The sequence below is a fragment of the Pocillopora verrucosa genome, chromosome 6 (assembly GCF_036669915.1).
Source record: "Pocillopora verrucosa isolate sample1 chromosome 6, ASM3666991v2, whole genome shotgun sequence".
NCBI lineage: Eukaryota > Metazoa > Cnidaria > Anthozoa > Scleractinia > Pocilloporidae > Pocillopora > Pocillopora verrucosa.
Genome location: NC_089317.1, coordinates 7,866,023 through 7,938,111, shown reverse-complemented (window position 1 = coordinate 7,938,111; position 72,089 = coordinate 7,866,023). Strand labels below are relative to the sequence as shown.

At 37.0% G+C, this 72,089-nt stretch overlaps 3 protein-coding genes and 1 long non-coding RNA gene across 5 annotated transcripts; 1 reads left to right on the top strand and 3 right to left on the bottom strand.

Annotated features, from left to right (window-relative positions):
* Window positions 1-15,082: 15,082 nt before the first annotated feature.
* LOC131774122 (sodium/hydrogen exchanger 6) lies at window positions 15,083-34,178 on the bottom strand. Its single transcript, XM_066168335.1, has 16 exons — window positions 33,917-34,178; window positions 28,302-28,495; window positions 27,331-27,408; window positions 26,723-26,799; window positions 25,607-25,713; window positions 24,458-24,563; window positions 23,483-23,621; window positions 23,027-23,132; window positions 22,157-22,245; window positions 21,452-21,565; window positions 20,652-20,763; window positions 19,792-19,945; window positions 19,427-19,475; window positions 18,212-18,294; window positions 17,249-17,357; window positions 15,083-16,285 (listed from the first exon to the last, which is right to left on the bottom strand). The coding sequence occupies exons 1-16, from the start codon at window positions 34,176-34,178 to the stop codon at window positions 16,148-16,150; spliced, it is 1,917 nt and encodes a 638-aa protein (XP_066024432.1). The 3' UTR covers window positions 15,083-16,147.
* An 841-nt stretch (window positions 34,179-35,019) lies between these two features.
* LOC136281825 (uncharacterized) lies at window positions 35,020-36,536 on the top strand. Its single transcript, XR_010718015.1, has 3 exons — window positions 35,020-35,239; window positions 35,446-35,536; window positions 36,048-36,536. It is a non-coding gene; the product is annotated as an uncharacterized lncRNA (long non-coding RNA).
* Window positions 36,537-38,030: 1,494 nt separating this feature from the next.
* Window positions 38,031-57,898, bottom strand: LOC131774120 (sodium/hydrogen exchanger 6). Of its 2 annotated transcripts, none has more exons than XM_059090134.2 (16): window positions 57,632-57,898; window positions 54,900-55,087; window positions 53,932-54,009; window positions 53,329-53,405; window positions 49,551-49,657; window positions 48,592-48,697; window positions 47,610-47,748; window positions 47,212-47,317; window positions 45,237-45,325; window positions 44,550-44,663; window positions 43,742-43,853; window positions 42,910-43,063; window positions 42,543-42,600; window positions 41,406-41,488; window positions 40,330-40,438; window positions 38,031-39,597 (listed from the first exon to the last, which is right to left on the bottom strand). In XM_059090134.2, the coding sequence occupies exons 1-16, from the start codon at window positions 57,891-57,893 to the stop codon at window positions 39,418-39,420; spliced, it is 1,962 nt and encodes a 653-aa protein (XP_058946117.1). In that variant the 5' UTR covers window positions 57,894-57,898; the 3' UTR covers window positions 38,031-39,417. The 2 variants fall into 2 exon arrangements, with proteins under 2 accessions (XP_058946117.1, XP_058946118.1); XM_059090135.2 differs by having other exon boundaries at window positions 42,552-42,600.
* Window positions 57,899-58,583: 685 nt separating this feature from the next.
* On the bottom strand, window positions 58,584-66,325 carry LOC131774123 (nuclear receptor subfamily 2 group E member 1). The gene is made up of 4 exons (XM_059090138.2): window positions 66,193-66,325; window positions 65,279-65,512; window positions 61,507-62,268; window positions 58,584-60,893 (listed from the first exon to the last, which is right to left on the bottom strand). The coding sequence occupies exons 1-4, from the start codon at window positions 66,242-66,244 to the stop codon at window positions 60,652-60,654; spliced, it is 1,290 nt and encodes a 429-aa protein (XP_058946121.1). The 5' UTR covers window positions 66,245-66,325; the 3' UTR covers window positions 58,584-60,651.
* Window positions 66,326-72,089: the final 5,764 nt, after the last annotated feature.

Below are 72,089 nucleotides of genomic sequence, written 5' to 3'. Positions count from 1 at the left end.
TAAAATCGTCAAATCTGCCATATTAATTTCGCTTTCACGAATTTGACTAACATTCGTCAAAATCGTCATTTCCACCGAGCTGATGACTAAAAGTTCGTCAAATCTATGAAAATCCACTCGGTTTGACGAAATTTCGTCAAATCTGCCTTTGTCGTTTCTGCGTGCATCTCTGAACACAAGTGTAAAAACGAAAACTCTGATTTTTTTTGTTACTGCTATTTGCTAAGCTGGGTGTGAGTATCTACATTTAAGATACAATTTATAGTTATCTAAATTATTCTTTTTGGTAAAATGTTCTTCGAAGTGTTTTAGCCGACACACACCTTCACCAACTAGCTCAACACATCACGTGGTAGTGTCGCCAACTTGAACATGCACGTTAATTTTCCGAAGGCCTTAACGTACGTAATAGTTCACTGGAGCTCGACTAGAGCTTCTTGTTAAGATTCTATTTAGTACAATATCATCCCTGTTTTGTTTTTTATTGCTTTTTTTCTAACTATTTTCCACTTCAAATGAATCATTTTGAAAGAAAATACTGTTATAATCTGACTTTTTTTCACCGCGTCACAGCGTTCTTTTAAGACGGAACTATAAACATTTATTTACCAGAGTAAGATATTTCTTCTTGTTAAAATTCTATTTAACACAGTGTCATCTCTATCTTTTAAAGTTTTTTTTCCAATTTTTTACACCGGCAAATGTAGCATTTTGAAAGGAAGTACTTTTATAATCTACTTTTTTTCACGGCGCTACCGCCTTCTTTAAAGACGGAACTACGGACATTTCTGTGCCAATTTGGGAAATAAACCAATTTTCTTATTCTTCTACGTTTTGACCGTTAGATTTGATGCACGTTTCAGGCCTTATTACTCGGTTCAAAATTAACCAAACAACTCATGGTGTATAAAGGCCAAAACTGCAAACAAGAAAAAGTACTCACCTGATTAACTTTCAGTCATGCAGATTTTAATGAGTTCTTGACGTCCTTAGCAAGTCAGCGCTCGGTGGCAAATGCTGTGCGTCTCTGAGTCAGAAGGGTTTTTTCTCATTGATTTTTAATAACAATGTTCAAACGGAAGAAAATTAATTCGAAAAGTTTGAATGGTCCATAGAATAAAATTATGACTGACGAAACTTTCACGGAAACCATTTCGGAAATAAATGCTTTGTGTTACTGGGCGTAAAAATAACATTTGAGTCTCTTTTTCTACTTCACACAGAACAAATTGATTAGGTACTTGTTAAGGGACCTTCTGACCAGGTTAGCACAACAAAATTAAAAAAAAAATAGGATCTTATAGGATCTTTCTTTTGGTATAATTGTGAACTTGGTCTTCCCAGATTCATTTACCACGCAATTATGTATTTAGTTCGTTGAATCCTCGATTAGGCAGGTTTTGTTTTATTTGTAGCAGTCAATGTAAGAACCGATAGCTAAGTGGTATCTCGTTCTAACAAGATAAAATTTTCCCAATCGTATTATTGAACGCGGTTTAATTTAGTAAGCTAATGGTTTTAATATATATTTTTTGACAGTTCAGACCTTTCTGTCAGATAACCGAAAGGAAATGAACTCAGTGAACCTCAATTAACAATTCAGATGTATAGTAGCCGAGAAAATTAGCACAATACCATATTTTTATCTCCTCCCATGTTAAACTTAATCAGTCCAGAGCGGTGATAAAGAAACTTATGGTTCAATTATCAAATTGCTTCCTTTAGCACTTAACCTCAGCGAAATAAACCAGTCGCTTCAACGATACATGCCCAATCGATATTATGATCAGCATTCTCCTCTCGTACCATGTTTTCGCATTTGCTAATCTTATCGTCACAAACCTTCGAGCAAAGAGAGCACAACAGATGTTTTAATTGTCCAATTAGTATCCTTTAGTACCAATTTTCGAAAAGCAAACACTCAACGCATGCACATGCACTTAGTTACCTTGATAAAATCAATGTTTAAAATGTACCTTTCTTTGTATCGTCGTAAAAGTATGGATTTGTGAATCACCTCATTGTAGGCGGTTTGTGTCAGCTAATGGTTGAATTAATCAATTTAGAATTTTGGCCTTCCGTTCAGAGTTAAATAATACGCTCTCAAATTTTCTTATCTTATCATCATCATCATATCAGAAGTTTAAGCCGAACTTTGTTTTTCGGAAAGCGCCCACTCGACGCACGCACCTGGCTATGACTTTTTACAAAAATTATCAACCAAGTTATTCGGGGATTGTCGAACCTTTTATTTTCAATCATTAGCTAAGTCGACAACATTAGTCAGTAAAGGGTTATTTTGCTCATATGATAAACAAAATATGACACGGTTGCTCGTAGATATGAAATTTCTCTTTTCTTGGTCAACATCTCACACACGAAGAAAAATTCAATACCTAAGCGCGTCCATGTATTATTCTCTATATAACGAGTTCACATAACCCTAGAGGAAGGCTTTCCCACATTAGCCCCAATAACTCATAAAAGAGATCAAGATAGCAGTATTTCTAAACAATATTACTCTGTCAGCTAAGTTTCAACGTTAAAATCAAATTCTAAGCACCAGCCAACGAAGAAATGCATAGTCACTAGTTGGGACGGTAAAAGTTGCTCCTACAATAAGCGGACACCAGATTTAGTAGGCCCGAGACCTTTCCTTTCTTTTTTCCTCTCATAAAAAACATCGATACGATTTGCTATACAGAGACATATATTGGAGGGGTGAAGTATATTAATGCCAGAAACCAGAGGTTTTTTTCCAAATACAACTCACCTCAGCCTAAAATGAGTATTGTTTTATCTGCTGTAAAAATGCCACTACAAATCCATTAAGAAAAATTTTGAACTTTCTTTGAAACGAGTACTTTACAATAGATTCGGAAAAAAATCGATCGAAGAGTTTTATTCTTCGGTTTTACAGTCTTTCGTGCCTATTTTCACGAAGTTAATGAGGAATTTACTCGATGTAAGAATTGAAGACACATCGAGAAGTTACCTCGACCAAATTGCCTGTGTCTGTTAAGATATTAGGTTTTTGCAATATTCCAATTTTTGTGTGGTGTGGAAACAGCTGGGAATCTTATGTTTCTTTGCCTACGTAATTTCAAGTTGATGCGCTTACCATATTTTATTTTAACTGCCATCGCTGCTTTGTTTCTGTGAATACACCCGACGAATTTTTTCGCTTTCTGCTAATCAATTTGTAGTAGAGAAGTCGCTTATGAAGTGATTCGTGATCAAAGTCACAAAAAGGTTTAAAGCATATGGCTCCAAACCTGGCAAGAAATTTTTCATCATGAATTTGGGCAACCTAAGTAATCGATTACATAGCAGTGAATCGGTCACGAGAAAAAAATCCTTAGATACGCACTTTCATACGTGGAAGAAAGTAGGTATACTCAGAGTGGAATTGTTCTTCCCAGGATTATCACTGACGTTGTTTGTTGCTCAATGTTGCTGTCGGTGTACGTAATGGGTGGGCGCTTACTGAAGCTAAATTGTAAGAAAGGCGGTAAATCGGAAGGTTCAGTTGACCTTCAGTTCTCACCATTCTATTCTTTAGTGAACAGATGGCTTCTTGAGAAAGCTTTTAGTCAATAATAGAAAGATTGGCAAATTCTGAATATAAGGGAAGGCTAACGACAATAAGAGTAAAATATGATAGGTATTAAATTTACAGCTGGTGTCCCTATCTAGCTGTTTAGCGCTAATTGGAGTTTGTTTCATTTTCTTATGGTAATTTGATCGTAACGTCGTTGGACAATCAAGTACTCAATCCGTTTTGTTACCTTTTTTCCAAGGACGAAATACTGGTGTCAATAATTTCATTTATTTCTCACACCCACAGAACAACAACTCCCTTAAAGGCTTTCTGCTTGTGTTTTGTTTTTCATATTTTAGAGAACTCAATTCAGCACCACCGTAACCTTGGCCTTTTCAGCAAGGACATGAAGAACACGTTAACAGCTTATTTACAGTTAACCTCGGCCATCAGGTTTGTTATCTCTTACATAAATGTTTTCCCAGACTTCATGTAGGATTTTATAAGCAGTATAGCCGAGTAGAAATATGATTGCGTGGTTGATAAACTTTTTCCTGACAGCTAACAGGGGAGAGCAGATTATATTTCAGACAAAAATGTGACCAATGGCTGTAGAACGTACAGTATTAAACCAAAACAACAAAACAAAAAAACCGACTTCTTTTCAATTTCTTCATCGCAAGTTTCAGTTAATACTTTGAACTTTCCTTGTGATATTCTTTAGAAATCGCCCTCTTAAACGACTGTCTAGAGAGAATATCTTACTACTATGTACATTTTGTACAAGCTCAATCGCGATAGAGTCAAATTATGTCGTTTAAATAAAATTTCCTGGTTTATCTAAGAAATGGCCAACATGATTGTTTCGCGCTAAAATCATCAAATAGGGTAAAATGAAACATAAAGAAATGGGTTGCAAATAAACTGGAAAGTAAAGTACTTTCGATCATTATTTGCTAACAAGAAAATTCCAATTTTAAAATCCCCTGTGCCGAAAATAATACGGAGAGTTGCTTCATACGAAATGAATAAATTGGAAGCTTAGCCCAACAAATGTGAGTGCATACAGGTTTAATTTAAAGTTCTAAAAAAGTCACATTATAAAGTTAAATCGAGAGAAATTACACAGTTGCACCTTAATTTCTCACACCCTTTTCAAACAATGCTAATGGCGTTGAAGTCAAATGTAAAACCATTACTGGCTTAGATCCGCTTTAATCCATGCCTTAGGCATTCCAAACATTTCATCTCTTGGAAAAAAAAAAAGAAAAAAGGGGGAAGATGAGCTAATGTTTCATTAACTTGAGAATAGAAGTTGATGCTTGTCGACAATATAGCTATATTCACGCATTCTGTTATGTACCTTTATAGATAACTATTGAACTACGAAAAGAAAAAAAGTGTCGAATTTGGAGTCAAAGGAAGGCAAAGTCATCGTAGGGAAACAGAAGTGGCAAGGAAAAAACTGCTTCGGTGGAGAAATTTTTCAAAAACATAGACAAACAAAACAAAAACAAAAACGCTCAGGAGCTAAACACTCCTTTAGACAAAATTAGGCCTCGGCATGGCGGCAAATAACACAACAGTCAGCTATGATTTTACCTATGCCGGTAATTCGTTGTACTTCTGCCAAAAACCTCCATACCTCACCTGGGATTTGACCGATACAACGCTACCATGGATTTTAGATGTCATAATATTCACTGCTGCCCCTGTCACCACTCTTCTAAACATTTTGGTAATCGTCGCTCTGAGGAAAAACAGAGAACTGCAAAAATTCTCCAACATTTTGCTATGCAGTATGGCCGTCACTGATCTCATAACAGGAGCTGTAACAATGCCAATGTCATCCATCGTCGATGTTCTAATGCTTACTCGGGTTTCAGTAAAGCATGTGTGCACGTTCGATTCCTTGGTAAACAAAACCTTCTTATTCACAATGTCCATCTCATCTTTGTATCACTTAACTGCAATTGCTTGGGAGAGATACATGGCCATAAAATGTTGGAAGGACTACAGGAACAAAGTAACCAAACTTCTTCTTCAAAAGCTCGGAGCCACCGCTTGGCTGTTGGCAATCCTCAAGCAGGTTCCAACCGTTGCGATGATCATCGCTGGTGTAGACCGAATAGTTCTCGATCGATGGCTTGCACTTGAAAACATTCTGGTCATGATTTGTTTGTTTGCCATTGCATATTTTTACATCATGGTGTTCCTCGGAGTACGGAAGCAAAAGCAGAACCAAACTAGCCAGGTTACTATCATGATGAAAGCAAAACTCGAATCTAAAGTTGCAAAAACAACTGGTTTATTAACAGCTGGACTTATGGTTTCGTTTGTTCCTTCGATCGTCATTGCCACGTTGGGTAACTTTTTCCCCGCATTTCGCATGAACTCCGCTTTCCGATTATCAGAGGTATTTGTGCAGTTTAACTCTATCTTAACTCCTGTCTTGTACTTCTACAGAGATCGTCGTTTTCGAAACACCGTTAAAGAGTTGTTGGGAATGAAAACATCAACGAATATTCGACAATCCGTTGACGCGACTCAATCCTCTAAGAAAAACGAGTTCAGCAATAATGCATCAATACAGCTATCAGCACGCAATGGGGAAAAAACCCGCTCGATATTGACAACATCCGCTTCCCCTGAAACCGCCGGAAAAGTTGACCAGGGACTTAAAGCGACTCTTGGAAGATCCATCTCCTATCCAACGCTTTACAAGTGTTCCCGTGATTCATTCGTTCCTTGTGGTTCTCCGCCGAACGAACCCTCATCTCACCTCACGACCATTGCCGCAGATCGAAATGAAAGTTCCAAGCAGGGCAAATGGGGAAAAAACAAAGGAAAGATTCACCCTCTAGCTACACGTGCAAAAGATACAATTTCGCCGAGAAGGTCTGCAGATCTGACTAGCATAAAGCCAAGGTCGAAATCATTTTTCCCAGATACAGCGTAACCAATTACTGGGTGTAACATACAGTTTTAAGGGGGGTGGTAAAAAATACAAATATTTGCAAAACCAGGTGAGTTTTCTGGATAGTTAAGCATTTAATGGAAAATGTATTGCAAGTTTTACGGTCCGATTAATCGACATCATAGTTGGGAACGTGATTCGAATAATCAAAAGACATATATTCCAAAGTTGAAAATTGGATCATCAGCCAGTTACACTTGATTTTAACTTATTTTCTCTCAAATTATTTAACAATTAAAATTTAATCGAAAAATGTTTAAAATATAGATGCATCGTCTTTTTTCTTCTGTAAGTACCTTAGGCTTTTAAAAAAGGCCATTTCAAAAGAAAACATTTGTTGTCAAAAAACTTTCGAGTTTCTATCACGAAAGAGCCTCTTAAAGGCTTAAAATTATGACAAACCAGTTCAGTCGAATTCATTGCCAATTTTTTCTCCAGCAGGGAAATAAGTTGAACGAAATCGTAGCTGAAAAGGTGACTAAAATTTGAGTCTTTCCATTTCCTGCAATTACCGGGAAAAAATTAACTTTGAAAGCATGAGGAGATAGTTTGTTTTTGTTTGTATGTTTGTGGATAAGGGCATTTCATTTCCCCCTCTTAAGTACATTGAATCACAAAAACAATGCAATGCATTAAGGACATCTAAAACCAATAAAACATTACATAAATAATAAATGATAATGTTTACCTGCATAAAAAAGTTTCTTAAAAAATATGGAATGACTCGATCTGTGATGGAAATGTATGCTCGGAATATAATCAAGGAAACATGTAATCTTGTCTTGCCATTCAAAACTGAGTGAGTGAGACATATGTACTACGACAAAAGTTAGTCCAGTTATGAAAAAAAAAAACAACAACAACAACCACTCCGACAACAATATGAAAAAAAATAGCTATTCCAAGTAAATGCAAAACCATACAAAATTTGAAAATAAGCTATTAATCTTTATTTTATTAAAGTTAATCTTCGCTCGATAAAATTCATCTTTCTTGGTGGCTTAGTTAGTATCTTTTTCTTAAAGAGTTACGTTACAAACTGTGAAGGATAAAAAAAACTTGGATAATGACAGTGTTCTACGGATGATTCAATTAATTACTATCTGGGCGATTTCTCTAGAAAATCTTATTTCTAACTTGTCAAAGGCAAAGTGGAGTAGATACAAGTTTATTTAAAACTACTCCACTTTGCCTTTGACAAGTTAGAAATAAGATTTTCTAGAGAAATCGCCCAGATAGTAATTAATTGAATCAACTTGCATCAACTAAATGATTTAATTCCTTTCAAGTACAATTTCCTGCATATTGGCTAGAAAAAGCATCGCTTTATTTGAAGGAAAACACTTGTGACCGATTACACTATGAACAGGTGGAACAATTTGAAATAAAAAGCTTACAAAGTTTAAGGAGTAATATTTATTGTTAGGAAAACTACTTACGCTCAATAGCTTTAGGCATGAGTCAGATGAAAATTGACAAACTAACCCCACCAACGGGTACAATCAGTAAAATTGTCAAGGTCACTTTTGAAGCACGATTTTTTGAGCTTATCCTACTTTTGCCAGCTCACTTACATCGGTTAACACAGAATGTCGAATGATCGTTTCGTTTTTAAACTTGAAGTGTGCTTCATATAACAAATATCACTTTTTTAAGCAATTTCTGTGAATTTAACAAATTGAGCACACTTTTCCCCGGCAGTTAACTGGTACTAATTAATGCTGGGTGACAGAGCCGAAAATCGTCGTCGCATGTCATTTTGTAAGGCTCACGTGCGAAACCAAGGCAACATCACCCCAAACTGGAGGAATAACTCAAAAATTCAATAGCGACGCAGTTTTTTTCTAAGTTAAGCCGTAAGAGGAGGGTTAAGCTTGAGCTTAAAACTTTCGTTGCCGACATTTAGCCGCGAACTGTTGCATTTCGATCGCGAGAGAATTTCGTGTAGGTTTAGCTACGATTCAGTCTAATGGTAAGCTTAGGGTCCACTAGCCTGCAGATGAGGCGTAATTTCGGCGAGCGAGAGCTAAGCGTTTTCTTAGCAAAAATTTTGGCCGCCATCTTTGATTTTAATGGCAGTGGAAAGCTGGGGAGAGAAACAAATTTGTACCAAGGGGGTAAGAGACAGTAAAAAGTCAGGAAAGGGGTTGGGAGTGAATATTACACCTATTTTCGCCCTTCCTCACCCCTTCTCCGTCAACTCTAACTCCAAATCTAATATGGCCGGTTGAATAAACTAGCACGGGCTTCTCAACGTTAACTCGCTCAAAGACGCCGTACTGTTAGCTAGGGTCCACAGGTATAGTTGTCTACTTATGGTTGCAAAATGGTGGTTTAAATGGATGAAGGTCGTTATACAAAATAATGCAAAACATTTGCAGAACACACCATATTTACATTTAATCTCCCTGTGATTTACCTGACAAGGGTGACTCGCGCGCGTCTATTCTCTCTCGAAACATATCAAAAAATACATCTGTTTCGCACAGTTATGATGTAATGTGCGTTTTGAACATTTTCCACTTTCATTGTAATGAAAGAGAGAATAAAAAGCCATGAAAGCTAGCTCGCGTTCAGAATTCGGCGATTTCGGAACACGACATTGAAACAGGACACGTTCCTGTTAAGGACCAGGTTCGGTTTATTGACCATGATTTTCACTGCCACACAGGAAGGGTTAAAGAGGCCTCTCAAACAAGGCTTTATACTTACAAGGAGAGTAGGGATAACAGAATCGAAATCCCTGAAACATGAATGTAAACTATTAAAAACTATAACAGCCGATCAGAAACAAAGCCCAACTATGCGGGAGAAACATCTAATAGACAGAATGACGATGAGGATTGAAATGCACCAATAAAAGCGCGATGTGACACACCAATACCAAAATAACAAGGTAAGGTGCTATAAACAGCAAAATGTAACCTGTCAACCTCGTCACCTGACAAAGACTGGCAGTAGTTAGCCTGACTCTTACACCTTGAGACAAACGATTAAATGTTAATTTATCAAGAAAAACCGTCTACCCAAATTTGAAACAGTACCTTCGCATCTGGCCGCGATCTTGAGAGGAATCTTGCGAGAGGACCGCACCATTGCGGTAAAGTCTCTGTCAGAGGCTGGCCATAGTTGGTAAAAATAGGTTTCATATAAGTCAAGTCTTTCAAGGAAATGAAAGAAAGTCTTGCTTTTACTGCATTTACCCCTACACCAATAAAAAGACCTTCAATGCAACATGTTCTGTTCTGCACGAAAGAAGGGAAAAGGGTTTCTCACTTCTTCCCATTCCCTTTCGTTTGTCGGAGGCTGGATAAATTTTTAATTAAATTACAATAGCAACACTTCTTGTCACGAACCTATCTTCGCGCGTCGACTAAAACTGAGCCAACGCAGATAAATAGGTCGAGAACTAAGTTTAATAAATTAACCAGTCTCAAAGATTGGACCCGTGCCTCCCCGATATTGGTTACCACTACTGCCTGATCTACTCGGCCTCATATTGGCAGCAGAACAAACATTTTTGCTTTTCAAAATGGCCTCTGCAAAGTGCATGTTAGCTGCAGACATACAGCGCGTCTTCTTCTCGAGTCTACGCCATACAGAAGCTTAATCAAGGCCATTCATTCCCGAACGCAAAAGCAGAAATTAAAAATGCACTTAGAAGTGTTAACATCCTTAGTAAAAAACGCGGTTTAAACTTCATCAAAAATTTACCAGGAGCTTGCAAGAGAACGCTCTTAAGTTCATTAACATGGGAAATGATCGTAGATGTGTACTTCAGTCCGTTAAAGGGCAATTTCAAATGAACAAATCCTAAAGTTCCAATTACCCTCTTTTTAATGATAAAAACCCCAAAGGTTTCGTAAAAATATCTATTCACGCTGTTTATCTTGGCGAACTGCTCCAAAAAGCTAATTAACACATTTACCAACAATTCTGAAAGTGGTTTACAATAATCATCATAATGATATGACCTGTAGAGCTATGTGGAGACCTTTTCACCCAGTTTATGGGAGAAAAACTAATATGTAATCATTCCAGGACTAAATTGGTCGGTCTTGAATATTCTCCCCAATACTTTCATCCACGACACAAAACTGATATAGGTGAGGGCGCGAACCTGCTTTACTTCAGAGGCGAACTCTAAAAGATGGTGGAAGGCGAACTTCACATGAGTTGGAAACCTCCATAAGCCAACGAAAATAAACAAGATTAATTTTTGGAGCTGTTTCGATAAAACTTTTCTGACAAACACAGAGCACTTTGCAATATACAACAGCATCAATCTCGAGAAGGTTACAAAAGCATAGTTGAAATGCAACGCAAGTAGTGTAACTCTTTCGCAAAAGGATATTTGACATCAAAGTCGTGCCACATTGTAAAGATCCAATCTCTTTCTTAAGGATTCTCCGCAGATCTAAGATTGTGGTCTGCTTCCTATGTGATTTGAACATGAAAAAACAGAATGTCATCGATGGCCGACATTTTGACCCTTTACACCCTAACATCAGTATGCATATTCTCCACACTGTTCTTCATACATTTCTTAAAGTGCTGACAAGGAGGATTTGTTTGCCAATCAAAAGGGACTTCCCTGGTAACCATTTCCTTTATTCTCATAAGCTTCATGTGTGATTCAAGGCTGAAATTGTGAGGAGAAATAAGATGCTAGTCACTCTTAGAATTTGAAGGATTAAGCGCTAATCTTTCGTAAGTTCTAAACCTAACTAACTCGCTCTGAAGAAGAGCGAACCCACGAAACGTCATGTTTGGAAACTCTTTAAGGCGGCCAATTCACATTTATTTATTAACTCAGTTGAAAAAAACAAATTATCATTACCCTTAGTCAGGTTTGATTTTTTGCTTTTGTCTTACATGCATATTAAAAAGAGCCACGCAAACACACCTCAGGGTACTAAGCCTTTAACGATACAAAGGAACGCTTTTGTAACACTGAAATCTAAATAATCATAGTGACAAATGAGCTCAAAGGAAAATATTACATGCGACCAATTCGAAAACAGGGAAAAAAACCTTTAAATCGCCTTCAGGACAGGAAGACGTCAGTGTCCAAGTAACAGCTGTTTAAGTTCTGTACCTGATTATTTAATGGTGGAGTGAGTTTGCCGGACCAATCACAAAGGTAATATGGCAAAACCAGTGCAAAGGTGGATTACTATCTAGGCTGAATTGAATTTACTTTAGTAGGTAGATTGACATTCTTTAGAAATCGCCCTCTTAAGCTGCAGTCTAGAGAGAAAATCTTATTAATATGTACATTTTCTACAAGCTTTAGCGACAGCGTCAAATTATATCTTTGAAATAATATTTCCTGAAAAGTACAGGACGCTGAGATCTAGATTAAGAAATGGCCACCATGATTTTTTCGCGCTAAAATCATCTAGTAGGGTGAAATGAGACATAGAGAAATTGGTTGCAAATATACTGGTAAGTAATCTACTTTCTATCGTTAAATTCACTAACAACAAAGTTTCCAATTTGAAAATCCCCTTCGCCGAAAATAATACGGAGAGTTGCTTCATACGAAATTAATAAATTGGAAGCTTAGCCCAATAAATGTAGTGTTTACAGGTTTAATTTAATGTTCTCAGAAGACACATTTTAAAGATCGAGAAAAATTAAACAGTTGCACCTTAATTTCTTATACCTTTTTTCAAACAATGCTGATGGCTTTGAAATTAAATCTAAAACCATTTCTGTCTCAGATGCGCTTTAATCCACGCCTTTGGCTTTGCAAACAGTTCATCTTTCTGGGTAAAAAAAGGAAAAAGAAAAAAGGAAGAAAATAAGCTAACGTCTCATTAACTTGAAAATAGAAGTTGATGCTTTTCGATAATATAGCTATATTCACGCATTCTGTCATGTACCTTTATAGATAACTGTTGAGTTACGAAAAGAAAAAAGCGTCGAGTCAAAGCAAGGCAAAGCTATCGTGAAGGAAACAGAAGCGGGAAGGAAAGGACTGCCTCGGTGGAGGTCATTTTTCAAAAACTCAGACAAACAAAACAAAAAAGTCCAGGAACTAAATACTCACCTAGACAAAATTAGGCCACGGAATGGCGGAAAATAACACAACAGTCAGCTATGATTTCACCTCTGCCAGTATTTCATTGTACTTCTGCCAAAAACCTCCATACCTCACCTGGGATTTGACCAATACAACGTTACCATGGATTTTAGTTGTCGTAATATTCACTGCTGCCCCTGTCACCACTGTCCTAAACATTTTGGTAGTCGTCGCTTTGAACAAAAGCAGAGAACTGCAAAAGCCCTCCAACATTTTGCTATGGAGCATGGCCGTCACTGATCTCATAACAGGAGCTATAACAATGCCGATGTCAGCCATCGTCGATGTTCTAATGCTTACCCGGGTTTCAGTAGAGCATGTGTGCACGTTCGATTCCTTGGTAAACAAACTCTTGCTATTCACAATGTCCAACATATCTTTGTATCACTTAACTGCAATTGCTTGGGAGAGATACATGGCCGTAAAATGTTGGAAGGACTACAGGAACAAAGTAACCAAACATCTCCTTCAAAATCTCGGAGCCATTGCTTGGCTGTTGCCAATCCTCAAACTGGTTCCAACCGTTGCGATGATCATCGTTGGTGTAGACCGAACAGTTCTCGGTCTGTGGCTTGCACTTAAAATCATTCTGGTTATGGCTAGTTTATTCGCCATTGTATATTTTTACATCATGGCGTTCCTCGGACTGCGGAAGCGAAAGCAAAACCAAACTAGCCAGGTTACTATCATGATGAAAGCAAAACTCGAATCTAAAGTTGCCAAGACAACTGGTTTATTAACAGCTGGACTTCTGATTTCGTTTGTTCCCTCGATCGTCATTACCACGTCGGGTAACTTTTTACCCGCATTTAGCATGAACTCCGCTTTCCGATTATCAGAGGTATTTGTGCAGCTGAACTCTGTATTAACTCCTGTCTTGTACTTCTACAGAGATCGTCGTTTTCGAAACGCCGTTAAAGAGTTGTTGGGAATGAAAACAACAAAGAATATTCAACAATCCGTTGAAGCGACTCAATCCTCTAAGAAAAACGAATTAAACGATAAGGCATCAATACGGCTATCAGCACACAACGGGAAAACAACCCGCTCGATATTGACAACATCCGCTTCTCCTGACACCGCCGGAGAAGTTGACCAGGGACTTAAAGCGACTCTTGGAAGATCCATCTCCGATCCAACGCTTTACAAGTGTTCTCGTGATTCATTCGTTCCATGTGGTTCTCCGCCGTACGAACCCTCATCCCACCTCACGACCATTGCCGCAGATCGAAATGAAAGTTCCAAGAAGCGCAAATGGAGAAATAGCAAAGGAAAGGTTCACCCTCTGGCAACACATGCAAAAAATGCAATTTCAGCGAGAAGGTCAGTAGATCTGACTAGCATAAAATCAAGGTCAGAATTCTGCGACAACAAGGCCAACGTGAATATTTTTCACAGTTTCCGAAGGAGCAAGAAAACAAACAAAACGAACAGTGACGCATCATATTCGCAGATACAGCGTTACCTATCACTGGATGTAACATACAGTTCTAAGGGAGGGTTTATGAAAAAAAAACCAATATTTACAAAACAAAGTAAGTTTCGGGATAGTTAAGCATTTAATGGAAAATGTATTGCAAGTTTTACGTTTAGTTAATCGACATCATTGTCGGGGACGTGATTTGAATAGTCAAAAGACATATATTCAAAAGTTTAAAAGTGGACCATCAGCCAGTTACACTTGATTTTGTATTATTTTTCTCAAATTATTCAACAATTAAAATTTAATCACAAAATATTTAGAATAGAGTTACATCGTCTTTTTTTCTGTAAGCGCCTTAGGCTTTCAAAAAATGCTGTTCCAAGAGAAGAAATTTTTTTGTTCGAAAAATGTCCGAGTTTTGATTACGGAAGAGGCTTCCGAAGGCTTAAAAAATTATCACAAGTCAATTCAGTGGAATTCATTATTAATTTTTTCTCCAGCAGGGAGATAGTCTGAACGCAGTCGTAACTGAATAGGTGACTACAATTGGATTCTTTCCATTTTCCTACAATTACGGTAAAAAAATGACCGTCGAAAGCATGAGGAGATCTTTTTTTGTTGTTTGTACTTTTGTGGATAAAAGCTTTCCATTACTCCTCTGTACTGCATTGAATAAAGAATAAAAATACATTTTCAATCTGCTTTCGACAATACCAATGCGGTGCATTCAAGACAGCTGTAACTAATATAGAACTATATAAATAACAAATGAAAATATTTACCAGCGTAAAAAAAGTTTTCCATTATAATAATGGTGATATGTAATCTTGTCTTGCCATCCAAAATTGAGTGAGACATATGCACCAAACAAAGGTTAGTCTAGTTATGAAAAAAAATAACAACAACAACAACTCCAACAACAATATAAAAAAAAAATACAATCCAATTAAAATCGAAACCATACAAAATTTGAGAATAAACTATTAATCTTTATTTTATTGAAGTTAATTTTCGCTAAATAAAATTCTTCTTACAAATTCTTGGTGGCTTAGTTGGTATCTTTCTCTTAAGATCTACTATGTTAAAACTAGCAACTAGACATAAAGGATTATGGTATAATTATTTTAAAGTGCCGTTAAAGAGGACGTTCAAGCTGTGAAGGATAAAAAACTTGGATAAAAACAGTGTTCTATGGATGATTCAATTAATCACAATCTAAGCGATTTTGTGACAAAATCTTATTTTTAACTTGAAGGAAGGCAAAGTGGAGTAGATACGAGTTTCTTTAAAAAATGTTAAATTCGTATTAACTGAATTACTCAAATCCTTTCTGGTACACTTTCTTGCATATCGCTTTATTTGAAGGAAAACAACTGTGACCGATTACACTTTGAACAGGTAGAAAATTAGAAATGAAAAGCTTCCAAAGTTTAAGGAGTAATACTTATTGTTAGGAAAACTTCTTACGTTCAATAGCTTTAGGCATGAGTCAGAAGAAAATTGACAAACTAACCTCAACAAGAACAATCAGTAAAATAAGACTCTGTTGAAATTTAATTCAAGTTTTTTTCCAAGGTCACTTTTGAACAACGACTTTGTGAGCCTATCCCAATTTTTATTCAACAACATAATTGAAATTAAATTTAATTATAGCAAATTAGCAAATTACCATTGTAAAAAAAATCCACTTCTCATGCGGCTTTGAACTTAACATGTTTTCAAACCATCAAGACATTATTCCTCTCCAATAAAGTGTTACGAGAGGAAAGACTATTTCAAAGTTGTACATTCAATAAAGGGGTAAAAAAAACTGCAATCAGAGTGTAGAAAGTCAATAACGATATAACACTAATCACGAAGAGCAGAATCTTTTAAACTTTTACAAGACTATGTAAGACCGAACCAATTAATTGGCCTTGATTGACCAATGCGCGTATTCCAAATACTCTTATTACTTACAATTTAAAAATTAAAGACAGCTAGCTTACAATCAAAGATTTTCGCTTTTAAGCTCTCCTTTAAGCTCTCTTTAAGTCGACATCCTGTCACAACTACCTGACCAGACCGAGCAACTAGCAACTAAATACCTACAGAAACCTTCGGTTTGATGAAAATGATTTATGCTCTGCTTGTCATTTGCACAGCACCTAATTCAACATCTCCTTCCATTATCTGATCACGCGGCTCACCACTTTTCACAATGCCGCTGGCAAGTCTGACCGTATCTTCGTCGGTAAAACTCAGTTCTGTTTCTGCCTACATTGAAACAAAACCCGTAAGAGCTTAACAGGGCAATTCAGTATTATCAAATGGGTTGATAACGTAAATTTGCCACCGTAAAGAGTTTTCTTTACGGTTGAATAAACTTTTGCACGCTCCTTAACGTTAACTCGTCCTAACGAGACGCCTGCACTGCAGGCTGGGGTAAACACCTATAGTTGTCTACTTACGGTTGCAAATGGCGGTTTAAATAGATGAACGTTATTATGCAAAATAATGCAAAACATTTGCAGTGACACACTATATTTATACTTAATCTACCTGTGAGTTACATGACAAGAGTGACTCGCACGCACATATTCTCTCGCGAAACATGTCAAAAAGTACATCTGTTACACACAGCTACATGTAATCTACGTTTTGAACATTTCCCACTTATGTTGCGATGAAAGAGAGAATTAAAAACCATGAAAGAGATATAGCGCTAGCTCGCGCTCACAATTCGGCGATTTCGAACACGACAATGAAACAGGACACGTTCCTGTTAAGGGCCAGCTTAGGTTTACTGATCATAGCTTTCCCTGGTACACTGGAAGGGTTAAAGAAGTCATTGACATAAGGCTTTATTCTTAGAACGAGAGTAGGGATAACGGAATCGAAATCCCTGAAACTTGGATGCAAACTATCAAAAACCATAACAGCCGATCAGAAACAAAACCCAACTATGAGGGACAAATATCTAATAGACGGAATGACAATAATGATCGAAATGCACCAATAAAAGCGCGCTGTGACACACCTATAACAAAATAACAAGGTAAGGTACTATAGACGGCAAAATATAAACTACCAACCTCGTCGCCTGACAAAGACTAGCAGTGTAGCAGTGTTAACGTCGCGCTCAACACACGATTGATTAGCCTTACTCTCGCTCCATGAGACAAATGATTAAACGTTCATTTATCTAGAAAACCCTTCTACCCAAATTTGAAACAGTACCTTTGCATCAGGCCGCGATCTTGAGAGGAATCTTGCAAGAGGACCACACCATCCCGGTAAAGTCTCCGCCAGAGGCTGGCCATAGTTGGTAAAAATAGGTTTCATATACGTAAAGTTTGTCAAGGAAGTGAAAGTAAGTCTCGCTTTCACTGCATTTACCCAACAGCAATAAAAAGACCTCCAATGCAACGTGCTCTGCTATGCGCAAAAGAAGGGAAGAGGATTTATTTCTTCTCCCCATTTCAAATGGCCCTACAACGAGCTAACTCTGAGTTTCCAATCACTCAACAGTTTCGTAAAAATACCCATTCGTGCGGTTTATCACAGCGACCTTCTCTAAAAAGAAAATTAACGCACTGACCAACAAATCAGGAATATTGAGTCCATTCTGATAATGGTTTACAATAATCATCGTAAATAATATGACTTGTATAACTATGTTGAAACCTTTCTCACCGAGTTTATGGGATAAAAACTAAAACAAACTCAATAACAAAGTTAATAGCGACTATCCACTCAAAACACGTAATCATTCCAGAACTAAATTGGTCTGTATTGAATAATCTCCCCAATAGTTTCATCCATGACATGAAACCGGTATAGGTGGGGGTGAACCTGCCTTGCTTTAGGGTAAACTCTCAAAAATGGTAGAGGGCGTACTTGAAATGGGCGTAAGAATATATCCCCAATAGCTCCATCCCTGACATAAAACTGGTATAGGTGGGGCGAACCTGCTTTCCTTCATGGGGAAACTCTCAAAGAGGGTAGAGGGCGTACTTGAAATGGGCGAAACCTTCATATACCAACGAAAACAAACGAGTTTAATTTGTTAAGCTGTTTCAATAAAAAATTTCTGACATGCACGGTGCACTTTGCTGTATACAACTGCATCAATATCGCGAAGGTTACAAAAGCACAATTAAAATGCTACGCAAGAAATGTGACTCTTTCACAAAAGGATATTTCACATCAAAGTCATACCACATTCTAAAGATCCGAGCTCTTTCGTTATGAGACTGCGCAGATCTACGATAGTCATCTATTTCCTACATGATTTGAACATTAAAAAAGAAAGAACGATCACCGATGATAACAAAATAATTGACAAGTACAAACTAAACGAAAAGAACTTGAATTGTTTGCAGACAAACTTGGATACCAATAATAATAAAAAAATAAAAGCAATAAACAGAAAAAAAAACAAAGTGACTCGACAGTATAATTTCAGCAAATTAAAAAGGCACAGGCTTACAACAACCATCTGAATTTTGTATGTTTGGTTAATTCTTTAATGCCTGTGTATACACCTCTTTCTACAAGTACCATCCTTTGCATCTACCCTTCCATACACGTGATGACAACATGTTCTGTTGGCCTATCAAACTTCAACGCTTTGACAGAAAAAGTTCAAAGTGTGCACCAAGAGGTCTACAGAATGTACGCAAATATTTTTCCACGGAAACTGTGATTTGATTGTTAGCTAATGTTCTGTTCTTATTATCTAGCTGTGCGAGATTTAATCTCTTGATTTCGTAAGTCGGTGGTTGGTGGTACAAACAAATAAATAAAAAAAAGATAAACAAGGCAGAAATTTCAAGTTTATATTTTGGCCTTGTTTGATGCAACTGCCGTTTCCGACCACTATCAACAAGAGTGAAAACCCTCTCAAGTAGGTAGGTAATGCACAACCTTAACCCAAATGGATGGCAAATCTTTGAAGTGTTGCGGTTGAGAAATTGAAGATTGGTACGCTAACAGTACATTTTTTCCCCTTTTTATGTGCGTGGAAGGGATGATGCAATCGACGGTAAACGTCGTTTATAAAGTATAAATGAAACAATCATTTGTAGCCAGAGGAGGGCTGGATAGAGTCGTGAAGTAGAACTGGCACAATTGCGAGACCCAATATACCGTGACAAGGAAAATATTAGAGCAGATTTGACGACTCGAGGCAAAATAAAGTGATGGCTAACTTTGGTAGTAGATGGTGGAAGTGGTAATAACAGAGAAGATAGATGAAGACAAAATTCAGGTAGAAAAGGATTTATGGCCTCGCTCCACAAAGCAAAGAAGATCCGACTTTATTTATTTATGTGGTCTTCAAGTTAATTAAACATGGTTCCCCGACAAAGGCAAGAAAATTTGCACACTTATACGGAAGGAGCCTACAGTGCTCACCAAAACATAGGTAGACCGCTTATCTTCTTCTTCAGGATCTACGCCAACTCTGAAAAACAAATGGAACATGTTTAATTAAAAGATTGGTTTCAAGAGGAAAGAACCCACTAAAGATCGTACTACGTAAACTTTGATTCCGTCGTAAGAAAAAAAAAACTCTTTTTAAATTTTTAAAAAAAAAAAATTTATTCTTTTAGAAAAAGTGAAGCTATTCTTAGAAGAGTGACTAGCGAATTATTTGGAACTCTGGGATCAAATCAGATTGCAACGGTCAGAGGTGATTTCAAAAAAACTTTAACGGATTCCTGTGAATGGACATGTCTGTAATTGGATTTAGTTGCTTTATGTTTAAAACTGTATCCTACCTTATCTTCAAAAGTGAGAGTACCCACATGGTAGCACTTCCATTGAAAATAACAGTTACAAAAACCACAGTTAGTACTGAGGTCAACATCATCTGACGAGGAACTGATTCCGTGTTGCGCATGGCCAAAGCGAATGCAACGGCACCTCGCAAACCTTCATTGAACGGATAAAAGGTGTAAAATTACACTGATACATTTATGGAAGATTGTAAGTAAAAAAGAGCACTTAATACCTCGTCAAAGCCTGAGTGAGTGAGCATGACTCAACTCAGTAAGATAACTACGGTAATTGCAGTTGAGTCTGTTACTCTAAAAAAAGCGACAGCCTCACCCTTGGGCGATTTGAAATTACTCCCCCGAGTTCTCCGTGAGTACACTTCATTCAGTTTTACCATCATTTTTAGTAGAAAAAAATCGGGCGTTTAACAACACGAACTCCACACCAATTCATTAGCTCGTGTTATGTTTTTATTCATAAAAGTGGTTTAACCTACAGTGTATCAAAATTTTTGATACATACTTGTATCGACGTCACTCCAACAGCTCTCGGGACGCGCCAATATTAATTGTGCTTTCAATGATATATTTTTTTTTAATCGCGCGACGGACTTCGCCGAAAAGGGGGGACTGCTCGTACTATATCAGTTAATTTCGAATAGGATTTTGTCTTCCAATTCTATTTGTAATCATCATTTACAGAGTTAACAAATCGAACTCCCGTTTCGCTGTTGTCCAATTTTGTTGATCACTCGAATGATTTCAGAACGAATTGTACTCCACTCAGAACACTGACCATCATCAACAATGATACGCTAGTTCTACATTCTTTTCCTTGAAAAAACAACCTTCAGACTACTCACCTGCAAACACCATCATATGCTGAAATTTGTAACTAATCTTTCTGTGCCTTCCCATATTAAGTAAAAACGACAATGGATAAACGTTTAAAAGCCTTCCCAAAGTCATGGCAAGCTGTACATCAAACAGTTAAGAATCAGTAACTGATGATTGGCTAAGGAACGTTCAATCAGTAAGGTACCATTACAGCATGACCCAAGCGGGCTTTTGCTTAGGTATGTTAATCGTTAACAAGCTGTATCAATTGGTGAACAATAGCGAGAAGGAGGGAAAACCGTGAAATTGTCTTTGTTGCATGCTTTTGCTGGTACCTTTGCGGTGTACAGCATTCATTAGCTTCACGATCCTTTTAAACTGATTGACCAATTAAAGTTCTAATCAATTAACTATAAAACAAAAAGTGAACACAGAAACAAAAGACTCTGCTCTCTCGTGGAGCCGTCAACATAAACTACAGTACCCTTGCTTTAATCTCTGATTTTTGCCGCTCTTCAAAGCTCTTCACATCTTCTACATGTAGCTCTGCATAAACTGAGCCCATAACTTTAAAAAGTAATAAAAAATACAGAAGCAAACAATTGATTTAAAAATTTAACAGTTTAAAAATGTTTCCTCCACAGATTCACATAAAGCTACTGTTTTATTTCTCAATTTTTTCTTTTCAAACCAGATACACAGCCCCGTAAAAATGCCTCAAAATAATCAAAATGTTGGTCATTAAACGTCATTTTCGAACGATCAGAAGTGACAAGTGTTAGGTGTTACTTTCCCAGTCACCACTCCAATATAATAAAAAAGATACAAATGTGACTGATATAAATCTAACATTCCACTGGTGATGTTGAAAGGTGAAGAGAGATAACCCCATGTATGAAAATATAAAACTCTCCGCTAGAAAATTTAAGAGTGCAAACGCCTGCAAAGAAATGTTGAAAAACATATCAAGGTTAGCTTTGTAATTTTTGGTAGAGAGAGCTGCGAGAGATCTATTATTCCACAGCATTTCACTACAGAACATGGCAAAATTACGAAGCAACAGAGTGACCGTAATGAACGACGCAACTTTGATTGGTTTTTGTTTTTCAGGTTTCATGTTTAAACAAACGAACTCTTAAGCGCGGCAGATTCTTTTGGTTCCCAAAAAACACAGTGATTTTGTTCATGTTCTTTACGACTTTTGCGTACTCCTTATGCAGTCGATATGATGCCAACATAAGGCGGTAGGGCGTATTTCGCAAAACTAAATAGGTACTAAACAGTGAAATAATAGTGGAATTAAATCACATAATGCGAGCGGACATTTAGTTCATTGCTGCGACTTCGATTACTACGCAAGTCGCAAAATATCCGCTTGTGTTATTTGTTAGACCATCGAATACGGTATATAAATTACTTTTCCAGGAGTATCATGTAGTATATGATTTTCCGGAAGCTAAATAAAACATGTTTTGAGGATAAGTACAGTACACATGTGAATGACAAGCCAAAGTAATTAAAAGTACAGTACCTGTTTTGTGTTCTGTTTTGACTCCTCTGACAAATTGTTATATGTGTAATGAGCTTGAGATATTCCACAAGAAAGAACTGTAACAATCCCTAGAGGGAAACAGCATGAAAATGATTGTACAGTTTCAACAAACAATGTACATAACTGAAAAGAATAACAGTAATGGTAATGATGATAATAACAATACATATAAAATACTAATGGTAATGATGATAATAATAATACATATAAAACATCAACAACAAAAAATAAGAAGATTAATGACAATTACTATTTACTGCACTATCAATATTATCATCATTATCAGGAGTGTTCTCACAATTATAATCATTATCATTTTTTTTTAAATTATTAATGGTAATACATGTAGAACTGAGTGGAGTCCAATTCAGTCTGTAATCACGCGAGCGTTCAAAAAAAATTACTCGACCGTTCGATTTAATAATTACGAGTATGCTAACAGACAATCAATTCTGTGATTGGTGGATTTAGCTGAGTTGACCTAATATGATTGGCTGCCTGAACTGTCTGAATACAGGTGTTCGATTACACAATGTACAACCAACTACTCCCTTACACTGTCCAATTACAACTCTACATAATAATTAGTGAAAAATAAAGCAACTACTGCACCAATCACATTGAGGAAAGTGCAATGGTTACAACTATATTAATAATAGAGCTTTAATGACAAGATATCCATCAGGTGTCTTTTTGCTCTCAAATTTATGGTAATAAATATAACTATGTAGAATTATTAGCCAGTGTTTTCTTTATTTACTACATTCCCAGCATAATTTTCACCACGATTACCTAGATAATAAGGTTTTCTCCATCACCTTAGTATTTAGTGAACTTTTAAACACTTACCTGTTAGATTGGCTGCCTCTGCCATGAGAAATGTGGTCCATGACAGTAGGAAGAACAAAGCCGTCTCTAAAAGAGGAAAGTCTGAGATTTTGGTGAGTTTTGTCACCTGTTTTTGTTGTGATGTCAAGGGTCTAACACCACAAAATGTTCATAACGAACATCAAAACTCCATGGGACAGATATTGAAAACAAACTCCACACCCAAATATAATACAAAACACCACTTTTTGCCAATTCCAGCATAAATACAGAACCTCCTCTCCCCCCGTCCAAAAAAAAATAGTCACCAAATCTCAGTAAAATTTTCAAAGGACACAAAATTCATCATTTTTTGGGGGGGAGGGGGGAGAGGGGAGGGGAGGGGGTAAGGATTTTATTTTTGTAAGATTCCGTTAGTGTCCCAAGATTTTATCCTCCATTGTTTATAATTATGTCAATGAACTTTTGAAAGGATACAAGAGCAGTAACAAGACCCATAGCAAAACCAAGAAAGAAAGAACCCGAGAAAACACCAATGAAGACACCCACTGACTCAAAGAACTTATCAACTTGAAATCCAGTGCCTGCGCTGTCCAACAGATATGTCTCCACAGATCTGCAAAGGCAAGCTTGATTTAATTCATTTACAAAAAAATTCAGATATAATGCGATATTATCATAATGCGTCATTGGCTGAAAGAACGTGCTCTACCAGCGATAGTACAAAACAAAAAGCTGAGCTAAAGCCGTTGTGCCAGTTACCAATTTGTACTATGTCAGACCATTTCCCAGACTTCACGCTACTAAAGAAGAAAGGAGAAACATTTGACTACGTCTCATGTTTCCCCGTGCACTTCTTTCATGCTCTCGCCGCTTCCTGCATGCTTTACAATAGAAGAGAGCACAGTCAAGGCTTCTTGATTTGTTAATTCAAACCATACTTGACATTGCATGAAGATACATGTACAGGTATGTTTCAGTTGCACTTCCTTTCACAAAAAATTCTTTGGGTTGAGAAAGGTAAATGTTAAATTCACACTAAAACATAAGTAAATTAATAACTCATGATTTAACAGTGGACAATTTAGGAGGTGGCTCAATGGGTCTTCTAGTCCATAGTTTCTCAGTCAAATTGCCTTGAAATTCTTGACTTCACAGCCAAAGATACCTTTAAGTAATTGTCAAACATTTTGTAAGAATTGAGATGGCAATATCTGTACTCCACATACTTTTTACAGTTGCTGTATAATCTATCTCTCTATCACAAGAGCTCTCGCAAGTACTGTATTTGATTTGTTTTTAATATCATCAAGAAACCACATATAGTAGTTTTCTTTGTTTGACAAGAGTGAGCAATTATTGGTTCATCAACTGTGCTGTGCACTTGACACAAATAATTCTATTAGTTACAATAAATATCTAATCCGAATTCTGACCCACGCTTCTTCCTACCTGAAGAGAACAATTGCCACGGCATCATTCATAACACTTTCACCAAACACCAAAGCATACAGATCCACATCCACATGCAGGTCATGAAAAATGGCCAGCACTGTTACTGCACAACAAATCAAAGTAATATTACATTTGAGTTTATGATGGATCTACAAAAGGTGTAAACAAGAGAATCAACACTGGGAGGGGTTGGGGAAAGAAGGGGGAGAGGGGTGATGGAGAAGAGCAACTTTTAAAAACTAGTGATGGAGTAGAGTTGCCTCCCAATAATTTGAAACTTCGAGAGAAACTAAAAATGTTTGAGAATGGGAAGTTCAGGCTATTGGGAGGTAAAAGAAAATAAACATAATAAATTCATACAGTGAGCATTTTAATCAGATTGATTCTATCATAGCCTAGAAAGATTAATTGAAATGGAACATTTGGTAGGCTGGGGTTGAGCAGTTAATTGTTTTTGAAAATAAAACACAGTGCTTTCATCATGAAACTCAGAAAACCATGTACACCTGTTTTGTAGAACTACAATAATTTACCATATAAGGGCATCCGAACACACAAAATATGCCAAAGTAGTACACATACCGAAAGAGGTGCAATAAAATAGCCGACTGCTTAATTCAAACTTCTCCTCAAAACTTTCCGGTTCAACCACAATCGTTTAACATTAATTTTTAGTTCTCCGTTTGTCGATTTTGGTCAACCGTTTCGTAGTTTAAGCTATCCTTTTTTGGACTTTGGCCGTTAAGTATCTGTTTAAAAACGTTTCTCTAGACCGTTTAACGGTAAAGTGTAAGTTTCCGATTTCCCATGGAGGGTAACATTTGTTTTTGCCTTTTAGGCTTGACTTTTAAAGAAACAAACTTTTAAGCCTATCAGATTTTGTAGACGGTCACAAAGAACACCAAGATGGTTCATCCTCCATGTTGTTACCCCTTTCACGTACACCTTATGCAATCAACGAGATATTCAGATAAAGAAATACGAGTGTTTTGCAAACTAAAAGCTAAAGCACTAGAAAATGAAATAAAAGTGGAATGTTGAATCTGATATTCAGTGGTACACTGTAATACAAGTGAAAATTTGCCCCTTGCTCATAAGGTTGGTATGGCCTTGAGTAGCCAGTTTGAATAATTCAAACCAACATACCTGGATCTGTGGCTGATATCAGAGCTCCAAACAAGAGGCATTCCAGGAAATCAAAATTTTTGTCCATATGATGAGAATCAATCATTGTGTAGGCATACATTGTCCCCCTGTTTATCAGACAGAACAAATAAATTAAACAGTAGTTGGTAAGAAGCGTTGTAAAGAAGTATTGTAAAAGTATATGTAAAAGGAATTTCTTAAACTTTAAAAGCAAATTTCCTTATTTATCCAGGATTGCTTTGGTTTTGTTTTACTTTACTCTAGGATTGGCATAAAAAGGTTGTATCAACCTCTCAACCAATCAAATTCAAATTTTAAACCAATTGCGACTTGTCTCTCCTTAACATTCTCACTGGCTTTTTGTGATATAATATTATTCCTTCCCTATGATTGGCTGTTGCGTTTACGTTGGTTTTAATTTCACATCACCTAATCAAAATGCACACAAAATTTAACTGACTATTTTCCTTTCTAGTAACCATACTTTTCCTTCTGAATTGAGAAAGATGACTCTCTTCATGGGTTAATATCATTAGTACTATAAGTGTAACAGAAGCATCATCATATTATTAGAAAAACAAACAAGAAGCATAAGTATTTTTATAACAGCATAAATATGAAATCATAACAAGTCCAAAAGTGCAAATCAGCCATGCAGTTGAGGAAAATAATTCTTAGCCATCATCATATCTGTAACTTTTACATGCTTAATTTACATGTAAATGTATGTGTATGCATGTTTCCTCATCAGTTAGAGCTGCACTGTTACAGTAAGTGCTTAATGGTCATACGCCATTTCTTTCTCAACTTTAAATCTGTTCAACAATTTGTGTACGGCAATTTTCATAATTATTTCATGAATTTCATGCTTGCGGACCGGCTCTTTCATATTACCGTCTATTTAGTTGTGGATCACAATGGCACACAAGGAAAAGTTACATAACAATGAATAACAATAGCACATATACTTCATCTTAACCCGTTTTAATACAAGTCTGTACATAAACACATACACTTCAGGTGAGGGTATGGTACTGTACTAGTATTCGATGTCCGCCGCTTATCTTTGAGTTACACCGCGAAGTGCACGTACTAAATCTAGTCAAATCTACTCACCCAAACACCATGCACGAGATGGTTGTTCCAACAAATGCGTATGTAAGGATGGCGCCAATGTTCCGGAAGAAAAAGCGCTGCAAGTGTAATATAGATATACAATAATAATCTATATAATGTTGTACTTATTCCAAACAAGAAAGTGTGAAAGATAAATAAATAGTTTACTTATAATTTTATTTCTCTGAAGCTAAAAAATTGAATAATACAATTATTACCAAAGTTTATAGCAATAATAACATTAAAAAGAACTATTAGTGGTTTGAGGCAAGTTTGTAGAGAACTTTGTTTGCATATCTGTCGCGTTTGTAAACTGAATATGTCAAATGAATATACAATTTTAGTAAAATAGTTTAGGATTTAAGGTCATTAAAGTGATAAAACTATTGAAAATTTTTTTCGTCTTGAACATGGGCCTAAACTCTCATTTAATCCTTAGGTTCAAAGTACTGATGCTATGAGCAGGAAGAAGGTCTTGGAGCTTGCTCTGTTTACTCTGAATAATTTTCTTAAGTGACATGAGCGTGCTTTAATACCACTGTATAATTATGTAAATGCAGAGATGTGAACTATATTAAGATTATAACAAAAGTTCACTTAGTTATTACCTTTTTCATGTCATATCCAGCATAGAAAATAATTGGTGGCAGTAGAACATAGAAAAATATTTCAGGATCAAATACAGCCTGCATGAAGAAAAAGAAGAAAAATGTAAACTGTACATCTCAAAAGGCTTTCAACTCTCATTTCTGATCAACAAAGTATTTCTTAACTGATATTAAATAATAATTTATAAATTAGGCAAAAATTCTGAGATCCTTTCTGCCCAGCATGTTATGGTTAGTACTCTAACAACAGAAAATTTATTTAACTCTTTTACCCCTGGGAGTAAATAGTATTTAATTTCTCCTAACAATGTTACCTCCGAATCCAACATTAAGGTCATTAGAATAAAGGAAAAATCATCAACCAAAGAAGCTATTGATTGTTAAACAAATTCCCATTGTCAGGAAGAATATAGAGAAAAGTATGGAGAATATTTATATTGATGTTTGGGTAAAAAGGCTTGATACATTGCTCCTTTACTCTAACTTATTTTTCTTGCCTGTACTTTCCATTTGTGGACAGGAGCAAAATATGTCTTTCTTTTTTTTCACTATAAAACACTTGCAGTTAACTAGTTTGATTTGCGTCATACTGTTATTTGTTTGATGAAAGGACTTGCTTGATCCAATTTGTTCACATTACAGTATTATAAATTAGCACACGCGCAAGTCCTACTTAATTCTTAAGGAACTACCCTGATGATAAAAATCCTCATGTATGCATGTGCATACATAACATGACGTGTGCAGTTTAATTGCACCGACTTTAGCCGCATGGTTTCAAAACTTTCGAGGTTGTTTTCCTGTTCTCTCTCTTTTTCGATAGACCTTTATGCACCGTTGCTTTTAAAATATACTAATTAGATAGCAAACATATTGCTTTTTGAGCGGAATCACTTTAAAAACAAAAAATCCGAGTAAGAAAACTTTTATTAGTTTATCATCAGCCTCTAAATTTTCTTCATTGTACTTACCATCTGATTCAGCTCACTTCCCTGTTCAGCGCCAGAATTCTGCACTGCTCCAGACAACGTACATGAATACAGTGAACCATTTGGAGTGCTGATATACAGCTTCTTTGCTGCAGAACTTATGGTACAGTTTGAGTGAGTAACTGCCACTCTCTTATTTCCACTAAGATATTTTATGAGAAAGCCAATTACCAGACCTAGGAAAAAAAATGATAACTTAGCACAATTTACCCAACAACCAATCCACGGCAACTATGGTCATCACAACATGCACCTTGCAAACTTAAAGGAAGTGTTAAAAAGTGGAATTTGAAATGAATTGCAAGTCACTATGCAACCGAGAGTACACAGTCAAAGCGAGCGACAGAAAACATGATGGTCAGTGATGGTGAATGAAAGTTGAAACTATCGTCCACTATTATGAACTGTCATGACCATTTGAACTGGGCTTAAGATATGAATAACTTGGAGTTGCCCTTCTACTCCAGGTAAATGACAAAAGCACTGTAAAAATGAATTACTCGAGCAAATGATTCTTTTCTTCTTATTGAAAAATTTTCTAAATCCAAGTTAGTCTAAATGCATTCGGACAATTCCCATAACAGACCCTGTGGGACTTGGTCCAAACAAGAAAGAAAAATTTGTCTGAGTATTTATTCTTAGGAAGCATAACGGTACACAGCAGATTTATACAGGTAAAAAAAATATGTCTCGTTCCCACAGCATTTTTATTATTTAGTATTGATAAATCTATCAGCAAAATATTTTGCTGAAAATGACTGCAAACATTTTCATTTCTTGGTGTATCTTTCACCAATAAATTTGAAAAATTAAGAGTGTGTCCAAGAGAGCACCAGGCAGTCGTGCTACATGCCATCTCACCGATTTCAATGAAACTTTGCCAGTTAAAAGGGTGAATGATGTTGCGGTTACAACGCTTTAATGTAGAAGTCAAGAACAAACCTGGTGCACAGATGTATGTGGCCGATAATTTGTCCAGAGCCTCACTTGCTGATAGTACGTCGATGTCAGACAATTTTCAAGTTTTCGCCATAGAACTTGACACACTCACCCCCTTTTATTCCATCCAGAAAGGCTAGATCAACCGCAGAAGTCTACAGTGCAAGACCTCGTTCTCGAAACCTTAAAAACTATTGTGCTAACGGGATGGCCAGAGAAAAGAGAGCGATGCCCAATACAAGTTCGCGATTACTGGAATTATATAGAAGAGATTTCGCTCCACAATGCAATTCTGTTTAAGAGTCAGAGAGTGTTAGTTCCGAAAGCTATGAAGCCGGAGAGGCTTTCAAGAATACACTCCAGCCATCAAGGAATTGCCTCATGCCTGAGAAATTCAGTGGACATGGGATTCCGGATACTGTTGTTTCAGACAATGGTACACCGTTTAGCAGTCAGAAATTTCACGAGTTTTTACGCAGCTGGAAATTCAACCACGTGACGTCAAAGGCTAACGGTAAAGCTGAATCTTCAGTCAGGACGGTCAAACAGTTATTGAAGGAAGCTGAACGTGATGGTAAAGACCCCTTGTTAGCTTTGTTAGATTATGGGAACAACCATACAGAAGGTCTAGGAACCAGCCCTAGTCAAAGGCTTATGTCTAGAAGAACACGAACTCTGCTACCTACAGCAGCAAGTCTTCCCCGTTCCGAAATAATTCCAGACTCCACAGAGCAGTTAGAGGGGAAAGGCGAAAGGCCAAGTTTTACTATGACCGTACTGCAAAACAGTTGCCTGAAATTGAACTCTTGCAAAAGAATCAAACGTGGAAGCAGACTGCTTGCGTAGAGCAACTCTCAGACAGGTCCTACATGGTCAAGTCAGGCGATCAGACCTTCAGAAGGAATAGGCAGTTCTTGAGACATGCAGCAGAGCCTACAACTCAAGACAAGCAAAGAAACAAGGATGATACAACCTTACCTAGTGTTAATCTCAAGAAAGTACCCACGGAACCGATATGGCCTGCCACACCTTTCTTTAAGTATTAAGCCAGAAAGCTCACCACCCACGAGTCCTGCGGAGCATTCATCCAGCACAAGCAGAGCTTTACCAGTGTCTCAGAAGACAAGAACCCGAAGTACTCGTCCAGATTCAAAGACTTTGATAAGAAACGTTAGTAAAGGCGTTAAGTAAGTTCGATTAGGGACTAGGTTTAGTCTCAGCGTCGACAAGTTTTTTGGTAAACTTAAGTTAGCCAGATTTTTAGGCAAGTTCTGTTAGAGTTGTTTTATTTTTTTTAAAGAAGGGGAGATATTACGTACATGGTTTTCATGACCATATTTGAAGAATACTGTCTTCGTACACATACATGAGGTTTGATTAAAGAGTTGTTGTTGATCAGCAAATGCGGATCTTAGTTGATGAGTGTTTTGCCGAAACAGTGAGCATCACTGCACGATCTGAGAAAGTAAAAACCTGTATTTATCTCCCACGCGTTTCGTCTAACAATAGTAGACTTCATCAAGGAGTTTTACAAGTGGGGTAAATAAGCCTGCTCATATACAAATAGTAAATAAGTTATCTCTACCTAGTTTCGTGTTCTAATGGAAATAAATAGCAAATAAATACACATTCTCTTGAGAACTAAAATTATAAATAACAGGAGTTCTTTGAAGCAAATAGTGATAGAAAAGGTTTCAGTTCTGGTCAATATTGGCTTTTCATAGTCTACTTCCAACTCTGAGGGAACGCACTGAGGGAATTAAAAAAACATACATGTGTGATAATACGAGAAAGGGAATAAAAATACAAATAAAGGAAAAGGAGAAAACATAGGAACCCATGTTGCAGCGTACAGATATCTTTTGAGCCAGACCTACACAAGGGGGGCATTGGGATTTTCGGTTTGCGGGTTTGGCTATTTTTCAGATCGGTTTTTCGGTTTTTGTGCCAAAACACGTCGGTTTTTCGGGTTTGGTGTTCATTGCGGTTTGCGTCTTTAAGCATTTGGTTTTCGGTTTTCGCGAAATCACGCGCCTTCACTGATCTCGAATAGCCGCTAAACGCAAATGTTATCGAGAGGAATGCGTGACAAACCAATTGAAATATCGCAGGGATCCCTAGGTAGCCTAAGTGTAGCCTTACCCTCCCCCTTCACTAAGATGGGGGGGGGGGGGGACGGTACAGCTACACTTAGGGTAAGGCTAAGCGTAGATCATTGCCAGAGTTACTTTATCAACGTCAACGCCACCTCGAAGTTGGTAACCAAATTACAAGTCATACGTGACTGATTGATTCAACGTTCCAATAGAATCTCCAAACTTTCAGGTCTTAGAAACTTCGATGAAACTTTCCATAGCTATAGCTTTTTGCGACTGCAAAATTGCAATCCTATGGAGAACGTTTGTGCCAATTTCATTATTTTAATTAGGCTCCATTACCAGCTGCTGAGTCCGCAGAGACCACGCTCGAGGTCCTCGAGAGCGCAGCGGTTAATTTAAGCAGATACTAGAAGATACGAATGCCAAGTCCATGGTATTCATAAATCCTGTCATGAAATTAGTGTAGTTAACTCTGTATGCTCCACTTGTCACCACTCTATCGGATCGATCAGGGTTTTAACAACTGGGGTGTGAAAATGTATCGATTTGGACAGTTTTGCTTACGGTTTTCGGTTTTGGATGATTTTTCCTACGGTTTTGCGATTTCTAATGGGCCCCAATGCCCCCTTGCTACACACTTAAGCCCGACACCACGCAAAGAGACTCGAAAGAGTGCTGTGTACCAACTGGCTCGCACGTGCACGCAGGAAAGGCCATGACAAGCAGCAAAAATAATAGCGAATGCAGACGATATTTGCAGTCAAAAAAAGGGCAAATAAAATAACAGAAGGATTAAACACTTTCTAGAAGAGTTTTCTAAAAATAAAAGATAAACAATTTTTACTTCTCCTGAAAGATTACCCAGTCACGCTTCAAATACTATTTCTGCGTGGAATTTCTTGATGGTGGAAAGTGGAAAAAAACATGTTCCCATCTTATTTTCTGGAAACATGGCACAGTTAATGAATGTTATGGCGCTATTGATATTTACTTTCAAATGAGGGGGGGCAGAGTTTCCCATCATCCGCGGTCTCGAAAAGCCGAAGTTGTTACACACAGGAACTTGTGCGTCAACAAGCACGCCACATGCGACCTTAAAATCTTCTCTCCGGTCACAGTTTCCTTACTGTTAACTGTGCGATAATGATAATAAACAATCAAATTACAAACTAATGAATGTTTTTTTCTGCACAAGAGCCCTATTCCCTGATTTTAGCAAAGTCTTGAAGCCCTTCCTACATAATTTTACTGAAAGTTTACCACGGGGATCAAACATTTATTGAAACGCGTGCAAGCTATGAAAACAGATTTATCCATTTCGAAGGCAAGTTTTGGCAATATGCCGGATACCTGTAATATCAGGCGGTCAGTTGTGAGCGGACTTGATCAAACGGGGTAAAATTTCCGCATAGTCCCATCATAAATTATGCATTCAGTTCTTGGCTACAGAAATCAATGACAAAAACAATACATTCCCATTGGGAAAACAGATTTGTTTTACAATAGTAAGGAGCTGTGCGGAAATTTCACCAACTTCCGCATAGCCCCATACTATTGTAAAACAAATCTGTTTTCTTAAAGGCTATGTATTGTTTGATAAAATTTTACCACCAGTGCTTCAACTGAACATACCGTAGTTTCTCGATTATAAGGCGCACTCGGTTATAAGCGCACCCCAAACTAAGCAACTTATTCAAGCCGAGTTCCCAAACTGAAAATTATGTGAAAATACTCGGCTATTTGAAGTACCAAAAGGTTGAGACTTAACAAAAGGAAGTGATGGAACTGAGAACAATTATCCCTACACAACTGGCATGCAAACTCTTTTGTTAACGTAAATAAAAGTGAAAAAGTCACAGATTTAATGATCTACGTAAAAACCAAGGCTAAAATTTCACACCTGTAATAAGAAACATAAACGCATACTCGTTTGTTTTAGCCTTCCTGCTTAGAAAACATGCTTCTATTTACAAAATTAAATAATAAATATTCAATGATCCGATTTCATTCTATTAACATCAACCAACTGATTTAAAACTCAGTCAAACTCATCATAAACAGTAAGAGTTTAACTTCAACTTCGTGTTCGATCGCAAATATGCCAAGCGCTCGCCGTCACTCGTATGATCTCAACGTCAAGTTGAAAATTGTTGCTGACAATAGTCAATAACAATCGTGAAATTGACCGTGAATACGGCATTTCAGAATTCATGGAGAGAAAATGACACAACCGGAAACATTTCCTGTTTTCTGGTGAGCTGCGGATAACAAAATGTGCATCCATAGAACGCTACCGACCGAAGGACCTGAGTTGGATATCATATTAGCGAGCAAGTGCTGCTTAGCACGTATGTAAACTTTTCTATGGAAGTTGGTGAGTGTTCTGGAAGCAGTATTCCTTTTTAATTCATAGGAATTAAGGATTGAATTTGATGCAATCTTCGCTACACCTCAGACCAAAAAGCTCTGCTTTTTCTCTCAACAATAAGACAGAATTTTCTTGAAAAAACTGTGCGCCTTATAACCGAGAAACTACGGTACCTATAATAGGGAACTCACCGTATATCATACAAAATCCTGTCTCGTGCAGAAAGCGCCAACGCTTAACTTTAAAAATCCACACAGTTAGCACAGTGATAATCAACAAAAACATCATAACAAGTAGGAATGCTGTGTGGATCGCACTGTATTTCTTCTCTTTCTCGGCAGCTTCCTTCTCTTTGACTTTACCGCTGTCCTCATTTTGTGTTTCTACGATGGTAGAAAATGAAAGTAGTAAAAAACACGCTAAGAGCGATAAATTCGATCGGGAGACCGCCATTATGTGTAGCAACATGATCTCGATACCAAAGTTATGATTATCGCTACTTCTTAATTGGCCCTAAAGTTATGCATAGCTTAACTTCATGGCTTGTTTTGTGTGAGACCGTCCACAGGCGGCCCAAGCTCCAGCTGTGAGATGATCATCTTGCGCAATATAAGTCATGGCGGAATTATAAGAGTTTGGATAGGTATATTTCCGACTACTTTAACGAAGTAAAAAATACGTCAAATTCTCAATAAAAATACCTCACCTTACTTGCGCAGCGTATCACTTGTTATCTGACCGCTTACTATCATAAAAAGAACCCATTTTAGCGAGTTGTCCATTTTGAGGTTTTTTATGTACGTGAAAAACCTTGAAATGGACAACTCGCTAAAATGGGTTCTTTTCATGAACGTAAGCGGTCAGATAACAAGTGATACGCTGTGGGAGTAAGGTGAGGTATTTCTATTGAGAATTTGACATATTTTTTTATTCCTTCAAGCGGTCGTAAATATTCCCATACAAATATTTATAATTCCGCCATGAATATTATCGCGCAAATGATCATCTCACAGCTGGAGCTTGGGCGGGCTTTTCCTATGTACGTGGAAAACCTCGAAATGGACAACTTGCTAAAATGGGTTCTTTTCATGAAAGTAAGCGGTCAGATAACAAGTGATACGCTGTGCAAGTAAGATGAGGTATTTTCATTGAGAGTTTAACGTAGTTTTTAATTCGTTGAGCGGTCGTAGATATTCCTATCCAAACTCTTAGAATGCTGCCACGACTGTTATTGCGCAAGATGATCATCTCACAGTTGGAGCTTGGGCCAGCTGTGGACCGTCGGAACTCAAAGCCTGGGAACAAGTATACCGAAAAGAAAAAATGGCGGCTTACGGCTGCGAAGGAAATCTCAGTAGTTTAGTATTTTAGCGTGATAAGGCTTGGGTGTTGTAATCTGGTTCTCAAGTAAAAGAGATCACTATCTGCAATGGCTCAACCATCTTCTGAACAACAGGAAAACATTGAAACGGTGGTGAGAAAGCAGTAAGGTTCGAAGTCTAAACGAGAGCTGGGTAAGTTGAGTTTCAGGCAAATATCATGACGTTTGGGATGTAATTTCGACACCAAATAAATCGCAGATTCTGTTGTGTTCACGTGAATGCCATTTCAGCTCTTTCGGCCACTTGTAAGTTGTAGGAAATAAAAAAATGCATACTTTTGTCCTATTAAAGCCCTGTGAGATCACAAATGTGATTCATTTTTTTTTCCTTTGTTTTAGGTGGTCATTATACATTGTTTTTGTAAGTCGATGCTGATGAGAAAGAGAAATGTTTGCGGTTATTTCTTCTCTCGAACATGTTACTATATAGGTACCAATTAATCATGATACTGAAGATTATTGCATGCTATTAAAAAAAAATTTGCCCCTGATTGCTTTGTCAGCTGGAATGTATGATGTAATTTAGCTTGTGATTTGTGGGATTATCAGAAGTAAACTAGAAATACCTGAAGAGGGTAATGACGTACTTAATGCATAACATTTTGGTACAGTCTGCTTCGCTGTAATCTACCTGAAGGTGCTTTTAATACGCTAGTAAGACTTGCACAGCCCAGTCAAAATGTTTTTGAGTAGTAGACAAGCTAGCTGTAGTAATTATAGACAGTAGAGACCAAACCTGTTTCTGAAAAACAGTCTGAAAAGTGTGAAGTCAGCGGAAGATACTTCATTGTACGCGGCCAAATCGCAGGTTGCAGCCCATTTTGAGTAAGCAGTAAAACTCCAGATTTGCTATTTTAACTAATTTTATCGAAAGCCAAACCCTACAAGGCTTTTATTCTGTTTTAGTTTGAAATGTTTCTTTTGTGTTTCTTATTTTGCAGTAAGTTGCCTTGTTATGGCCATTTTTCACTCAAACATTTTTTTAACCAAGTTAAAATGTTTTTGAGAAGTAAGCAAGCTGGCTACAGTCATAGGAAGTAGAGGCTGAACCTCGTCCAGACTAGAAGTCTAACAAGCGTGAAGTAAGCTGCAGATATTTTGTTGTAGATGGCCAAATCCTCGGTTGCCGGCAGATTTTGATTGGGTTATTTGTCAATTAGCTACTCAGTGTTCTTATTATCAAAGATTACTGCATTCCTTTATAATTATTTTTAGCTAATTGTATGCTGTATATCTTGTGATTTGTGTGATTTTCACAAGTAAATTAGAAATACCTGAAGATGGTAATGATGTACTAGATGATGTATTTGATGATGTACTTGATGTGAAGCAATTTTGGCAGAAAGGGTATGCCTTGCCCGTAGGTGATTTTAACATGCTAATATGCATCAGCTGGAACAGGATATTAAAAGAAAAATGTTAAAATTTAACTATACCAAGCTTTGGTTTTATGTCCAAATTAAGTACTTTATCGAAGATCACTGCACTGATCAGGCCCAGAAGACCGAAACAGTACTGTCTGCTGTCAGTTTAATTTTTGTCATATATATTTATCTATTTTATTGATCAATGTTTCATTGAGTTATAATTCATCGATCTCTTTCGATATTGCAAGTCCACACATGTAACCTAATCCCATGTATGTATGTATGTATGTATGTATAAGCCCAGTCGAAATGTCTTTGAGTGGAAAGCAAGCTGGTGATAGTAATAGGCTGCAGAGGCCAAACCTCGTCCTGAATTGAAGTCTGACATGGAAAGGTTCACCCTCTAGCAACATATGCAAAAAATAAAATTTCAGCGAGTTCTGCAGATCTGACTAGCATTAAGTCGAGGTCTGAGTTCTGCGACAACAAGGCCAACGTGGATATTTCCCAGTTTCTGAAGGAGCAAGAAAACAAACAAAACGAACAGTGACACATAAAAAGTCATATTTCCTGATACAGCGTTACCAATCACTGAATGTAACATATAGCTTTAAGGGGGGTTGTGAAAAAACCCAATATATGCAAAACCAGGTGAGTTTTCGGAATAGTTAAGCATTTAATGAAAAATGTATTGCAAGTTTTCTGATTAGATTAATCGACATCATGGTTGAGGACGTGATTTAAATGGTCAAAAGACATATATTCCAGAGTTTAAAAGTGGATCATCAGCAAATTACACTTGATTTTCCTTTATTTCTTCTCGAATTATTCAACAATTACAATTTAATCGAAAATATTTAACATAGTTGCATCGTCTTTTTTCCTGTAAGTGCCTTATGCTTTTAAAAAATATTATTCCAAAAGAAGAAATTTGTTGTCCGAAAAATGCCCGAGTTTTTATCACGGAAGAGTCTTCCAAAGGCTTAAAATTATGATAAACCAGTTCAGTGGAATTCATTCCCAATTTTTTCTCCAGCAGGGAGATAAGCTGAACGCAGTCGTAGCTGAAAAGGTGACCACAATTTGAGTCTTTCCATTTTCCTACAATCACTGTGATAAAATGAACTTTGAGAGCATGAGATCTTTTTTATTCTTTGTACTTTTGTGGATAAGAGCTTTCCACTACCCCTATCAACTACATTGAATAAGGAATAAAAACATACTTTAAGTCTGCTTTCGACGATACCAATGCAGTGCATTCAAGATAACCATAACCAATATAGCACTCCATAAATATCAAATGACAATATTTACCCACATAAGAAATTTTCCTTAAAAACCTGAAATGGCTCGATCTGTGGAAATTTATGCTTGGAATATAATCAAGGAGATAGGTAATCTTGTCTTACCATCCAAAACTGAGTGAGTGAGACATCTGCACTAAAACAAAGGTTAGTCTAATTATGAAAAAAAACAACAACAACAACAGCTCCAACGACAATATAAAAAAAAACAACCAATCCAATTAAATGTGAAACCATACAAAATTTGACAATAAACTATTAATCTTTATTTTATTAAAGTTCATTTTCGCTAGATAAAATTCTTCTTACAAATTCTCGGTGGCTTAGACAAAATCTTCTTATTTTTAACTTGACGAAGGCAAAGTGAAGAAGATACGAGTTTCTTTAAAATATGTTAAATTTGCATTAACTGACTTACTCAAAACCTTTCAAGTACAATTTCCTGTATATTGACTAGAAAAAAAAATCGCTTTATTTGAAGGAAAACACCTGTGACCGATTACACTACGAACAGGTAGAAAATTTGAAATGAAAAGCTTACAAAGTTTAAGGAGTAATACTTATTATAAGGAAAACTACTTACGTGTAATAGCTTTAGGCATGAGTCAGAAGAAAATTGACAAACTAATCTCAACAAGAACAATCAGTAAAATAAGACTCTATGAGCCTATCCTAATTTTGTCGGCTCACGTCCATCGGTTAAAACAGAATGTCCAGTAATCATTTTCCATTTAAACTTGAAGTGTGCCTCATATAACGAATATCGCCTTTTTAAGTAATTTTTGTGAATTTCAAAAATTAACTATTCATCAATATAATTGAAATTAAATCTAGTTATAGCAGATTAGCAAACTAACTTTGCAAAAAATTCCAGTTCTCATACGGCTTCGAACTTAACATGTTTGAAACCATCAAGAAATTATTCCTCTCGAATATAGTGTTACGAGGGGAAAGACTATTTCAAAATTGTACATTCATTAAACGGGTAGAAAAATTGCAATCAGAGTGTAAAAAAGTCAATGACAGTAAAACACCAATCACGAGGAGCGAAATACTTTAAACTTCTACAAGACTACATAAGACCGAACCAATAAATTGACCTTAATTGGCCAAAGCACGTATCGCAAACACTCTTACTACTTACAATTTAACAATTAAAGACAGTTAGCTTACAATCAGCGCTTTTCACTGTAAAAGAGACAGTTTTTAAGCTCTCCTTTAAGTCGACATCCTGTGACAACTACCTGACCAGACCAAGAAACTAGAAATCGATACGAAATGTATGATTAAAAAAAAGAGAGTTTGCTTGTAACTGAGAAGTGTGACGACTCCCTTGACGACTACATAGGAGGCTAGAGTTAGAATCTGAGATGCACGATATAGGTTCCCGAAATTTTCATAGGGTGCATGAAGTAGCTGAATAACCGAGGCCTCCATACCTGACAATGCCAGAAGCAATTCCACTTTTAATTGAAGGAAAAAACTATTTTTTTTCTCCTAGACGTGATCCTATTTCACCAGGGCGAGAAGGTTAAATTTTAACTTCTGAACTAACAGATAAGCGCTTATCTGAGGCTGGATCTTGGCTGTCGTTATGGTAGTTAAATACTTACAGGAACCTTTGGTTTAATAAAAATGATTCATGCTCTGCTTGTCATTTGCACAGCACCTAATCCAAGGTCTCCTTCCAATATCTGATCAGGCGGCTCACCACTGTTCACACTGCCGCTGGCGGGTCTGACCATAACTTCGCTGGTAAAACTCAGTTCTCCATTTATATTCAGCATGTCTTCGTCGCTATCTGTTACCACGGTTTCTGCCTACATTGAAACAAGACCCGTAAAAGCTGGGGTCCACACCAATAGTTGCCTACTTACGGTTGTTAAATGGCAGTTTATATGGATGAACGTTAATATACAAAATAATGCAAAACATTTGCAGGGACACACCATATTTAATTTTATCTCCCCGTTTTAAACATTTTCCACTTCCGTTGCGATGACAGATAGAATTAAAAACCATGAAAGAGACATAGCACCAGCTCGCGCTCAGAATTCGGCGATTTCGGAACACGACATTGAAACAGGACATGTTGCTGTTAAGGACCAGGTTCGGTTTATTGATCATGACTTTCCCTGGCACACAGGAAGGGTTAAAGAAGCCTATCACATAAGGCTTTATCCTTACAAAAAGAGTAGGGATAACGGAATCGAAATCCCTAATCATGGATGCGAACTATCAAAAACCATGACAGCCAATCAGAGACAAAACCCAACTATGAGGTACAAACATCTAATAGACGGAATGACACTGATGATCGAAATGCACCAATGAGAGCGCGCTGTGACACAGCGATAACAAAATAACAAGGTAAGATACTATAAAGAGCAAAATGTAAACTACCAACCTCGTCGCCTGACAAAAACTAGCAGTGTAGCAGTCTTAACGTTGCGATCAACACACGATTGATTAGCCTGACTCTTACACAATGAGAAAAACGATTAGACGTTCATTTATCTAGAAAAACCTTCCGCTTAAATTTGAAACAGTACCTTTGCATCAGGCCGCGATCTTGAGAGGAATCTTGCAAGAGGAGCGCACCATCCCGGTAAAGTCTCTGTCAGAGGCTGGCCATAGTTGGTAAAAATAGGTTTCATATACGTAAAGTTTGTCAAGGAAATGAAAGTAAGTCTCGTTTTCACTGCATTTACCCTTCACCAATAAATTGACCTCCAATGCAACGTGCTCTGTTCTGCGCGAAGGAAGGGAAGAGAGTTTATTCCTTCTTCCCGTTCTCTTTCGTTTGTCGGAGGCTGGATAAACTTGTAATCAAAGTGCAATAGCAACACTTCTCGTGTCGAACTTATCTTCGCGCTTCGACTAAAACTGAGCCAACGCAATGGCCCTACAACGAACGAACCCTAACTTTCTAATCACCCTTTTTTAATGATAAAAACCCTAAAGGTTTCGTTAAAATACCCATTCATGCTGTTTGTCTAGGCGAACTGCTCCAAAAGGCTAATTACCACATTTACCAACAAATCAGGAATCTTGACTCCATTCTGGAAGTGGTTTACAATAATCATCGTAACAATATGACCTGTTTAACTAAGACCTTTTCACCAAGTTTATGGGATAAAAACTAAAGTAAACCCGATAAGAAAGTAAATAGCGATTATCCACTCAAAACACCTAATCATTCCAGAACTAAATTGGTCGGTATTGAATAATCTCCCCTATAGTTCCATCCATGACATGAAACTGGTATAGGTTGGGCGAACCTGCTTTGCTTCAGGGGCGAACTCTCTAAAATGGTAGAGGGCGTTGTTGAAATGGGCGAAAGAATAACCTCGCTAACAGTTCCATTCATGACATAGAACTGGTATAGGTGGGGGCGAACCTGCTTTGTTACAGGGGCGTACTCTCAAAGAGGGTAAAGGGCAAACTTGAAATGGGCGAAACCTCCATATACCAATGAAAACAAACGAGTTTAATCTGCTGAGCTGTTTCAATAAAAAGTTTCTGACATGCACAGTACACTTTGCTGCATACAACAGCATCAATCTCGCTTTACAAAAGCACAATTAAAATGCAACGCAAGTAGCACAACTCTTTCATCAAAGGATATTTGACATCAAAGTCGTACCACTTTCTAAAGATCCAAGCTCTTTCGTAATGAGACTGCGCAGATCTGAGATTGTCGTCGGCTTCCTACATTATTTGAACATGAAAAAAAAAAAAAAGATGGTAACATAATAATTGACAAGTACAAACTAAACGAAAAGAACTTGAATTGTTCACAAAAAAACTTGGATAATAATAATAACAATCAAAATAAAAGCACTAAACACAGAAAAGTAATCAAGGAGACTCGACAGTATGATTTCATCAAATTAAAAAGAACAGGCAACAACCTTCTATATTTTGTGTGTTTGGTTAATTCTTTAATGCCTAACTTAACACCTCTTTCTACAGGTACCGTCGTTTGTGTCTACCTTTCCACGCACGCGATGACAACATGCTGTGTTGGCCTATCAAACTTCAACGTTTTGACAGCAAAAGTTCAAAGTGTGTACCAAGAGGTCGAGAGAATGTACGCAAATATATTTCCACGGAAACTGTGATTTGAGCGTTAGGTAATGTTGTGTTCCTTGTTGTTATCTAGCTGTGCGAGATTTAATTTCTTGATTTCGTAAGTCGGTGGTTGATCATACAAACAAACAAATAAAAAAAAAGACAAACAAGGCATAAGTTCAAGTACATATTTTGGCCTTGTTTGATGCAACTGCCATTTCCGATCATTATCAGCAAGCGTGAAAACCCTCTCAAGTGGGCTGGCAATGCTGTCAAAACATTGAAGTTGGCTACGCCAACAGAACATGTGCGTAGAAGGATAGATGCAATCGACGGTAATGGCCGTTTGCAGAGTATAGATGAAACAATCATTTGAGGCCAGAGGAGAGAGTCAAGCGTAAAACTGGCACAACTGAGACTCAACATACCCGGCGAAACAAGAAAAATAATAAAGCACATTTGACGACTTGAGGCAAAAGAAAGTGATGGCTAACTTTGCTAGTAGATGGCGGAAGTGGTAATAACAGAGATAGATAAAAGCAAAATTCAGGAAGAAAAGGATTCATGGCCACGCTCCACAAAGCAAAGAAGACCCGACTCTAGTATCTATTTATGTGGTCTTCGAGTTAATTAAACATGGTTGCCCCGAAAAAGGCAAGAAAGTTTGAACACTAATACGGAAAGAACCTACAGTGCTGACCGAAACATAGGTAGACCGCTTATCTTCTTCTTCAGGATCTACGCCAACCCTGAAAAACAAATGGAGCATGTTAACTTTAAAAATTGGATTCAAAAGCAACAGAACCCACTTAAGAACGTACTACGTATACCGTGATTCCGTCGTTAGAAAAAAATACTTAATTCTTTTAAAAAATAAATATCTTCTTTAAGAAAAGGTGAAGCTATTCTTAGGAGAGTGACTAGCGAATAATTTGGAACTCTTGGATCAAATTAGATTGCAACGGTCAGAGGTGATTTCAAAGAACTTTGACAAATTGCTGTAAATGGAAATGTCTGCCACTGGATTTAGTTGCTTTAAGTTTAAAACAGTATCCTACCTTATCCTCAGAAAAGAGAGTACCGACATGGTAGCACCTCCATTGATAATAACAGTTATTAAAACCACAATTAGTACTGACGTCAACATCATCTGACGAGAAACTGATTCCGTGTTGCGCATGGCCAAAGCGAATGCAACGGCACCTCGCAAACCTTCATTGAACGGATAAAAGGTGTAAAATTACACTGATACATTAATGGAAGATTGTTAGTAAAAAACGAGTACTTAATACCTCGTCAAAGCCTGAGTGAGTGGGCATGACTTAACTCAGTAAGATGCCTACGGTAATTGCAGTTGAGTCTGTCACTCTAAAAAGAGTGACAGCCTCACCCTCAGGTGATTTGAAATTACTCCCCTGAGTACACTTCATTCAGTTTTACCACCATTTTTAATAGAAAAAATCGGGCGTTTAACAACACCGACCCTACACCAGTTTATTATCTCGTGTTGAGTCTACATTAGTAGAAGAGGTTTAACCCACGGTGTGTATCACAATTTTTGATACATACTTTTATCGACGTCACTCCTAGAACTATCGGGACGCACTGACATCAATTTTCTTTTAATCGCGCGACGGACTTCGCCGAAAAGGGGGGAATACGCATACTCTATCGATTAATTTCGAATAGGATTTTGTGTCTTCCGATTCTAGATGTAATCATTTACGGAGTTACCAAATTGGACTCTCGTTTCGCTGTTGTACAATTTTGTTAATCACTCGTTTAATTTCAGACCGAATTGTACTCTACCTATAACACTGATCATCATCAAAAATGATACCCTTGTTCTATATTCTTTTCCTTGAAAAAAACAACCTTCAGATTATTCACCTGCAAACATCATCATATGCTGAAATTGGTAACTAATCTTCCTGTGCCTTCCCAAATTAAGTAAAAACGACAATGGATAAACGTTTAAAAGCCTTCCTAAAGTCATGGCAACCTGTACATCAAACAGTTAAGAATCAATAACCGATGATTGGCTTAGGAACGTTCAATCAGTCAGATATCATTACAGCATGACCCAAGCGGGCTCTCGCTTAGGTATGTTCATCGTTAACAAACTGTATCAATTGGTGAACGATAGCGAGAAGGAGGGAAAACCGAAAAATTGTCCTCGTTGCATGCTTTTGCTGGTACCTTTGAGATGCACAACATTCATTAACCTCTCGATCCTTTTAAACTGATTGACCAATTAAACTTCTAATAAACTAACTATAATACAAAAAGTGAACAGAGAAACAAAAGATTAAGCTCTCTCGTGGTGCTGTCAACATAAAACTAGCACCGTTGCTTAAATCTCCGAATTTTTACCGCTCCTCAAAGCTCCTCACATCTACTTCAAGTAGCTCTGCATAAACTGAGCCGTTTGTGCAAATAATTCATGGTATCACAAATCTTAAACGTTAAAAAGTAATAATAAAATAGAAAAACAAACAATTGATTTAAAAAGTTGACAGTTTAAAAATATTTTCTGTACAGATTCACATGGGGGCCATTGTTTGATTTTTCAATTTTTTTCCGAACCAGAAATAATAACACAGCCGCGTAAAAATTATTCAAAATTTTCGAACGATCAGAAATTATGTGTTAGGTGTTACTTTCCAAGTAACCACTCCAATTTAATAAAAAAAGATACAAATGTCCATGATATAAATCCAATCTTCCACTGGTGATGTTGAAAGGTGAAGAGAGATAACCCCATGTATGAAAATATAAAACTCTCCGCTAGAAAATTTAAGAGTGCAAACGTCTGCAAAGAAACGTTGGAAAACATATCAAGGTTAGCTTTGTAATTTTCGGTAGAAAAAGCTGTAAGAGAACTATTATTCCAAAGTATAACACGACAGAACAGGGCAAAACTACGGAGCAACAGAGTGACCGTAATGAACGACCCAAAACTTTGATTTGTTTTTCGTTTTTAGGTTTCATGTTTAAACAAACGAAATCTTAAGCGCGATATAGATCTTTTTTTGGTCCCAAAAAAACACAGTAGTGATTTCTTTCGTGTTGTTTTCGTCCTTTGTATACTCCTTATGCGATCAATATGATGCAAAGATAAGGCGGTAGGGCGTATTTCGCAAAACTAAAATCAAAGTGCTAAATGGTGAAGAAATAGTGGAATAATCACATAATGCGAGCGAACATTTAGTTCACTGCCGCTACTTCTCCTAGCCCCTTTCGGGCTCGGAAATTACTTTCCCCGTAGTATCATGAAGTGTATGATTTTCCTGAAGCTTAACAAAAAAATATATAAAAAATATGTTTTGAGGATAAGTACAGTACACATGTAAATGACAAGACAAAGTTATTAGAAGTACAGTACCTGTTTTGTGTTCTGTTTTGACTCCTCTGACAAATTGTTATATGTGTAATGAGCTTGAGAAATTCCGCAGAAAAGAACTGCAACAATGCCTGGAGGGAAACAGCATGAAAATTATTTTACGGTTTCAACAACAATACACATAAAAAATTACTACAGTAATGGTAATGCTGATAATAATAATACACATAAAATATCCACATAAAAGATAAGAATAGCAATAACAATTACTATTTACTATACTATTAATATTATTATCATTCTCATGAGTGTTCTCATTACTATCATTAATTTTTTTTAAAATTAGTGATGGTGATGGGACTGAGTGGAGCCCAATTCGGAAATTGTAATGATTACAATTATATTAATCCATCAGGTGTCTTTTTGCATGTTAATAAATGAGAAGTAATAATTCTCAAATTTATGGTAATAAAGATAACTATGCAGAATTACTAGCCAGTGCTCTCTTTATTTACTACATTCCCAACATTATTTTCATCGTGATTACCTAGATAAATAGAGAATAATATATGGGCGCGCGTAGATATGGAATTTCTCTTCGAGTGTTTAACTCGATAGCTCACGAGTAAGCGCAGCGAGTTGAACACGAGCCTTCTACTGAGAAGAAAAGCCGATTTCATCAATGAATGAAAATAAATGAATCGACAATCCCCGAATAACAATCGTAGAGTGCGTTGACAGGGCGTGAAATTAACTTTTTTTTCTGATAGCCACTTGGCTCCTAAATTCTTCAAAGTGGTAGCCAATTCAAAAAAGTTGGTCGCCATTTTCAAAGACAAACAAAATCTTTCTTTACGCTGTCAGCGTTCTAGATAGACCCTCCAAAATTACGTTAGGGAAAAGATTCTTTAACGTGCTGCAAAGTGGACACTAAGATGGATGATATACAACGTTCAGGCTCATCTAAATCCAAGATGGCGTCTAGTTATCGATCGAGATGCATGTGCTACGTTTTGGAAACAAACTTAACGAGGAAGATTGCCGTGGATTTATCTTTGCAAGTCTTTTTAATTCACTATATCTCTTGGTAAGGTTATGATGAAACGTTCTAGTCGCCAATTTGGCGACTAACTTTCAGGATTTGGTCGCCAAAGTGAAAAATTTAGTCGCATTGGCGCCTGTATTAGGCGCAATTTCACGCCCTCTGTTGGCGCTAACTCTTAAAATGGAAAAATGCGTTGAATCATGATTACAAAAACAACAATGGTCGTAATTTTCAATTTACAAAATTCTCATTTATTGACTTTGTCCTTACCGACAGAAGAAGTCTTTCAGGTAAACGGCCAAAATCGGTTAGTGGCAAATCTTCCAGTTGTCGATTTTCATTCTCAGCCGAGAGAGATGCTAACACCAAAGCCACTGAATACGTAACTTTCGGTTTTTCTCTCAGTATATTGGTTTTCTTCTCCTTCTAGAAAAGTTTGAACCTTATTGTCTGTCAGCGATACGGATTTTATAGTGTTCTAGCCGCCATAATTCGAGAAAGCTCCGATAAACAACTTGTATTGGGAATCGTGAAGGCTTTGCTGTTCATTCATCAACCTGACCAAGTGGCGCCAAAGGCGAGTGACGTGTCTGCAGCTGATTGGCTATATCAACACACGTGAAAAAATATCTATTTTTTTCACGTGTGTTGTTACGGCTTTTCTCAAGGCCAGAAAACCCTATATAACACCGCAGTTTATGTGATAAATAGAGGATATTACATGGCATCTCTCGTGAATCGTGAAGGCTCTGCCGTTCATTCATCAAACTGACCGAGTGGCGCCAAAGGCGTGTGACGTGTCAGCAGCTGATTGTCTATATCAACACACGTAAAAAAAAAAAATTCGATATTTTTTCACGTGTGTTGTTCCGGCTTTTCCCAGGGCCGGAAATTCCTGTATGACACCGCAGTTTATGTGATAATAAGGTTTTCTCCATTACTTTGGTATTCCGTGAACTTTTAGACACTTACCTGTTAGATTGGCTGCCTCTGCCATGAGAAATGTGGTCCATGACAGTAGGAAGAACAAAGCCGTCTCTAAGAGAGGAAAGTCTGAGATTTTGGTGAGTTTTGTCACCTGTTTTTGTTGTGATGTTAAGGGTCTAAAACCACAAAATGTTCATAACGAACATCAAACCTCCATGAGACAGATATTGACAACAAATTCTATATCCAAATATATTACAAAACACCACTTTTTGCCAATTCAGGCATATGAACAAAAACTTCCCACCACCTTCCCCCCCCCCTCTAGCCGGGGGGGGGGAGGGGAAAGGGGATGGATTTTATTTTTGTAAGATTCCGTAAGTGTCCCAAGATTTTATCCTCCATTGTTTATAATAATGTTAAATAAACTTTTGAAAGGATACAAGAGCAGTAACAAGACCCATAGCAAAACCGAGAAAGAAAGAACCCGAGAAAACACCAATGAAAACACCCACTGACTCAAAGAACTTATCAACTTGAAATCCAGTGCCTGCGTTGTCCAACAGATACGTCTCTACAGATCTGAAAAGACAAGCAGTATTGAAGAACAATTGAGACTTCTAATTTTGATTAAATTCATTTATAAAAAAGTTCGGATATAATGCACGCTGTCATTGGTTGAAAGAGCGTGCTCTACCAGTGATAGTACAAAACACAGAACTGAGCTAAAGCTCAGTCACGCCATTTGCCAATTTGTACTATGTCAGACCATTTTGCGGACTTCATTCAATCATGTCTCGTTTTTTCTTCCTACACTTCTTGAATGCTTTAGCTACTTCCTGTGTGCTTTACAACAAAACAGAGCACAGTCAAGGCTTCTTTATTTGTTAATTCAAACCATGCCTGACATGGCATGAAAATATAGGTGTGTGTCAGGTGCACTTCCTCTCAAAAACAATTCTTTGGGTGGAGACAGGTAGAGTTTTAATTCACACTCAAATATAATTAAATAAATAAATAAATAAATAAATAAATAAATAATGATTTAACAGTGGACAATTCAGGAGGTGGCTCAATAAGTCTTCCTGTCCATTGTTTCTTGGTCAAATTGCCTTGAAATACTCAACTTCACAACCAACAATACCTTCACACATGTTGTAAGAATTGAGATGGCAATATCTGTATTCCACATACTCTTTACAGTTGCTGTATAATGTATCTTTCTACCACAAGAGCTGTCGCAAGTATTGTATTTGATTTGTTTTTTGGATCATTAAGAAACCACATATTATTATAGTAGTTTCCTTGTTTGCCAAAAGTGAGCTAATACTGCTTCATCAACTGTGCTGTGCTCTTGACACAACAAACAATTCTATTAGTTACAATAAATATCTAATCCAAATTCTCACCCACACTACTTCCTACCTGAAGAGAACAATTGCCACAGCATCATTCATGACACTTTCACCAAATACCAAAGCATACAGATCCACATCCACATGCAGGTCATGAAAAATGGCCAGCACTGTTACTGGAAAAAAAATCACAGTAATATTACGTTTGAGTTTATGATGGATCTACTGTACAAAAGGTGCAAACAAGAGAATAAACTCTGAGAGGGGTAATGGAAAAGAGCAACTTTTCACAAGTAGTGATGGAGTAGAGTTGCCTCCCAATAATTTGAAACTTAAAGAGAAACTGAAAATGTTTGAGATGGTGATGGTAAGTTCAGGTTATTGGGAGTTAAGAGCAAATAAACAGTAATAAATTCATGCAGTGAACATTTTGATCAAATGAATTCTATCATCGCATAGAAAGATAAATTGACATGGAATATTCAGCAGGCTAGGGATAAAGCAGTTAACTTTTTATGAAAATAGGACACAGTGTACTTACTGTGAAACTCAGAAAACCATATACACCAGAACTGTTTGGTGGAACTACGATAATTTACCATATAAGGGCATCCAAACACACAAGCTATGCTACAGTATTACACTTACTGAAACAGGTGCAAAAAAATGGCTGGCTGCTTGATTCAAACTTTGAATTTTTTTTTGGCCTTTTAGGCTTAACTTTGTAAGAAACAAGCTTTTAAGTCTATCAGATTTTGTTGATGGTCACAAAGAACACTTAGATGGTTTCCTTTGTGTTGCTTTCCTCTTTCACATATGCCTTATGCAAACAATGAGATGCCCAGATAAGGGTGTAGGAGCATTTTGCAAACTAAAAGCTAAAATATTATGAATATGAAATAATAGTTGAATTTTTAATCTGTTATTTACTGGTGCACTGTAATACAAGTGAAAATTTTGCTCCTTGCTCATTAGGTTGGTGTTGCCTTGACCAGCCAGTTTGTCTCTGAGTAATTCAAACCAACAAACCTGGATCTGTGGCTGATATCAGAGCTCCAAATAAGAGGCATTCCAGGAAACCAAATTCTTTGGGTACATGACGAGAATCGAACTTTGTGTAGGCATACATTGTCCCCCTGTTTAACAGACAGTACAAATTCATTACACAACAGCTGGCAAGAAGTATTGTAAGGAAGTATTGTAAAAGTATATTAAAATAATTTCTTAAACTTTAAAAGCAAGTTTCTTTATTTATCCAGGATTTCTTTGGATTTGCTTTACTTTACTCAGTGATTGACATAAAAAGGTTGTACCAACCTCTCAGCCACTCAAACTCAATTTTAAAACAAATTGCAACTTGTCTTTCCTTAACATTCTCGTTGGCTTTTTGTGATATATTCCTTCCCTATGATTGGCTGTTGCAATAACATTGTTTTAATTTCACATCACTTAATCAAAATGCACACAATTTAATTTACTATTTTCCTTTCCTCTTGAGGACAAGGATCTTTTAAAGATCTTTAAAGGATCTGTAAAAGATCCTCAAAGATCTTTGTAAGCAAAAACGTTTGTTAAAATCCTCAAGGATTTGATAAAGACCCTCAAAGGATATTACAAAGATCCTTATAAGGATCCTCGCAAAGTTCTTTTCAAGGATCCTTGAAGATCCTCAAGGATTTACCAAGGATCTTTCAAAGACCCTCAAAAGATCCTTTCAAGGATCCTTTGAAGATCTTTTTAAGGATTTTCAGGATCTTGCAAGGATTCTAGTCAAGATCTTTGCAGGATCTTTTTGAGGATCTTTCAAGATCCTCAAGGATTTAATGAGGATCTTTAAAAGACCTTCCAAAGATCCTTTTAAGGATCCTATTAAGATCTTTGCAAGGATCCTTAAGGATTTGATCAGGATCTTACAAGGATCCTACTCAAGATCTTTGCAAGATCTTTTCAAGGATCCTTCAAGATCCTCAAGGATTTGATGTGGATCTTTTAAAGACCTACAAAAGATCCTTTCAAGGATCCTGTAAAGATCTTTGCCAGGTCCTTAGGAATTTGATCAGGATCTTACAAGGATCCTTAAGTCAAGATCTTTGCAGGATCTTTTCAAGGATCCTTCAGGATCCTCAAGGATTTAATGAGGATCTTTTAAAGACCTTCAAAAGAACCTTTCATGGATCTTTGCTAAGATCCTTAAGAATTTGATCAGGAGTTACAAGGATCCTAGTTAAGATCTTTGCACGATCTGTTCTACAATCCTTCAAGATCCTCAAGGAATTGAAAAGGATCTTCCAAATATCTTTAAAAGATTCATTTCATGATTTTGTACAGCTCTTTGTAAGGATCCTTTTTAAATTTGATGTGGATCTCAAAGGCAACTTTGTTAAGATCTCTACCACATCTCTGCATTATGAACAAGGTTCCTTTGAAATCCTCAAGTAGTTTCAAACATCTCAAAATTGTAAATTGAGGGCTCACTGTTTTATAATTTAACCACAACAAGGAATTTTCGCAGAAAATTATTGTGCAATAAGCGTAATGAAGGTTACCGCATAGCAACGCCATGCTTGAGGCTTTCGGGAAACTTTGTGACTACTTACATGACAACAAATAGGGTTTTGCATTATGGGATGGGAATTTATACGCGCCGAGATTTTTAACGGTCGCATAAAAACATAAGAAGCTCGTTGTTACGGCAAATATCATCGACAATGGTCGGAACTAAAAAGAAAATGTACACAGAAATAAAACTAAAGGAAAGGCGTTTTCTGGAGTTCAGAAACAAGCGGAAAGAGAGACAGAAACAACCGAAATCGTCAATCAAACTCCAAGCAGGTCTCGCGATTGCTCTGACTGTGAGGCTGAATGAAAAGAATTCATTGCTACTTCTGGAAAGAAAATGAAGATGCCATCCTCGCCTAATGATTCTTGCTCTGAGCTCTTGGAGAGTGAGGATGCAAATGATGTGTTACAGGGACAAGGATACAGGCTTATCGATCTAGAGAGATTCTCCTCGACGCTCACTGAAGGACATGTTTCTGAAGAAGGTGTGAATTTACTTGGTTCTGTGTAACCAACTTAAAAAGCTCTTTTAGAGGTTTTCATATGAATTCCCGAAAACACTTATTTTGTACCTCAGGATGTATTAGTTCAATTCATGAGAAGTTTTCAGGGCTGTATCCTCTTACTAAGTTGAGTTGGATAAGCTGACAGTTTCTCTATAAGCTGAATTTTAAGTAAGATATTGTGGAATAACTCACCTAATAATCACGGTGAACTTTGAACGGGCACTGTGCCCATAATATAAACGACTCCAAAAGTTCCTCAGCTCATCCAAAAGAACGACCCTAGTACTTTGTTTTGACACTAAAAACACTTGATTTCATGCAATCTTTGTGCAGTTATCTTTTCTCAAGTATACTTAGGTTTTTCACACCATGTGGTGGACAAATTGATCTGATGTCAAATAACAAATTGGTTTAGGGCAACATAATTATTACATGTAGTTATATTCAGTATGTGTGATTCCTAAGCTTTCCTTTGGTATATAGGTTAATAAGGTTTAGAAATATAGTCATTGAAGTACTCTTGTTTGCCTTTTTTTCATGTTTACCCCCTCTGTAAGAGTAGTCTGAGTCTGGTCATAGTCTAGTCCTAGACAAGTTGAACACATATATTTTGGTCTTCTTATCTTTGAGCTGGACTGTTGCCAGATTTTTTGGAAAATGAAAATCTTAGTACTAACCTAAAGTCTGAACAGAAATAGTGTAGAAGTAGTCCTACTAGAAGAGGATGGGTAATTCTCGTTTAGCAATTAAAAAAGTTTTATCTTCATTTTTTTATGTTTGGTTCAATTTTTCTTTTTAACTTAGTATGAGGATTTAAGTATGCTTATTTTCTTGTCAAAATTTCGAAGGTTCTATAACATTCTTGCTAAGATCTTCAACGATCTTCAAGGAACTTGACAGGAAAATGAAAGATCCTTAAAGATCTTGGCAAGAAAGTCAAAGATCCTTGAAGATCTTGGCAAGAAAATCAAAGATCCTTGAAGATCTTGGCAAGAAAATGAAGGATCCTTGAAGATATTAACAAGAATTTTGAAGATCTTCATGAAGATCCTCAAGAGGATCCTCAAAGGTCCTCATGAAGATCTTGAAAGATCCTTAAAGATCCTTAAAGATCCTTGAAAGATTTTCACCAGGGAGTATTATTATAATAGTATCAGTATGAAATCATAACAAGTCCAAAAATGCTAATCAGCCTTGCAGTTTAGGAAAAGAATTCTTACCCATCAACATATCTGTAACTTTTACATGCTTAATTTACATGTAAATGTATGTGTATGTATGTTTCCTCATCAGCCACTATTCCTGTTTAATACCATAGTATGACATCAAACAAAGAGTAAGAGTTGTGCTGTTCCAGCAAGTGCTTAATGTTCATTTGCCGTTCCTTTCATAACTTTACAGAAAAGTATAAGAGATTCCAAATTAACCCACTCATTTATTCAACAATTTGTATACAACAATTTTCATAATTATTTCATGAATTTCATGCTTGCGGACTGGCCCTTTCACATTACCATCGCTTTAGTTGTGGGACACAATTGGACACAATGGCATACAAGGCAAAGTTACATGACAATGAGCAACAATAGCACAGTCATACACTTCATCGTAACATGTTTTAATAACAGTCTGCATGCAAACACATGCACATCAGATGAGGGAATGGTACCATACTAGTCTTCAATACCGCCTCATCTTTGAGTTGCACAGCACTATGTACAGTAGGTACCAAATCTACTCACCCAAACACCATGCACGAGACAGTTGTTCCAACAAATGCGTATGTAAGGATGGCACCAATGTTCCGGAAGAAAAAGCGCTGAAAGTGTATTATAGATTAAAAATAATAAATAAATCTATATAGTACTAATTCTATACAAGAAGGTGTGATAGATGAATAAATAAAAAGTTTACATATAATTTCTCTGAAACTAACAAATTGAATAATATGATTATTACCAAAGGTAATATACTACTAGTAGTTTACAGCAAGTTTAGTGGGGAAAAATTTGTTGTATATCCGTTAGGTTTGTAAACAAAACATGTAAAATAAAAATAAAATTTAAGTAAAATAGTTTAGGATTTAAGGGCATTAACGTGATAAAACTATTGAAACAGTTTTTCGTCTTGAACATGGGCCTAAACCTCCATTTGTTTCTAAGGTTCAAAGTACTTGATGTGTTACAAGCAAGAAGAAGGTCATGGGGCTTGTTCTGTTTGCTCTGAATTATTTTTCTTAAGTGAGATGTCAGTGTGCTCTCATACTATTTTTTAATTATATTCATGTAAAAGGAAATATGTGAAGTACACATTTAGATTATAACAAAAGTTCACTTGGTTATCACCTTTTTCATGTCATATCCAGCATAGAAAATAATTGGTGGCAGTAGAACATAGAAAAATATTTCAGGATCAAAAACAGCCTGCAGGAAAAAAAGTTGAAAAATGTAAACTGTTCATCTCAAAAGGCTTTCAACTCTCATTTCTGATCAACAAAGTACTTTTTACTGATACTAAATGATCATTTATATATTAAGCAAAAATTCTGAGATCTTTACTGCCTGGCATGTTATGCTTTGTACTCTAAAAACAGTTATCTAACCCTTTGACCTCTTAAAGTGATTAGTATTTAATTTCTTCTTACAATTTTACCCCTGAATCCAACATTAAGGTCATGAGAATAAAGGAAATGATCACCAACCAAAGAAGCTCTTGATTGTTAACACAATTCTCCTTGTCAGCACATTAGGAAGTGTACAGAGAATAGTATGGAGAATATTTATACTGATGTTTGGGTGAAAAGGGTTAATACATTGTTCCTTTACCCTGACTTATTTTTCTCACCTGTACTCTCTGTTTGTCGTGGGAGCACAACATGTATAAATTTTTTTTACTATAAAACACTTGCAGCTAACTAGTTTGATTTGCGTCAAACTGTTTTTAGCTTGATGAAAAGACTTGCTTGATTCAAGGTGAGCCCAACACAGTATTACAACATAGCACATGCGCAAGTCTAACCTAATTCTTGAGGAGCTACCATGATGGCAAAAATCCTTATGTATGCATGCGCATACATAACATGACCTGCAGTTTCATTCTACCAAGTTTAGCTACAAGGTTTCAAAACTTTTGAGGTTGTTTTCCTGTTTTCTGTCCTGGGACAGACCTTCATGCACCATTGCTTTTAAAAAATACTAATTAGATTGCAAACATATCACTTTTTGAACTGAATCACTTTAAAAACATAAAAATGTGTGTAGGAAACCTTGTATTAGCTTATCATCAGCATGTAAATATTCTTCATTGTACCTACCATCTGCTCCAGTTCACTTTCTTGACCAGAATTCTGCACTGCTCCAGACAATGTATATGAATACTGTGAACCATTTGAAGTGCTAATATACAGCTTCTTTCTTGCAGTACTTATGGTACAGTTTGGGTAAGTAACTTCCACTCTCTTATTTCTACTTAAATATTTTATGAGAAGACCAATTATCATACCTGGGGAAAAAACAAAAACTTAGCACAATTTACCCATCAACCAATCCATGCCAACTGTGGTCAACACATCATGCACCTTGTAAATTTAAAGGAAGAATTAAAAAGTGAAATTTGAAATGACTATACAACCACCCCACCCCCCCTGCTTCCCTTAACTCGCTGTTTTTTGATCAATGAAAATAAAGTGCAATATTGTATAGGAGGGGCAGGGATGAAAGTTTGGGTCTTTGGGGAAAAAATTCTGAAGGGAAGTTTCAGAAATTGCGGTGCTGCATCAACAAAGATATAAAAAAATGCACCAAGTGCATTGTTGAGTTATATAAGCACACAGGAATTTTTAAGAACATGAGAGAAGTGCAGAGAAGCACGAGCCAAACGTGAGTGCTTCTCACACTTCTCGATATTGTGAATTGCATGAGCTCATACCAATGACATAGGCTGCATGCATCATATCTAAAAAGTGCACTCATGTGAAGTAAGGTGCATGCTTGTTCTGACCAATCACAGCACACGCATTTCTCTGAACATTTTATAATTGGAATTATGACAAGATAATTTGGTTTTATTAAACTAAGTTAATAATCTAAATTGACCACAACAGAAGTTTCTAAATCTGATGTTTAGAGCACTGGCCTTTTGTCAGGATGACTGAATAATAAAAATGATGCTCTAACAGATGGCTGATACTTGAATGCCACCTTCAAAAACTCTTTACAGTGGTCAATTCATATCATCAACTCAGGTGATAAAACCAAATTATCATATTTGAGAAAGATTTTGCTTGTTATTCCAAAACATTGCAATCTCTTTGCCAACTATTTAGTTCCAGAAATGGTAAAAACAAACTTTGGAACATAGCCTTTTCCAGGCATTCAGTTAGTAAAACAGAGCATAGGTGTGAAGTTATTAGTAATTAGTGGTGGCACAGTGGAAAAAGCAAGGGATTTTCGTTTGGTCAAAAAAGGAAGGTCAGGTCTAGGTCAGATTGCATCCCTGACCCCCTCTTATTTTCAACTTGGCATACATATTGATTTGCACCACATAATCATAATCTAAGAATCATCTTTAAGGAATCCATGGTAACAATTAAGCCCCATACAAACAGTTGATGATAGTTTCAATGGTCACGTGTGTTTGAACACAAACTATCAAGCACTATCATCAACTATCATTGAGTATCATGCAGTTTGGATAAGTTCATATTCAACATGATTCTTGATGATAGTGAATGAAAGTTTTTTGGTTAAATGGCAAATGCTTAAATGACAAAAGCAGTGGTAAAAATTTTGCAGAATGTCTCATGGTTCAATCTCATCTTCTCCTGGAAGGCTTCAGTGCATGCATCTTCAAATTGCAACTTCTTAACTAAAATTTTAAATACCATCAAAATTACTGATATCAGCATGCCCTATATTTGTTTACAATTACACGATCTCATCATGGCATGATTTTCTCAACTATCGTCACACATTAGGGATTGTTTGAATGCAAAGTGAATGAAAGTTGAAACTATCATCAGCTATCATCAATTATCATGACCATTTGAATAGGGCTTAACCCTTTAACTCCCATGAGTGACCAAGACAGAACTTCTCCCCATAACATTAATACAATATCAAACAGACAAGTGATGAGAATAAAGAAAAATATCAATGAAGGTATGATTAGTTGATCCAATACCAAATTTTCTAAACAAACATGGTGAGAATGATGGCAGACAGGAGAATAAATAAAGATATCTTGGTAGTGAAAGGGTTAAGATATGTATAAATTTTAGTTGCCCTTCTATTCCAATTGAATGACATAATGTACAAAAGCACTGTAAATATGAATCATTTGAACAAATGATTCTTTTCTTCTCATTGGAATATTTGTGAAATCCAAGTAAGTCTAAATGCATTCAGACTATTCTCAGAACTAGATCCTGTGTGACTTAGTCCAAACAAGAAAAAAAAAACATCAAAAGAAAAATTTGTCTGGGTATTTATTCTTAGGAAGCTTAACGGCACACAGCAGACCTAAACAGGTAAATTCTCAAAAGTATTGTTTCTATGGCATTTTTATTATTTATATTAATAAATCTATCAGGAAAATATTTTTTTCTGAAAATTACTCCAAACATTTGCATTTCTTGGTATATTTTTAACCACTAAATTTGAAAAATGAACTCTATTTTTTTTGCTGTTGTTGTTTTGTGTTTGTTTGTATGCGATCTTTTCACCTCGTAAAGTCTTCTGCGCTTTTGGTGATTGGTGGTGACAACTCAGTGCAGAATTTGGGACGCAAACTTACCACGGATGTTGAACATTCATTGAAATGCATGCAAGCTACGAAGACAAATTTATCAGTTTCGAAGGCAAGTTTTGGCATTATGCCGGATATCTGAAACGTCAGGTGGTCAGTTGTGAGCGGACTTGATCAATCGGTGCAGGTGACGAAGGTTTCACTTCTGTCAAGAGCTCACACATCGCCAGCATCTCTGTTCAAATACTTTGCAATGCCAACCAGTTCATCAACTGAACAAACTTATAATAGGAAACTCACCGTATATCATACAAACTCCCGTCTCGTGCAGAAAGCGGAAACGCTTTACTTTAAACAACCATACAGTTAACACGGTGATAATCAACAAAAACATCATGACGAGGAGGAATGCCGTGTCGATCTCACTGTATTTCTTCTCTTTCTCGGCAGCTTCCTTCTCTTTGACTAAATCGCTGTCCTCATTTTGTGCTTCTACGATGGTGGAAAATGAAACTAGTAAAAAATAAGCTAAGAACGATAACCTTGATCGGCCGACCGCCATTTTGACACCCCCGGTGACAGGACTCAATTCAGGCTCTCACGGCCAATAAATTCCGCCGGCATTAACTCGAAACTTGGGTCTATCGATAGGGGAGATAGTGCGCAATTTTCTGTCATTTTGCGATGGTTTTAGTTTTATTTCCCACCATCTGAGACCGTAGGGTAGATTTAAGACGACCAGATTTTACCCTTCGTCCTAATGCAAAGAGCTCTCGCTCGGTCTTTACCGAGGATTATTGTGAATTCAAATGATTTTGCAAAGTTACAAGCCAACTTTACGGCTAAATAAAAAAAATCACTCAAACATATTTTTGTTTCGTTTTTGTTGCTGTTTTGTTTTGTTTGGGTTTTTTTGTTTACTTCTGTTTTGTTTCGTTTTTTTTTCAGCTAGTCTGACTGCTCTAAGTTAAGCTCATTTCAAGTAGGATTTGGTAACATGGACACTTCGTTTTCATCTTCTTTAAAGATAGGGGAAAATTTGAAGAGGAGAATCTTGCAATGGAGCAAAACTTTTAGATATTTATCACGAATACCGCCGGTAGACCATGATTCAGAAGATGTAACGTAAGGTACATTTAGCTCACGGCAATGAAACGGAATGGGCTTTTTGAACTATAAGAACATCGATCGCCACCGATTTAATAGCATTCATAACAAACTACGTTGCAAGATATGATGATTTTTATTTCAGCAATAAATATTATCACAAGCGTTTATGTCGTGCTTATTTCCTGCAAATATCTATTATTTACATTAAGAAAAATCCCTTTGTACAAGCACAAGATTTTTTTATCAATTGTTATTAAAAGCAGTTTAAAGCTGTTGCGTAAAATAGTCGCTGAAATGCAATATACTTGTAATAAAATTTAGTAAGAATTGAAAAAAGATAAACTTAACCAGACTAACTAAAAACTTACAAATATGTAAAAAAAAACAAACAAAAAAACAAAAGCGAGCTGACTGCGTTTTACGAACGGCAGACTTCGTCGGGTTTTCGATTATTTAAATATCTAATAAAAATGGGCCAGGTTTGGTGTTTCCTTGCCAGATAAAACTTGTCTAAGGCGTAATTTGTAGCATGCTATTTAAAGCTAATTGATACATTTAATCATGGAAGTTAAAGAGGCCAAGTGTTGATATTTCAAGTTATTTTTAGCCCTATGTATAGCTTCCCTAAACTTCAAGACGAGATTAAAATATTATGGGTGAGACAGGAAATCACAAACGGGAATAAAGGACTAAGATGGAACAAGTAAAACTGAGAATAAAGAAGATTAAATAAAATCAAAAGTGTCGTTTTAAATTTTGGCTCAATGTCTTAGCACAACCTCGTTGCTATGGACCTCCATTTTTTCGGAAGGAGCCTGAGTACGAGGTTGCTTTCAGGCCTTGTGACACTCTTCTTCCTTAGTCGGGTCATTCTTTGAAGGACCCTTAAAAGGCAATAAAAGACTTTTACTTTTTCCCTTGTCTTTATCTAAGGAAACGGAGGCTCAGAGCTACAAATGCAGGTTCTCATTAGGCATAGCAACCATTTGCAGTAAAAATGCTTATGAATATATATTTAAAAACTCGACTGAAGTCTTTACCGCGCAGCCTCACTACACCTATTACAAACCCGCTCCATTTGATCAGGCGGAAATAATAGAATGTATTACTTAGAATTAGACAAGTTGAAAAAAAAAATTGATACATCCACTTAAATGTTTTGAAATACTGTATGCTACAAATTTTTACATTATATACATAAGTTTACTAAATATTTTCGCTATTCTATAAATACTTCGTAACCAAACGTTTAAAAAAAAATTTTCAGATACAAAGTGAACATTTCCTATCAAAATGTTTACGAAGTTCTGCTCTCAGTCGAAGTGACTCTTCATATTTGTTTATACTTTTATTACTCTGGTTTTCGTTTATCTTAACAAACTCTCCTTTTAGTTTATCCTTTTCATTTCAAAGGAATTCATCCAGAATATCGTTAGATAGGAACATTATAAAACTCATTTCTTGTCGGAAATCCCCACAATTCAGCTGAACAGTAAAGAGATAATTTGCATTTGTTCGCATTCGCAGAGCTTTAAATCTACTGAATGCTTGCGAGCTATCTCGGCAATGAATCTTTAAAGCTAATGTTTACGAAATAAAACTTGAACTCAAGACAAAAAAAATTTTTACACCATGGACTATTCCAAAAAACGTCGCTTTAAAAGCCTTCAAATAGAGATATCAAAGCTGAAAAGTTGATAGAAAATGACAAAGGAAAAACACCGATGCTTACCTTTTTTCCATCCCATAAAAAACAACACATGTACCGAAACATGCAGAAAACTACAAATAAAGTAACTATCTACATGTGCACATACTACAGTTATTTTCAAGTTATTTTCAACTTATTTTAATTTTTAACTTGATTCTTTGCAATATTACCAAACGTGAGGCCTAAAATTAAATTATATTTCAACTGAATCGATTTCAACTAATTTGGAATTGACGTCAACTATTTCCTGCGCTTAGCACAGTTAGCCCCCTTGCTTCCCGCGCTTAGCGCAAAGGCCCCACTCGTATCCCGCGCCCGGCACAGGGTGTCCACACTACACGAGTGCTTTGTTGGAGCTCGCGCTCTTTTGAAATTGATAGCTGATATCATCTAGGCCTACTGAGTTAATTATTATTCAACATTTCTTACGAATAACATGTACCTCTTTATAACGAAAACCGAGAAGCACTGTATTTTGCACGAAAGCATACCATTCAGCTTAGCTAGATTTAAACATATCACACAGCATTCTCTCGATGGGTACGTTATCAAGAGCTCCGCGGAAGAACAAGTCTTCTATCATCTTGGGACTGACTGATCGTAATGATGGTAGCATCAACAACAGCTTTCCGAATCTCACTTGCTGGTCAGGATTTTGGCTGCGGCAATGTTCTCCCAGCATGGCTTGTGCTTGATCTTGAAGTCTTTCGACCATGTGAGGCGCTCGGAGACCACGAAGGTCTACAATGAAAAATTTACACAGAGCAAGGTAGTTAATCGCTTTTTATTATAAATCTACCAGCGTTCTACCAAAATGCCGCAATTTCACTGGTCAGCCACCATTTTTTTCCGTGGTAAACAGTGAATAACTTAACAGTGTGCGGTTGGAAACAGAACAAAAGAAAAAGATCAACTTGTCTTGTTTACAGATTGTTAAGTTTTTTATTTAACAGTAGCTAGATTTATACTAAAACCATTTGATTGTTCAATCTCTATTTCTATGTGCGATTGCTGGTTTTGTCTTCGACTTCATCAACCATAATCCGATAGAAATCACGGGCTCATAATCTAATTCTATAACACATGGTCTGTTAGCTAAATCGACGCCAGGTGAAGAAAGTAATAATATCAAAGCGTCCATAACAGCACAAAAATATCCGAGAAATACAGCGACTTGACAGAAACAGGTTTGTGCAGCAATGAGCGAAAAATTCGCACGTTTACAGAAATCAAAATGGAAAAAAAATCCCTCGACAACAAAAGAAGGAGTGGGAGGGAAAACAAGACACTGACCACCAACTTTTCTTTAATTCCTATTTTCAACTACATTCTCAAGCTGAAAATTCCCTCTTACCTGGCTTGAATAGAACAATGGCTTTCAAACACGCATACTCAGTAGAGTCAATCTCCACCCGCTTGAATCTCGCCACCACATTTTGTAACAGACGGATGTCTGCCATTCCCGCCACGATTTTATCTGTGGGAGCTTTATCTACCTGTAGACCAGCTGCAGACAGAAGTGGCCCCATATCTACTGGTAAAGAGAACTGGGCGGCACTCAGAACGAAAAGCTCACTCCATCCTTCCTCCAGCAAGATTGCTTGATCACGGAAAGGAAGATCCAAAAATGTTGGTATGTTTCTTGCCCAAGTGACTGACATGTACAATAACTGCACAGCCGACTCGTATACAGACTCTGGGGAGGGCTGGTACACAAGTGGTGACCTTCCTCTGGGGTCTTCACTCTCGTGTTTAGGGCTAGTGTCAGTGGTACTTGGTGAAGGCTGCGCAGAGTTGTCTTTTGTGTCGATCAGACTTGCTATGGAAAGAAAGTTGCGCTTCTTGGAGGAGTCTGGTGACTGGTTGTTATTCTGGCCGTGGTACTGAGGGACTGGGGGCGAGAAGCGTGATATGTCGCTCGATCTGTTCGAGTCCAGTTCTCGCTCAGGGCTGCCCCGGCGCTGTGATCTGTCACCCGGGTTGCTTTTGGAATAAGAATATAGCTGTTCTGGGATAGCGTGTGCAGGAGGTTGTTCATACGAACCACTGAGCACTGAGCACGTGGGGACAACTGGGACAACCTGCGAGGAGCGTGGGGCTCGCTCGTGTTGGACGGCTGCAGAAACAAAACAAAAAATTTCAAACTCAGAAATTTTATCCAATGTTTACATGTTAATGGTCAAACTCGGTATCGGTTATTCAAAGTTCAGAACTGGACAAAAATATATATATTTTTCAAGAACGATTTCATTTCACTTGATCGAGAAACAGATAGGGATTGTCTCTTTGAAGAGATTCTTAAAAGTCTGCTTGAAGTTTCGCGGCACTAAGGTCTGTTCAATTTGTTCCCGTCTGCGAAATTGATCATAACATCATAAAATTAACTTTGTTCGCCAATTTGGTCCGAGCGTATTTCTTCCCAACAGTTTGTCTTACAGTACTGCATCAGCGGTTTCATCCATGGGCGAAATTTTTGCCTCCTTTCCTCTAAAAATTAACGTGTTGCATTTTCATTTGAAAATAAGTAACCTCACTAAAAATGTCTTAGAATGAAATCAGTCACTACGTTGCTTTACTCCGCTGTAAAACTTCTCTATCCCCAGGCAAAAAGAATTTCACATGTTTACCGCAATATTAACGTCGTTATCATTTTTCAAATTATTTTTACAGCCACCAACTAAAAACCGCATCGCATCGCTCCCTGAAATTATCAAACTTTATTCTATATGTCGTAACTTAGATACCGTGAGGTATGCGCTGTAGATTGGTAATTGCAAGAGAATATAGACAGTTTATATTCTCTTTGTAATTATTAATTTAATTCGTATCCATGGAAAATAAAACTTAGAGAGAGCAACACGAGTCTTAATACAAAACCCCGCGAACTGGAAATTATGAGAGGAGAGCGTTTTTTTTTTTTTGGATAGCAATACAGCACCCACTAAAGTCTCGCAACAGATTCGGGAAAAAAGAAAAGGTTAAGTCATTCTTTGGCAAATACGTACGTGAGCAAAATTTGCGTTTAAATCCCTCTATTGGCATTGAATCCTAATAGTTGAAGTTTAATTGAGAGACTTAGCCTGCACAAACGAAAATTACGCCAGTTTTTCAATGCAAAATAAAGTTGTCTTCAGACAACGGATTATGTCATAATTGGATGAGAGCTATCATTAAAATTGTTAAGGTTGTATTAGCAAAAATTATCCAAAAAAAAAAAACAACAACAAGTTCCAAAGTCAAGCTTAGCAAAATCGAGGTGTCTCTCATTTGGTCTTTAATCAGGACTGCTAGACAGAGATTTGTCATAAAAACAATAACTCAGGGCGTTTGAGAAAAGGAAAGATAAAAGACTGAAAAATTTTGATGCTCTGAAAACAGGAAGTTTAGAAGGTGTTTTCTATGCCGACAACAGCTTGACGTTGGTTGACACTCGATCTATATCGAGCACACTTTATAAAAGTCAGAATATTTACCTCACTCCTCTTTTTTTTTTTTTTGATCGGTTTAGAGGTATTTTTTTCCACAATTTCACAGACATTACCAGGATTAGTAGAACATTTCTAAAACTGAAACCATGTCTTTTCAGATGTAAATCAACGATCGAGGGGGGGGGGGGGAATTGCTAATTTGGGAAAATTACACTCGGTTGCCATGACCCTTAAATGAAAACTAATATTGCGCCGTCTTTTGGAGACACCATTGATCGTTTTAGCAGATATAGATAATGGCTTGTTTTTGAAATTGAAGAGTTGCCAAATAAATTTTCTAAAAGCCTAAGCAACGGGTCTTGAAGATACACAATAAACAGGCTGGCAGATTAGCAATCTGTCGCACCTATGGACAACATCTTTAATTTGGCAGAGTTCCGTTATTTTATGATGCCAAAGAAACGACAAAGTCGTGCACGATTCGCACTAATGATATGCGTCTCAGAGTGCAATTCCCGGTTTGAATACGCCCACTAAGACCTGCAGTTGTTAGCATAACTTTTGTTTTCTTCCAGCTTTTGGGTTGACGCCCGCACGACTTGATCACGCCTGAATGTTGAGTCAAACGAGGCCTTTGTGAATTATTAAACACCGACCGATTCTAAACCAAAAACACCCCTTAGGTCGCCGAAAACCGCAGCCTATAAATGTTTTGATACCTGCCTATCGGCCGCAGGCATCAGTTATAAAGCAAGGAATTCCAAAGTGAACTCCGGCTCAAAATAGTGCCATGCCAAAGGACTTGAAAAAAGAGAGCAGAACTCAAACGTAATTCGATACATTTTCATTAGCGAGTATAGTTCTAAAGGGAAAAAGGGAAAGATCTGCAATTAAGATTTCATTAATAATAAATGAGACCCGCTCTCTATAGTTTGAACTGTTGAAATGCAGATGTTTCCTTTGGCGCAATGATCGGAACTTCGTTCTCGAGCTGAGCGGAGAACGATTTATTTCTTCTAAACTCGATCGTAGAATTATTAAGTAGACTCAACATTTTGTAACTTCGTTTGTTTGATCCATCCATATCTTTTTCTACCTTATGATATCAGCGCCTGGGCGCTAAATGAGTTCCCTAAGGTAATAAAGAACACAATTACAAGCCTTGTGATGAAATTGATAAATTTATCCGTGATGTCCAGCTGATGCGTTTGGGCGTGAAAATATATTTCCAAGTTTATCTTTTTCTTTCGCAGTAAATTAATTTTCTTAACTGCATTTCCACGGAGAAGTAGATAAAACGAGAAATAATTAAACGGTTTTCTTCTCAGTAAACAATTAATTTAAACGCGGGTGAGATTTGCCGAGCACTGATCGCCATTCGTTGTTAGAAGTCCGGTTAAATTCCTCAAAATAATTCAAATTAAATTTTCGGATACAAAGAGAGATCATTAGTTCTCGATTATGCTTCATTTAGAGAACTTTAAATAGATTTTAAACCTTCGCAGTTTGTACGCTCCGTTTTGCGTCCAAATAAAAACTTCTGCATCGTGCTTGCACGCCTCAGCGATTTTACCAAGACACGCAAACCCAAAACAGCTTAGTCGAATTTCCGGCGTTTGCAGAATCGATGGCCAAATTTTACAAGACGGTCAAGAACCGTTATAAGTCAAGAAATAGTGTTGAACTTTGTTCGCTTACCGTCTTTGTTCATCTTAACTTCAAAGCACTTCTTTAACCTGCAAGCCTGGCATTGATTTCGTCGCGTTACATCCACAGTACAGTTGCCTCTTTCCTTGCACTGATATGTTAAATTACGACGGATACTTCTCTTGAAAAAACCTCGGCATCCGTCGCAGGTGAAAACCCCGTAGTGTTTTCCAGAAGATCTGTCGCCGCAGACCCGGCACAGGATGATGGGCTTGCGATCTAAGGCTGAAAGAGAACGAATTCAGTAGCTTTATTAAGTAGCTAACCAGCGCTAATTTGGAAAAAATTTCTCAACAAGAGCCGAAGTGAGCCAATCACCTTCCTGGAAACCGCGCTTTGTTTCTGCAGAAAGGCTCCGTAGATGAAAAGTAAGATGTTGATGAGGACAAATCTGGCTTATTGCTCTCTAAGAAGTGCTTGCGACTTCATTCGATCAACTAGTGGCCATGCGAAATCAGTGCGAATGAAAAACCGCGTCGTAATCGCGAACAAATCGCGCATCCCTGACAACAAAAGAAGTCAGAAAATTTTGCAGCCTTTTTGCGATTTCTTTTAATAGCCTCAAATGAGCTTCGTTGGCCCTAAATGCGAGCCTTGTTTTTTTTAAACAACACTCTTCTCACACTTTGCGTCGATATTTCGAGCGGGCGAGAATCAAAACAAGAATGTGATGCCAGCATGCAACACGCCTTAAAGTTCATCTTTTCAAAACTAGATACATTTCTCCACACGTTGCTTCCTATCTAGTTAAAAGGAAATTAGCTTAATTATTTGCGGTGCATCACAGAAAGAGGAAATTCAACGTAAAAAATATTTTTGAGACCGTTCATTGACTTCACGTGCTAAATTCCGGCGTGAAAAGGCAAGTTAAAAAGAGTCACTGAAATTGTTACATCTTCGCATACCTTGCATTGTCTGTTGTGTTTCCAAGGAGAGCTGAAGTGAAGAATGTTCCATAAACGATCCTTTGGTTGTGTTTAAGAGACAACACCTTGCTTTTAATTTACTAGGCAAGCAGCTGAGGTGTTTAAGCGATTTCTCCAGGCAAACGGACAAGTTAAGTGAAATTTATCCACGGGAATGAAAACGAACAGGTGCGGGCGTCTAGCTGCAGCCTGATTGGTCACTGGGTGATTATTGCGACATTTCGACGCTTCCTATTGGCCGCTCTTAGAGAGGAAGAAGTAGTCGTTTGCCCATACAAGAGAGGTAGCGATTGCCGTGTGTGGAAATAGACATGATAGCGACAAACTGTATATCTGTTTACATGCTAATAAGATTACTCATCAATAGTTTACGCCGTTTCTTTATTGAATGTAGCAACGGATCGTGCGTTATTGCACTCAAAGATAAGCGTGGAATTGAAAGCTCGAAATCACACCGTTCCCTGGCATGAAGCGTTGTGTGCGAGAAGTTGCATCAAGGGTTATAAACCACAAAGCCAAAGAGCTTGGAATCTATTCATCGCGACTGATTGCATAAGATTTAATGAGATCTTTTCAAGATTAATTATTTTTCCTTCTGAAGGCTTCCTTTAAAAATTGCGCTGACAAAGACGCAGGCGAAGGAACGAGAGAGCTTTGTTAATACAAAAGAATCGAAGACAATTTAAAACCAGTGGAATTTCCATTATAATTCTTTTACTGGCACGTGCAGCGAAGAACACAAAGTCTAATCATTTTCCACCTGGCAGTAAGCGCACCACGCATGTCCAGCTTTTCGCTATTACCGTCGATTGCTAGAACAAAGTTGTTAAAAATTTATGCAAAGTTTGGCAGGTAAAGAGCTTAATGAGCGAAGGTATAAAATTCACCACCGTTAAACAAGATTAAACTCACTCAATTGTCACTAAGGTCCCTTTTCAGTTGAAATACAGGCGGTTACCACGGCGAAAAGCCTAATTTTGCCGGTTGTGAAATATTTTCAGGTTTAGCTCCCTCAAAGGAAAAATTGTTATTAATTTTAAAATTGCCCTGTAATGTAAACAGCAGTAGTGCGGTCATGTTTCCTAGTGGTCTGTCAAAGATGCTTTGACAGGAATATTTGACCTAATTAAAAGGCTCTCTCCAAAGGCTGCAGATGTTCCGAACTGCCCCACTAAGACCAAAACCGGAGTGCTTTATTTATATAAGATGCCCATACGATCTTGTAATCGATGAAGCCATTAAAAAGGCAACTGAAGGATAACAAATCTTGATAGTTTTATGACAAAGGCTCTTGATGTTTTCACGTCTTTGGAAATCTCTGACGAAACCGCCAAAGTTAATCTATGCAAGAAAATAAAAGCAAATTACCGCCAACCCCTGTAAGTGAAATTTTACCGAGAGGAAATTATTTCAATGAAAATGAAGATGACTTACAACGGCTTTTGCCTTCTAATATGGAAATAATACTTTTTTACGAATGAACCTTTTTTTTTTACTTTATTGGCGATTCCCTTCGACACACTGTGTTATCAAAACAGTTATTTGAAACGGAGAGTGCTGATATCAAGTTTTGTAACCTTATTACGTACACGTTTTCAGCGAGTAAAGTTATTTCCCACAGCGAAGTGGACCAAAATATCACAAATGTTTCTGATCTACGAAATTATTGTCCTTTGTGACCAGTTTTGCGACTAGGACGAACCAAAAATATTACAAAGACGAAAAGATTTCCCCCTAACTACGTCGGTCCAGTGAAAACTTGGTTGAAATCCAATGGCTACGAAATTATTGGGTTTTTTTTTGCGACCAGTTTTGCGACCAGGACGAACCAAAAATGTTACAAAGACGAAAAGATTTTCTCTAACAACGTCGGCCCAGAGAAAAATTTGGTTGAAATACAATAGCTCTTATTTATCAATGACTGTGACCTTTCAACGTGTTTGTGTTCCCACAAAGACGCAAGTGTTGGTTTATCGAAGGGAATCATTCAGAGATGAGCCTATCAGATTGTCTGCGACCAGACGATGAGAATCTAGCAAGTCAATAGGGCGGTATACGTGGACAAATAAACGGCAAAGAGAGCAGAGGCCAATGGGCCGGTTATTTAAACATAGTTTAGCCGCTGTTTAACAAAACCGAGTCCTAAACAATCCTAAGTTTGCTAGATCTTTCATCTAAACATTTCTTTTTGGGCACATTGTCAAGAAGGCCAAAACTGAAAACGGGATGATATTTATTTCATGCGCTCTACCTTCAAAAGAGATCCAATGAAATGACTGTGATGTAAAATGAAATAATGACATTCTGGATTGGAGAGAGTGCAAACTTTTTGCGAGCTTTCTCTTTTAATGTATTTTAAAATTTGTCTACGTTTTTTATAATTATTATCATACACTTACCGCAGTTTCACTTGAATTACCTGGGAAGGTTTGTAGTTTCCTCAGAATAACGAAAAATTGATCTCACGCAACAGTTTATAATCTGTTGCTCCCACTATAAAATTTTTCTTTTGAAAACTTAACATAAAACTAGTCTTAATATGCTGATTGGAAATTATCGTACAACTTAGGAAAGAAAAAAAAAAAAGAATAAATAAAAAGCGGGATTACCGCTATTTTTCCATGTTCAGGCGCCTACTGGTAACATTAAGGGTGTTTCTTGAAGATTTTGTTGTTGCTATAGTAACTTGCGTCGAAGAAATGACCTAAAAAGCGTGATTCTGGTGAAGAATTTGTGCCGCTACTGACTTCCAAATTGCAAAATTATAGTGGTATTGATTCATTAAATTGTAGATGCTAGGAAAATAGTGAAACCCTCTTTAAACCTCGCGAGCATTCTGCACTGTAACTTTCTATTTCCTTTCTTGTTGCCAATTGTGGGTATAGAAAGAGAGCTTCAGTGCTGGTGATGGTCGAGTCATAAAAAAAGCTCCCTATTTTCAAACAGAAAGAAGGCGATCCTCTATTTCCAAATGATTTGAATAAGTTGACTGAGAGAAGTCACCCTTTCTACAGTAACGAAAGGAAATGATGTAACAATTGGCGAAAAAGAATGATTTTCAAGCACCATTGGAAATGAGAGGCTCGCTTTGGTATGAAATAATTCACCAGATAATGCTTTTTCAAAAATATTAACCAAAAGGCGCATAAATTAACCCTTTAACTCCTAAGTTCTGATAATTAATTCTCGTCTCTGTAATTAGTAATCTGTACTCAAAGTTAATTACCATAAGTCCATATTGTAATTCTAATATAAGATTAGTTATTTTAAGTGAGAAAGCTTAACTTGTTATAAGCCTCGTGGTTTCTTTCAGGTTTTCTCGCCATTTATTCTCTGTCATCAATTTTCTTAATTTTTTTTTTTCCATCTGTAAATGTCGTATATGGCATATAAATATTGTATTGTATTGTATTAGTAACGACAATTTGGTGTCAGGTCGAGATATCAACTTCAACCTGATAAGTTTGAGTATTCTTATTTCCTCTTTGCTGGATAATGTATGGATTTTACGGGGAGAAGTTACATGTTCATAATTTCAAGGAGTTGAAAGGTTAAAATGAAATACCTAGCGCAAGTGAAAGAAAACAGAGAAATCTCAACTACTAGAAGTCGTCCGCCGTCCGTCGTCGACAGTCCGTTCCCTGAAATTTGTTCATACGTAACTGTTTTGTTACTTTCTTTGGGCTTACGCAGCTGAGATGGTAAATTGTACAAAAGGAAACTTATTTAAAACTAATAAGTGAAGACACTGTGTATTACAAAACAAATCAATGACTTAAAAAATCTAACGATGAAAAATTCAAAAATTAGTTTAAATTGCCAAAATGGATTAAAATATTTGATACTGCAATTTGGTAAATTTAGGACAGGCCGAAAATATTCATTGGTACTAGCCAAGCAAAAGTAGTCGTTATTTTAAAGAGTCATTGAACTCGTCTGAAAATAAAGAGTTAATGAACTGGTCATGCTTTTATCTACAGGTTCCCCACCTGTAAGCCAAACGTGACTCTTATTTGCATTTATTATTCAGTTCTACCTGTCATGCATGGTCAGACCACAGATCAAAAGACAAAACGTCCTCGTGGAATTGATTTCTCCGTAGGAGACCGTGGTAGACTGCTTGGATGATCCTGTGTGCGGCAGGAAAAGAAATTGAATTTTATTCTCGCCTACTGAGCTTAACGGATCAGCCCTGATCAGGGAATAATGAATTCTACAAAATTGAACACCTATGTCTGCAATTTTATTGTAAATGTTCAAGTCTCCACTTTTAATGAATTAAGGTAAGGTATAGTAAAGGGTAGTGAAAAAAAACATTGTATCTTAAAGTTAATAAAACTAATAAAGCAATTTGTGAATAAATAAAGTAATCATTTAATCCATGGACGAATTTAATTTAATACAAGCAAAACTTGGTTTTGATGACAGGGCTTGAGCAAAAAAATTTTTGAGCAAGGGGGGAGGGGCTATTTACAAACGGATAGGCTTCAGCCAACTAGGCAGGGGGGGGATAGGGGCATGCTTAGCAGGACAAGTCTCTTTTAAAAGTGGGGGGACGGAGCTGAAGCTTTCCTTCGCGTCCCTCCCTCTGCACGGTCCCTGTATGAGGGGTATACCGATAGGCGAAGCGTGAAGAATGAAGCACTGTTGAAGTCAAACGGGCTTAGAGCACTACAGGTACCTATGAGAGTTGTGTTTCCATGGAAATATGAACGCCATAGATTGTAACAATTTGGTGGACAGGACAGGAAAAATTGAAAGAAAGGAGTGTAGAAGGATGGCGTAGGATACTCGTCCTTTCTAGGAGAGGAGGCGGTGAGGTGTGAGCGCGCAGGGATTATATGGAAAAAAATTAGCGAGCGATTTATAGAATAAGAATGAGTAAAAATAATTTCGTTCAAGTTATCATTCCTTTCAAAGTTCGCCATCTTCGCATTTTCTCTGAAGTATCTTTAGCGATGAATCGTTCACCTAGCAGGCTTTAGCACAACGAAGTTTGAGGCTGATGTTTGCCAAAGATTTTCTCGCAAAGCATTTTGTTTCAAAGACAATGTGCCCTACGAGTGTAAGAGTGTATAGATCAGCTATATGAAGAAAATTCGGAAATTTTGGAAGGGATACCACTCGTTTCTATTAAGACTCTTGATAGTCCTTGATTTTTTAAGTCAAACAGGATGTATCGTTATTCAGTTCTATCAACTGGGGTACTTCAAACGTTTTAAAAGATTATTATCAGAATAGGCTACATTTTTAAAAGCATGAGGCTTTAAAGGAAGGCCTCAATGGGGTTAGCGGTAAAATGGCAGAAACGTTTAGCCGATAATTTTTAAATTTTAAATTTAAATTTTAACGGTTAGTCGTTAAAAAAAGTAAACTGCATAAAATTCATTAAAGGCTTAAATGTAAACGCCATCGCTCAAAAGCTTAGCCGTATTTAGATTCTGATTCTGCATTGGATTATTACAAACAAGACTTGGTATTTTGAAGTCATTGTAAGACTGAGTCTGTCGTGGCCTGCACACAGCATTAGGGCCTGCGGAATAAAATCCTCTCCTCAAGACCAAGTTTCCCACTGACTTCACGAGACTATTTTGGGTGGTATATCAGAAACTTTCATCTCCGATTGATTTTAAAGAAAGATTTATTTCTAAAATTAAGAAAAATAATGATCAGCTCCCAGTTGGCTTGAGTTAGTAGAGCACTGCACAGATATCGCAGAGGTCATGAGTTCAAATCCTGTGCAGGCCCAAATTTTTTTCAGGCCTTCTTTCCACAACTGCTTAAGTAGTGTTCATTACTGCGAAGATCGCTTTCATATTCATTTCTTTAACCGCATTTCAGATATATGTCTTTTATATATTTACAGTCATTGATTC

Coding starts and splice junctions, on each gene's coding strand:
- LOC131774122 (XM_066168335.1), bottom strand. CDS start 34,178: ATGGCGGTCTCCCGATCGAATTTATCGCTCTTAGCGTGTTTTTTACTA. Junction 27,409..28,301: donor GAAGTGAGCTGAATCAGATG/GTAAGTACAATG, acceptor TTCTTCATGCAG/GCTGTATTTGATCCTGAAAT. Junction 19,476..19,791: donor CTCTCACTTTTGAAGATAAG/GTAGGATACAGT, acceptor TTTGTTTTTCAG/AGTTGGCGTAGATCCTGAAG.
- LOC131774120 (XM_059090134.2), bottom strand. CDS start 57,893: ATGGCGGTCGGCCGATCAAGGTTATCGTTCTTAGCTTATTTTTTACTA. Junction 44,664..45,236: donor CAAAACAGAACACAAAACAG/GTACTGTACTTC, acceptor GTTTCTTTGCAG/ACGTTTGCACTCTTAAATTT. Junction 40,439..41,405: donor TGGTACGACTTTGATGTCAA/ATATCCTTTGAT, acceptor GACAAACTTTAC/GTATATGAAACCTATTTTTA.
- LOC131774123 (XM_059090138.2), bottom strand. CDS start 66,244: ATGGAACATTCTTCACTTCAGCTCTCCTTGGAAACACAACAGACAATG. Junction 65,513..66,192: donor AACACAACAGACAATGCAAG/GTATGCGAAGAT, acceptor GTTCTCTTTCAG/CCTTAGATCGCAAGCCCATC. Junction 60,894..61,506: donor CATTGTTCTATTCAAGCCAG/GTAAGAGGGAAT, acceptor TTTTCATTGTAG/ACCTTCGTGGTCTCCGAGCG.